Consider the following 69,509-nt stretch of genomic DNA (forward strand, 5'->3'; position numbering starts at 1 on the left):
GGATAATATAACCTACTTATACATGTAGTGAAAAGACAAAATCAATATAATATAACGAATATAAAAGGGAAATAAAAGGAGCATTAGAATAAAATGTGTTTCAATCTGTAAATGCTTAGGCCTAATACACCAGAGATGTAATAAAGCAGTCACGTGCTTGCACCTACTTAGGACAAAGAAATCTGGATTTAAAGGAGGTAAGACGATATTCAGGCAATACTTTATTTTTGGCATTTGAAAGTAAGAGCTTAAAAAGTAGAGTTTTATATACCATGAAACACGGCGACCGCAACATCAACAAATGCAGATGGATCCAGGCGTGTCATATGGGGACTCATCCCATGGTCAAGCAAAATCCTCAAACAATTAGATTTGCCAGCAGGTATCTGGGTGAATTTCTTCTTTCTCTATCATGAGTCATGTTGCCATCACAGGTGTGATTTTCCAAAATGGTGATAAGTCCTTGCTAAAGCTCTGAGCAAAGCGAAACTTGGTCTTCCCTTGATTTACACAGTAGTTGCGTTCCTGGAAAAGTCAGCATATGTTAAAACCATGCCAAAAAAAAAATTGAGTTTATTTGTAAAATTACTAGTTTCCAAGCTCGCTTAATTGCAGGGTGTGTTACCTACAGGAGCGTCTGGTTGGACTTCTTAAAGTCCTGTGGGACAAGAAACATTCTCCACTGGGCAGGACTGTCGCTACGTTGCAGGACAGCCAGCATTCCCAGCCCCCTGTCCACCACATGGAAATAGCACCCTCCTGTCACTGCATCCACTGAAATATCCCATACAGTTCAAAGCATTCCTTGGGAAGCATTATCCCTTCCATGATTCAACATTGGTCCAGAGGGTCAATATTCAAACAGTTGATCCCAACCCAGTGTAACACGTGCGGCAATACAGATTCCAGGGTCTGTGGGTGCTCCAAACCTGGGGTATCTCAGGAACTGGGGGTTCAAAGTGGACAGATTGCTATAAGCAGACAAGACCTAAGGGAGGCCAATTTTGCAGACAGAAAGAAGGGAAGGCAAAGGGGTGCCAGGCAGAAGGGACAGCATAAGCCAAGGCCTGGAGATGAATGACAATCCATGAGGTATGTGGGAAATGCAAGGTTTAGAGCCCAAAGGGCCAGGTGGTGGGAGGCTGGAGGAAGAGGCAGGGTCCAGACCCTCCCACGCCTATCACAGGAAGCAGCATGGACTCTGTCCTGGGAGGTAATGGGGAGCCATCTCACATACGATGCATTTACTCGTAAGTGCATTATTTTTTTTAAGGGACTCTGCTCAAAAGATTTGTCCTCCTGAGGCCTGTTTTGGGAGTAGTATCTTACTTCTCCAGAAGTAAAGCCTGGAAATGCAAACCAGGGATGTTGATCAAATCAAATTGACCTGATCTATTCCTATTTGCTTACACTGTGGGGCCTGGCTTTGCTCGATCTGCCCGAGTCTATAGGTTAAGTTCAGAGAAGCTACATAAACAGTGACGCCTTCCCTGAAAGCAGATCGTGACTCCCAGCACAGCCCTCCCCCTAGAGAAATCCAACCTGTGGGCTGCGTGGTTAATGGCATGGGCTCTTGAAAGCCAATTCCCACAGTCCCCACAGTGGACAGAGGAGCTGAAAGGAACGATCCCCAGGAAAACCTGGTCCCCAGTCTCACCCCACAGAGGGTTCTGAAGATTTTATGATTAATATGACACCTTATAACATCTTAAAAAATGCTTGAGCAAGCAGAAGCTAACATATTGGCAAAACACCTGTTGAATCCCCCATTCTTCTGGATTAATCAAACAGATGCAGGGAAATGAACCAAATCAGAATCCTCCCTACACAGACTTCCAAACAATCCTCCAAACACAGAAATGAATATTCAATAATTCAGGGCCTGCCTTTGAGGAATGCACACGCAGCTGGGGAGCTATACAGATAGTTCTAGGAGACAGTTTGTGTTAGGATGCTGGGGCTTGGCGGGGGGGTGAGGTGTTCCCAGACAGATTCCTTTGTTCTTTTTGTGTAAATCATGATCCCAGGGCCTCTTTACGGTCACAAAAACCCCCAGCTCACCAGGGCTCTCCAAGAGGTCTTCCAGAACCATCTTTCTGTGTGATTTAGCCCTCCTCCCAGTGATGGTGAAAGCCACCTGACTTCAAAAAGTATGGAATCTAAGGCATTTGAGCACAATTTTTACCCCACAGGCAACACCCTCGCTTCCCTCTCTGATGCTGAAAGCTTGGAAGGGACCATAAAGTTTATTTCACAGCTGAAGAAATTGATGCTCAGAGAGGGACAATGACTTGCCCAAGGTCACAGTGAGCAAGCAGGGATTGGAAGCCCAAGCCCAGGCTTACCACTTACATGCAAGACCTCACGTAAATATGTTTATGAAAGTCCTCCTCCCCAGGGCAGTGACTAATCAAACCGTCTCTAAGAGGGAGTTGTTCATACGCTCACAAAATGAATGTTCTAGGCCCACGTTCAGTGCTGAAGCCACTGACCCTGTGTGGCTATTAAGCACTTGAAATGTGGCAAGTTCACACTGAGAAGGCTGTTAAGTGTGAAATGCACACCTGATTCCAAAGGCTTAGACTGAACAAAAGAATGTAAAATATCTCCTTAGTAATTTGTTATATTGATTACTTGTTGAAATGACAATGTTTTAGATATGTCTGGTTAAATAAAAATATTATTAAAATGAACTTCATCTGTTTCCTCCTTCTTTTTTCACTTTTTTTGGCTACTAGAAAGTTTAACATTACATACACACCTGGATCGCACTCTATTTCCATTGGACAGAGCTTCTACAGGCATTGAGGATATAGCAGAGCACAGAACAGACACAAATCATGCCCTCCTGGAGTTTATCCCCTGAGGGAGGAGAGAGACAACAAATAAACAAATAAGTGAAATAAGTGCTATAGAAAAATAAAGCAGGGAAGCGGGGGGGGGGGGGGGGGGGTAGAGAAGGGAGGAGGGGTTGACATCTAAAATAGGATGATCAAGAAAGGCTTTATTTACATTAGCCTTCAGGAAAATGCAAATCAAAACCAGGAGATACCACTTCATCACCCCCCTCTAGGATGTCTGTAATCACAAAGACAGGTAATAACAAGTGTTGGAGAAGATGTGGGAAATTGGAACCCCGATAACACTGCTGGTGGGAATGTAAAATGGTGCAGCCACTTTGGAAAACAGTCTGGCATTTTCTCGAAAGGTTAAACAGAGTTACCATATGACCCAGCAATTCCCTCCTAGGTATCTACCCAAGAGAAATGAAAACATATGTCCACACAAAAACTTGTACATGCATGTTCATAGGAGCATTATTCCTAATAGCCAAAAAGTGAAACAACCCAAATGTCCATTAATTGATGAGTGGATAAATAAATTGTAGTATCGCCGTACAATGGAATATTATTCGACCCTAAAAAGGAATGAGGTACTGAACCATGCTACAACATGGATGAATCTTGAAAACATTAAGCTTAGTGAAAGAATTCAGTCACAATAGAGCATATATTGTCTGATTCCAGTTAATGGAATTCTAATTCCTTGAAATGTCCAGAATAAGCAAATACATGGAGACAGAAAGTAGTTTGGTGGGAGGGTTGAGCAAACTGGGGAGAAATGGGGAGTGCCTGCTAATAGGTCTGGGGTTTCTTCTTGGAGTGATGAAAAATGTTCTGTAACTGATCATGGTGAAGGTTGCACAACTCTGTAAATATGCTAAAACCCACCGAATTGTATACTGAATTGTAATGGGTGAATTGCATGGCATATGAATTATATTAATAAAACTGTTCTTAAAAAAAGAAAACAAAGACTTCACTGAGAAGTGATATTTGAGCAGACATTTGAGTGAATTAATTGGCTATTTGGGGGAAGGACATTCCAGGCAGAGGAAACAGCAAGTGCAAAGGCCCTGAGGAAAGAGCAGGCTTTTTCAAGGAACAGGCTAGAGCAGAATGAGAGGGAGAGCAGAAGGCGTTGAGTCGGAGGGATGGGGCAGCAGATCATGTAGGGTCTTCCAAGCCATGGGAAGGACTTTGGCTTCTCTGCTGAATGAGATAAGTCACTGGTGGCTTTAGAGCAAAGAGGGATCAGTGTAGCTGCTGTGTTGAGAATAGCCTTCGGGGGTCATGTGCAGAAACAGTGAGAAAGCTGTTATATTGTCTGAACATTTCAGTTGAACTAACATGATGTATATGTGTGTGTTATTGGTTTGAACCCCCTAGAACAGGAAGGGATTGGCAAATTGCAACCCGGGGGTCAAATCTGGCCCACCATCTATTTTTGGACAGCCTGTGAACTAAGAATTGCTTTTACATTTTTTAAAAATCAGAAGAATAATACTTTGTGAGATATGAAATTCAAATTTCAGTGTCCATAAGTAAAGTTTTACTGGAACACTTCCAGGCCCATTTGTGTGTACGGATGCTTTCACAGCAGAGGTGAGTAGATGCAACAGGAACAAGAGACCGCGTGGCCCTCAAAGCCTAAAATACTTCCCATTTGGCTCTCAACAGAATAAGTTTGCTGAACCATAGAACAATTCCCAAACATTTTGGTCTCAGGACTATTGTTCATCTTAAAAACTGAGGATCCCATATTTTGTTAATAGAGGTTATTAATATTCACCATTTAGAAATTAAAAGTGCATGTGACCCTGTGAAAAGTATTTTTAAAATATGTATTAAATAATTTAAAAATAATAATAAATCCACTACGTATGTTAGCTTGGTTAACAGTTTTATGAAAAATGATATATATTTAAAAAATAAATTTATTTATTTATTTATTATTTATTTTTGGCTGCATTGGGTCTTTGTTGCTGCACACGGGCTTTCTCTAGTTGCGGTGAGCGGGGGATACTCTTCGTTGCGGTGCATGGGTTTCTCATTGCGGTGGCTTCTTTTGTCGCGGAGCACGGGCTCTAGACACACGGGCTTCAGTAGTTGAAGCATGCGGACTCAGTAGTTGTGGCTCACGGGCTCTAGAGCACAGGCTCAGTAGTTGTGGCACATGGGCTTAGTTGCGCCAGGGCATGTGGGATCTTCCCGGACCAGGGATCGAACCCGTGTCCCCTGCATTGGCAGGTGGATTCTTAACCACTGCGCCACCAGGGAAGTCCTGAAAAATGATATTTTTGAAAACAAAAAATATTTAGTGAGAAGAGTGGCATTGTTTTACAGTCAGCCCTCCTCTGCGGAACCGGTGGATATAGAGGGCCGACTATGGGACTCAGATTTTGGTATGAAGGCAGGTCCTGGAAGCAATCTTCCGCAGATCCTGAGAAACCACTGTACATGTTTGTAAATATCTTTAAAGTCTGGCTTGGACTTCCCTGGTGGTACAGTGGTTAAGAATCCGCCTGCCAATGCAGGGGACATGGGTTTGAGCCCTGCTCCGGGAAGACCCCACGTGCCGCAGAGCAACTAAGCCTATGTGCCACAACGACTGAGCCTGTGCTCTAGAGCCCGTGAGCCACAACTACTGAGCCCATGTGCCACAACTACTGAAGCCCGTGCGCCTACAGCCCGTGCTCCTCAACAAGAGAAGCCGCCTCAATGAGAAGCCTGTGCACTGCAACAAAGAGTAGCCCCCGCTCCCTGCAACTGGAGAGAGCCCGTGCGCAGCAACAAAGACCCAATGCAGCCAAAAAAAAAATTAATTAATTAAAAAAAAAGAAAAGTTACTTATAAGTATAAAAAAAAAAAAGTCTGGCTTAATAGAAGACAGCTGCATTCTCATATCTGATTCTTCCTTCAACCTGTGGCAATACTACACATGTAACTTCTGGAAAACTCCCCTCTATGCTTGGGAGAAAATGAGAGTGAAAAACGCAAATAATGTCCTAGTATTATTATGAAAATAATAATAGTGCTGACCTCACAGACCCTCTGAAAAGGTCCCAGGGACCACACTTTGAGAGCTGCTCCCGTGGAGGCAGCAGGGACTTTACCCAGAAGCCACACTCCAGAGGCACTTCCGCAAGTGCTTCAATTGTCTTAATGCCATTTCAGCAGAGGGTCTGTTCGTTAGCAAACTGATGGCCAAAATAATTGTCCATCAGTCAAACAGGCAGTGTTCCAGATGTGCAATGTGCTGTCCATGTGCCTCTGCTCTTGCACCACACGGCATAAGAATCTAGTGAGCTCCAATGGGCTCTAGGTCTTAGGAATCCGTCTGATCTGGGGTTCAAGCCGCTGAGTGAGGATGCCATCGCCTGACCTTGAATTGAAGCTTGTTCCTCAAATATTGTTGCTTCTGCCTTGGACTTAATCTTTTCAAGAAGGAAGCTTTTTGGAACACCCAGGACATATATCTGGGCCTTCATTGAGCTCACAGAGGAGGTTATATAACTCGAGGACCTGCTTGCTAATCAGTGATGGTCCGTGGCACAGAATTCAGGCTAAAACTGGCTTGCGTTGCCTCAGCGCCCCCTGCTAGTAGCAAGGTATGCTCATCTACCACTCATTACTGGAGATTACTGAGATCTACAGCAACACTGACCCCAGTTGCGATGAACTGGCTCAGTCGTGTCATGATGTAATCTACCACAGTAATCCAGGAGAGAGGTGAGGGGGACTTGGACCACAAGATAGTGATAGAGTGCTACAGAGTGGTTGGATTCTAGACATAACAGACTGTGCTAATGAACCAAGTGTGGAGTGTGAGGAAAAGAGAGGAATCGGGGTTGCCTCCAAGGATTTTAAAGGCACTTGAAAGGATGGATGGGGCAGCCTGCAGGAGAAACAGGTTTGTGGGGGAGACTGACCCCTCCCCCCTCAACAGGACAGTCACCATCAGGTTGGGGTCTCATTCTAGGCCATCCGGGAACTTCCCACATCCAGAGTAGCTTCTGGGGAAGGGTCTAGAACAGGTCAAAAGAGGTGGTTCCTGAAGGGAGAAGGTGGGCTCATTCTGTTTGCTCTGTATGAAAGGGCATGGTCAGAAATTCCCTGGTGGTCCAGTGGTTAGGACTCTGTGCTTCCACTGCAGGGGGGAACAGGTTCGATCCCTGGTCCAGGAGCTAAGATCCCGCATGCCATGCAATGCGGCCACAAAAAAAAAAAAAAAAAAAAAAAGGAAAGGGCTTGGTCACTCAGTCCTCCAGGAGGAAAATCTATTCCAAGTCAGAACATTCGGGGAGCTACTTGAATCAATGTGTAAACAGGTCCAGAAAATGTATTCTTTTAAAGAATGTTGATTCAATATTTACTAAGACCTTGTCCTAGAGCCTGGGGATAGAACCAAATAAAACATGGTGCCAGCCCTCCTGAATCTTAGTATTCGAAAGGAAATAATTTCCCTCCTTCAAAAAAGATAGCCCCAGGCTATGTATTCATTCATCCACCAAATATTCATGAAGAATCTACTATATGTAAAGTGCTGGAGATACAGGAAAGTTACAAGACAAGCTGTTCAGTGCTAGAATATAGGCCAGATTTAAAAAGGGGTTGTGAGGCGTCTTGTGTGTATGAGATGAGGTTGACCAAGGAACAGCTCACAGAATATAAACAGCAGCTATGTCAGGGGAGCGGCCAAGATAAGTGCTCTCTAAGCAAAGATAAGACTTCAGGAGGAATGAGGTTTAAATTGCCCCTAAGATAGAGAAGACTCAGATGAGCCAAGATAGCTAGCAGGTCCTACTAGGAGGTGGTGTGAACCTGATATAAAGTTAGAGGTAGGTTAGCAAAAGATTTGAGTGTAGGACAAGAGAGTGACTCACTGGGCACATGGGGCTGCTAGAGGGAAGATATACTGTAGATGTTCCCACCCAGGCCTTGGGCCCAAAGCACCTTATCTCTGCCATCAAGGTCCACTTAGATTCTAAGTCCTAGACTAACAACTTGCAGATCAATGACATTTCAACACAAAGAATAGCTAGTCAATGAGGAAGCACCTTGAAAAGAAGGAAAGAAATCAATGTTTCATTATATTTACTGACCCTTTAACTCCTATCAAGTTTACTCCTTGGGCATTTTGTAGTATTTATCCCTCCTGTTTTCCTTCCAAATTTTGCAAAGTGCCAGGAATCCCCAAACTACCCCTTGTTGCTACCTTCTGATGTTACATCATGTACAAAGACTGCAACTGCCTAGCAGTTGGCCCCCTTTAAACAGCAGTAACCATATGTCCCCCTGCCCCTAGACAGTATGATCAAGACAGCCAGGACCCAGATTTAAGTCACCAGCTGCATGCCCTTGGGCAAGTCACCTTTTCTGAGATTATTTCTTCATCTGTGAAATGGGATAATAACGCCAAACTCTACAGACTTAAGGGGTGTTCATGGAATAATCATATTCAGTAAATGTACAGCATCCAACACAATCCTGGGCGCAGAGTAGGTAATCAATGCTTCTTTCTTCTCCCTCTGTCCACTCTCCCCTCAACAAACACACACACTGTCTTTTTCACACCCAACAGCTGGAAGCAGCAGAAGCACGATTTGGAATCAGAGAAGGAGGTGAGAGTCACACTTTGCCCCTTCCCAGCTGGGTGGCATTGGGCAGGTCACTTTGCCTCTCTGAGCTGGGGGTTTCTCATCTGTAACTTGTAAATTGTATGCCATGCCCCTCCTCACAGCACTGTTGTAATAGCTCAAGAGAGAGAGGGCCTCACTTAGGGCAATGGCAATAGCGATCACAAAGGATTTGTTAAGGGAACACTCTAGCCAGGTTGGTTGCTTCTATTTATCACCTGTGAGAGGAGGGACTCCCAGAACTGAAAATACAGTCCTCTTTGTAGAAGTTCTGGCTTTTCTACCAGGAGTACCTGGCATGCAAATGAGTAGCATGTTAGCAACTGTAAAGGAATGTAACAGAGCAGGATATGAGCACACAGAATTCTGGCCAATTCATGGGCAATGGGGAATCTAAGATGTTTGTTAATAGTGATTGTGTGGTTTGGAGAAGGTTTCAGTTTCCCCAACTCTAATAGTGGGAGAAAGACGAACTGCAGATGGAAAGAATCTTATAAAGGCCTGTCTCTGCTCTAAAATTCCACATTCTCTGAATCTGCCTTCTTTCCCACAGCTGTCTGCTATAAATGTCCAATATAAATGAAGGATAGTGAGGCGGTCTCTGAAGGCTGGTCAGCAATCCCCTGGGCTTCTGAATTGTTTCCTGCCCGTCTGATAGCAATTGATTATGCCTCTGATGACTCTTGCAATATCATCAGGGAGGCTTGTCTGTTTAGCTGATGGCTGCTATTCTCACCAGAGGGTGGCAGGCAAAATAATGTCGGAAAACCCCAACCAGGAACCTCAGGTATAAAAGGGAGATGTAAAAACGCCAGGCATCATCTGCCAAACTTGGACCCCTGCTCCTCTTGGAACCCCCAACCTTCAGCCGAAGCAACGATTCTCAAAGCGTGGTCCTGGGGCCAGCAGCATCAGCAGCACCTGGGAACCTGTTGGCCCCCCACATTCTTGGCCACCCAGACTTAAACCGGAAACTCTGGGGGTGGAGCCTACCAAGTGATTCTGATGCACCGCTCTCAGTGGTTAAAGAAACAAACCACCTATTTTAAAGCATAAAGTCTTGGTCTCCTCATCCAGGTGTGAGCTGAGCCAGTGCTGGAGTCCAGCTCAGGTTCTGCTACCTCCCAGCTGTGGAACCCTGGGCAAGTTACTAAACCACTCTCAGCCTCAGTTTCTTCACCTGTAAAATGGAGATAATACCTACAGAATCAGCGGTCCTGGGGTGAGAAATAACAAATGTGTGAGCTGGACCCTTAAAAGGTAGTTAGCGATGGCTCCATTTGCTGCAATGGATGGCATCTGTTTAAAAGCCCCGCGAAACGTCCTGGCATTTGTCACAGTAAGTCTCTGGACACAGTAAGTCTTTTAAATCCTCTCAAGTCTCACGTATCCAAGGGCTCGAAGAAAGGCAAGCAAGTCCCGTCCTCCTCCCTGAGGGACCCAGAGGGTCTGAGATACTCTGACCAGGCCGCGGTCAAAGACCAGATCAGCCTCCTCGGGCCTGGCCCGGGAGGGGCCTTAGAGGTCATCTCGATTGACCCCCTGCTGTTCCGCGGAGGAACGGGGCCCAAGGGCGCGCGGTGAGACGCTGGCGGAGCTGGGCCCCAGCCTGGATCCCCGCACTCACAGTTCAGGGCTCTCCCCCTGCTCCTCACTGACGCCCCGCGCCCCAGCTCAAGGGGATCCAAGATCACCCAGTCGCCCCCACTGCACCCCTTGAATGGATCTGCCCAGGCCCCGCACCCTCAGCCCCGCGCCATCTGGGCTCCCGGCGGCCGGAAGTTCCTGGGTCCGCCCAGCCGACGCGGGCGCGGGCGCCAGACGGGCCAGGCAGCGCCTCCCGCGGCCAGGCCGCCCCCTGGCGGGCCCGGGGCGCTCGGCAGCTGGGAGCCGGGTGCCCGCCCTCTCCCCGCCGCGGGGCGGAGTCGCCGCGCTTGGGGTCCGCTCCCCTCCTCCCAGGCTCCCGCCCCGCCCCCGCCGGGTGGGCTGCGGGGCGCGGCGCCTTGAGGCCGGGCGGCGGGTCCGGCGGCCGTCGGAAGCTGCCCGCCGAGGGGCTGACGAGGGCCGCGGGCGCGGGGCCCCGGCGGCCGCTGATGGGAGGCGGTCCCCGGGAGAGCAAGCGACGGCGCCGCAGCCACCATGGGGAACAAGCAGACCATCTTCACCGAAGAGCAGCTGGACAACTACCAGGTGAGCCCGCCGCCCGGCCCCCGAAGCGTCGCCCCTCGGCTCCTCCCTTCTTTTTCCCGTCTCTTGCCGAGGCCTCCCGACAGCCGGTTCACCGGGTTCAAACCTTGCTTCTGCCTTCAGCTCGACGCTTGACCTTGGGCCGGTGACTTCTCCGAGCCTCAGTTTACCTACCCGAGGAATGAGAGCGCTTTCCACTTAAAAGATTCTCGCAGGCGACCCTCGCTCCAGCTTCCCCCCTCCTCTCTCTCTCATTCAGACTTCTTGCTCTTGGCCCCAGGCTGGACCCGAACCCTTCCCCGACTACTCCTCCCATCGCCCACCTTGGCGCAGAGATGGAGTCCTTAAACGTAGGCTGGAGGGAGGACCCTCCCACCCCCCCCCACCCCCCTACCCCCCTAAAACCCGGGAAGCAGCCCAGGAGAGTGAGTCTTTGTAAAGCAGAAATTAGCTGGGTAGGGAGTGAAGTGCATCAGCACCCAAATGCCATTCTAGGTTGGGGTCTCTCCGTATGGCCCCAGTATGGAAATAATTGGAGCAAGAAGGCAAGCCAGGTACCAGTCTTACGTGGTCATCTCTCCAAACTCCCTCAGGCCCCCAGCAGCCACCCCCTTAGACCCTGCTGAGTCCCTCCACCTCCAGAGCCAGGGAGCTGTCCAGATCAGATCCCAATGCCCTCCCACTCATGTACAAACTTTTCTGTGGTTGCAGGATGGAGCCCAGCCTCCTGGCTTGCCCAGAGCCCTGGCCAGCCTGCCCAGGCCCCTGCCCTGCCCTGCGCACTGCAGCTGCCCCGGAACTATCCGCATTCCCTTGACACGCCGGGCTCTTTCCTCCCTCTCTTTGCCCGTGCTCGGGGATGCCGCTCCCCGGTCTCCAAATGATTTCACTTACCCTCCCAGGCCCAACTCTGATGCTTCTTTCCTGACTGTGCCAGGCAGAGGGGGCTGGACTGTGTTGTGGCCTGTGTGGAGTGCCTGGGGGAGATGAACACCAGCAGGGTCTCCACAGCTGCCTGTTGCCTTCGTGAATACTTATTTTGGAATCGAGCTTGAAGTGTGGGTCCTCTGATGTGGGCACAAGTAAAATAAAGGCCCTTTTCCTCCTGGAAGTGCTGGTTGTCAATAACACTGCTTTCTCAGGGCCTCACGTGGAGGCGCCTTCTGTGTACGCAGCGCTCTAATGGAGGCTCTCTATGCATCAACGCATTTGATCATCACAGGGAGGTGGATTATTTAGCCCCATTTTACAGTAGCGTAAACAAAGGCTGAGGAGCCATTCGGTACCCTGCACAGTGAAGGTTCACACAAGAATTTGAATTGTGAATCCAAGGCTCACTCCTTTTGTTGGGGCTGGGGGCTGTGTGTGCTCTATGTCCTTAAGGCCCTCACTGTCTGCAGACACAGCCCCTCGCCTCCAGTGAGAGGCAGGTGGTGAGTGTGCTCTAGGGGAGGGCACTAGGGGGCAGTGGGAGACCTGGAGGAAAGGGGGGGCTTTGCTTCGACTGGTAGGTTCAGAAATAATGCAGCGCTTGCAGACCCTTGAAAGATCAGTAGGATTTTGCCCATCAAGGCCCCGAAGGAGGCATTCCAGGCAGAGGGGACAGCTTGGGTAAAGACTTGGAGCTGGGCCCAGGCAAGCAGGTAGACCACGCTCAAAAGAGTAGCCTCGTGGGCATGGGGACCTGGGTTCCCACTCAGTCTGGCCTGGCATTGAGTTACCGTTCGGAGTCAGGCCCAGTGCTGGGTTCTGATCCTTTGCCAGAGGCTGGGCCTGGTGGGAGAAACGAGAGCTGTGAAACCTGAGAGCCCCACGTCTCCCTCCCTGAGACTGTCCAGCTGGCCAGGCCAGCGAAGGCCAGCTGGGGGTGACCCCGGGTAACAGCCACCCCTCCCCCAACTGATCTCCAGGGTTTCCTGCCCTCTTCCTCAGTCCCCAGGTGCCAGTGATTCCCAAAGTTCAGATTTCTTCCCAGACCACTTCTCTGCCTTATCCAGGTCCAGCCCCTAGACCCCTCAAACAACCAAGAGCTCACCGCCTTCCCCAGGAGCCTCCACTGCTGTTTGCTCTACTATGGCCTATGTTTTCAGTCGAGAACGAGTCTCCTGTAACTCTCATCCTCTTTGGGGGCTCACCTGGGGATCCCATCCTCGATCTCCATAGCCAGGGCCCTGGGTGAGGCCTCTCAGTGTCGTGTAACTGAAAATGTAACTGCTGCCTCCCCACCCCACCCTGTTCTGCACCCTCCAGCCACCCACGTGCTGCTACCGCAATCTCTCAGTTTCTCACTCCATCCGCTTCTCACTCCTTCCCATTTTCTTTCAACAGACACAATGTGCATCACCAATGTAAAACAATTTTTTCTTTAAAAAGAATCTGTGGACCAAGAGTTGCATCATATGTGTATTAACTAATCCCCCACTGTGGTGGGAGACCCTAGGGAGTTGTCCATATATAGGTCATGAATGCCTGGAGCAGAAGTACAGGGTCAGAGATGTGAAGGATCTTTCTAAAACATGGGTGTGACCCTCTCCTCTCCCTGGAATTCCACAGTGTCTTGGGATAATAGCCTGAGCGGAGTGCAGAGCAGACCTCACCCTGGCCTGATCTGGGCTCAGCCAGCCTCCAGCCTCATTTTTAGTCCCTCCCCTGGCACCCTAAGTTTCAGGCACTCTGAAGGGCTTCTAGCCAAGCATGGCCTCACCTCTGGCCTTGTTCTCCTGGCGCCCTCCCCTCACTTCTTCATCAGCGCCATCTGGCCTATCTTTCTGTCCATGCCAGGCCTCACCTCTTTTGGACAGGCTCCCTGATGCCCTCCCCCAATCCTTCTTGTGGCCACAGAATGGTTTATACCCAGTCATCACTGTCTGTTTCCCCTCCATCCCACTTCCTGTGTGTCCCCTGCTCAGGCACAGAAGAGGCAGTGGAGAATGTTGTCTGAATGAATGAATACTTGTTAAAGCATGGCTCTAAGGAGTGGAAAGAACTCCAGGGATTCTGAAGTCCTGGGTTCAAGTCATGGCTGGGCCATAGATGCTGTAGGCCTTAGTAAGCCATTGTCCTCTTCTGGGTCTCAGTGTCCCCACCTCTAAAATGGGAATGATTACTAGCCCTGCTGTGCTCATGTCACAGGGCTCTTGCAGGGGTCAGCTGAGCTGTGTGATGGTCAGCTGGGCGGTGCTGAGGCTTGAGCTGGCAGAGCTGGATGGAGAGTCCACTCCAGCTGGGACTGGCTATGGCTCGGCTCAGGACCACTGGCACAGGCAAACCAGGCATGTGGGAGATGGGAGGCAGGGAGGCTACCTGGATAAAGTACCCTTGAGTTGCGCTTTGGAGCATGGAAAGGATTTGGACAAGCTGGACAAGGTGCGGAAGGCACTCCAGGTGGGAGAACAGGATGAATATAAGCTTAGAGGAGGAACTGTAGCCTTAACTGGCATAACATCTGAGCTTCTACTATAAAAGCCCAGCCTGCCCTGTCTCCTGCTGCCAGAGTCCTGAGGGCCCATCTCTCCTGGGCTAGGCCCCCTCCCTCCCTCCCACCCCTCATGACCCTAACTTGAGCTGGGACTCTTCCCTGAAGACCTATCCCTGTGAACTCTCAGGGGCCAAGCAGTGACCGGACATCTGTTCTCAGTGGAGTGTAGGAAAGAGTTCCTGCAGACCTATGGCTGTAGCTCCCTGGGCAGCTGAGTAGATGGAGGGGGGCAGGGTTTTTGTTTGGTGTCTTCAGGGTGGGAACAGACACAGAGCTGCGGGCTCTGAAGGGATGCCTTTGGGACATGGGGTACTGGGTGGAGCTGTTGCACAAAACGGGGTAAGCTGTGGCCTAAAGGCTTCCTGCATCTTATCTCATTTGCTCCTCTCACTGCCCCTTTCCAAGACGCAGTATCCCCATCTTACGGATGCGGAAACTGAGGTTCCAACAGGAGACTGAACTTGCCTAAGGGTCCAAAGCAAGATGAGAATTTGAATCTGACTACTAAACCTTTTCCTCTGCCACGCTGCCAGGCTACTCATAGCCCTGAGAAGCTTTTAAGGCACCTGCCATGTTCCTCCCCTATGAGCTGCCTCCCTGGGATGAGTTCCAGGGAAGTAAGTCAGCAGAAGAAAAAGCAAAACATCAGTCGACGAGCAGGTTCATGGCAGCTTTATTGGTAATGTTGAAAACCTAGAAATGGCTGTGGCTAAATGTTCAGAAAGATGAGAAAGCTTAGGTTAAGCAGGGCCAATGCCTTCAGTGAGATATTCCCCAGCCAGTGAAATGATAATGTTAACTGCTGTGGAAGGTTTATATGGAAAAGTCTGGCCATTCATTCCACCAGTCTCTATTGAGCATGCACCATGTACCAGATATGGGAATACACAGTGGAAGCAGGACGTGGAGTGGTTGGTGTATGACGGTGCTGGGTGGACCGTGGCTCTGTTTCCACTCAGTGGGCGGTGGTCAAGAAGCACATAGGGGGCTTCCCTGGTGGCGCAGTGGTTAAGAATCCGCCTGCCAATGCAGGGGGCACGGGCTCAAGCCCTGGCCCGGGAAGATCCCACATGCTGTGGAGCAACGAAGCCCGTGCACCACAACTACTGAGCCTGCGCTCTAGAGCTCGTGTGCCACAACTACTGAGTCCGCGTGCCACAACTACTGAAGCCCAAGCACCTAGAGCCCATGCTTCGCAACAAGAGAAGCCACTGCAGTGAGAAGCCCGCACACCGCAACAAAGAGTAGCCCCCGCTTGCCGCAACCAGAGAAAGCCCGTGCGCAGCAATGAAGACCCAATGCAGCCAAAAATAAAAATTAATTAATTAATTAATTTGAAAAGAAAAGAAGTACATAGACCTGAGTTCCAGCCCAGCCCAGGTCTGCGTGTGCAACTTAGGGCAAGCTGTTCAACTTCGTTGAACCTCGGTTTTCCCATCTATAAAATGGGGAGGTAATGCCTGCCCCCCCCGCCCCCCACCCATAGGCTAGTGATGAGGATTAAACAAAATTGCATATTCAGAGCCCCCACGGGCCAGCCCATGGTAATTATGGACTGGTTGTGGTGTGGTTCTCAGGCTGGGCTGCACGTTGCAATCACCTGATGGCTCTGAAAACTGCTGATGCCTGGATCCACCCTCAGGGATTCTGATGTAATTGATCTGGGGTCCATTGGTGGTGATGGGAGGGGACACGGGGAGTTTAAACAGCTCCCCAGGTGATTCTGCTCTAGAGCAGAGGCCCTCACACTTTAGCAAGCATCAGCATCTCTAGAAGGACTTTTAAAAATGCAGATTGCTGGGCCTCATCCCCAGAGTTTCTGATTGTAGTTCTGGAGAGAAGCCTGAGAATCTAAAGTTCCACTAAGTCCCCAGGTGATGGCGATGCTGCTGGTCCAGGAACCACACCTTGAGGACCATTGATGTGGACAGATGTAAGTAGTTGTGATAAGGGACTGGAGTCATGTGAGAAGCTTTCACATTTATTGCCAATAAAACCCTCAGGTCAGGACCCAGATACTTCCTTTCCAACCCAGGGGATAGAGGAGAGGAGAGAAGAGAGGGGAGGGGGAAGAGGATAGGCCAGGGGGAAAGAGAGCAGAAGCCAGGACCTCTCCCCATCCCCAGTTACGCCGACACGACACCCCCACCATGCTGGTTGGAAGCGCTCTGGCCCTTCTCGCTGGCAGCTTCAGGCCGTAGAACCAGCTGTGGGGCCGAGGGAGGACTGTGCCTGGAAAGCCCAGCTGGGCGGCCTTTGCTGCCTGCTCCAGGATTCTGGGGTCTGCTGAGAAATCAGCCCACACGGTCTTCAACCCGTCTGAGTCTTAGGCCTGTGGGGCACGGAGTTCTTTGCCCATTCTGGGTGGGGAGGGGGCACTGCTTCCCCAGCCTGAGCCTCTCCTGGCCCCTACAGGGGAGCTATCACCGAAAGCAAAGCCTAGCCCCCCAGGAGAAGCCCCTGTGTTTCCGAGAAGGGCCAGACTATGGGGGTCCTTAGTCTAACTCCCACCGAGCAGCAGGTGGCTCAGGACAGACTTGTGGGGCTAACTGGGGCCTGGAAATTGCCACCAACTCTCCCCTCTTCGGCTCTCCTTCAGGTGCCCACTGGAAACCCTAGATATGCATCCTGTGGGCCTGCTTTCTTGGGTCCTCCTCAATGTGCAGTGCAATTGCCCTGGGGCCCAGGGCTCCAGGTCTCATCCACGGGCTGTCTGCAAGCCTGTACCGTGGCCATTAGTCCCTCATCGGAGCCAGCTCTGGTCAGCATACCGCCTCAGGAGGCCCCACCAGCTCTGGGCTCTGGGCTCCCTCATGCTTCAACAACAGGCCAAGGTGGAGGAGCCAAACAGCAGGAGAGGAGCACGAAAGCCCTTCATGGTTGGACATTTTACGAAGTGCTGGGTCCTTTTCACCCCCATACTTCCCACAAGGCCTGGCATAGTAGCCTCATCACCAGGCAGGTGGAGCTGTGGACAGAGGCGTGACTGTAGGAGGTGGGTTATCCAGACAAAGGCAGGATACCCAAGATGAGTTTATAATCTGGGTGAACTCAGGATCCGAGTGCTGCCCCAGCCCTGAGTCATGCCTACCTGGGGGTCCCCAGCAGCCTGCACCCTGGCCTCTGTCCAGATGCTGCCAGTTCCCCCCTGCCCGCCTTCCTCCTCCCCCTCTCCTCCTCGGCCCCTTCTTTCCCCACACCCCAGCCTCTTCACTGCCTTCTCTAACCTCATCTCTTCCTGTGGCTTCAGATACCAGTTAGAGGCTGGTGCTTCCCCAGTCTGTATGCCTGGAACTCTCAGCCTCTGACCACGGGGCTGCTGCCTGCGACCACTCAGGACACACACCACCCATGACGAGGCACCATTCTTAGGGGCTGCAGCATGGACCGTGCCCCCTGCCGCTGGGCAACGCGGTGACCCTGTCAGTCCTCACTCCTGTTTTGTCTCCCGAGTTGTCTCCCAGCCACTTCCCCCGGGTGTCCCACAGGGTATCTCCTGGCCCCTCAAATCAATGGCATCCACCTCTGAACTCTCCATATGCCTCCCAAATGCCCTCCCCTACGCCTGCCTCCCAGCCCCCCACGCCACGCACTCGCTTCCCTGGCTCAGGTCAAAAGCTTCGGAGGGCAGCTTCTGGACCCACTAGACTGCTCCCCGCAATGGGCTGGGGCAGGGAGGGCTGGTAGTGACTCTGCTGCCCCCAGTCCAGGGCTGGCTCTTCCTGTGTGGCTCTGAGGGAGGAAGGACAACCAACTAAATGTGCGTTTTCCTTCCACAGGACTGCACCTTCTTCAATAAGAAGGACATCCTCAAGTAAGTGTGGCTCTTGTTCACCCCTCTGGAGCTGGGGTGGGGGCAGGGGTGGGGCCGGGGACCCTGGGGGCAGAGGCAGGGGGCTGGGGGTGGTGCCGCACTGGCTGAGGACTAGCTTTTCCACCCCCATCAGCAGCCGTGCGCAGGCTGCTGTGGGAACTCGAGACGTCCCACCCCTGGCCCACATCCTTCTGCCAAGAATCGACCGTCTGCTTGCTGCATGCCAGGCTCCGTGGTGGGCGGTTTCGGGAACATTCTCATTTAATCCTCACTGTGCCCTTGTAACAGGAGAATCCTTTTATCCTCACTTTACAGGTGGGGCTTAGCAACTTGGCCAAAGTCGCCCAGCCAGGGACTGAAGACCTGGCCTCTGACTCCAGGGTCCTCGTTATTTCATTGCACCCTGGGACCTGTCAGACTAAGGGGGGACCCTGTCTGTTAGACTGGGGATCCCTAAGAGCCCTCTGGCTCTGATGTCCTGCCACTCCTGGGAGGTCCTAAAGGCAGGACCTCATGGCAGGCAATGCCACCACCGCCCCTGAGCTGTCCACCAGGGGTCTCTTCCCTTTCTTTGGGGGTGGGGTGGGCCTAGACAGGAGAAATGAAGGGGGTTGGCAGCCTCAGAGCCCCAGGACCAGATGGTGGGCGGGACTCACAGAATGCCAGGAAACCTGGCCCCACAGGCCTTGCCAGGTCCCCCTCCCTGGGCTATCAGGTGGCACTAAAAGCCAACAAGGTCTCAGGATCACTTTCCCTGGAGGTCGATGGGCAGGCTGGGGCGAGAGCCTGTTACACTTCCCAGGGGAGCTGTGGTCTGTCACTGCCATGACCACTCTGCTCAGACGGTGTCCCTCGGTCCTTCCTTTCTGCCCAGGCTGCTTTTCCAGCCTGTCCCCTGGTGGGCAGGGATGCCCACTCCTACCACCTTGGAGAAGCAGGGTGAGGGGCAAAGCCCCCAGGCCTTGGCATCAGCAGACCTGGGCTCTACTTCCCAGCTCTGACCTTGGACAAGCTTTGAGCCTCGCTGAGCCTCTGTTTCTTCTATAAAACGGGGATAATGCTACCTCCCCCGTTGCTGAGAGGCAGGAAAGCCAGGGTGTGGTGTTCGATAAATGGAATTTGGTCTGTAGCTTGAGTGAGGTGTGGGGTGCGCTTCCCATTTGGACAGATGGTCCTCAGAACTGTAACAACACAGCGGTCACCCTGGCATTCCCGTGGCACCTCTTACCTTTCAGAGTTCTTGGCCCAAATCCTTGTTTAAGCCTCACCACATTTGTCCTCTGTAACAGGGAGCTCCCGCCATCCTGACTTCCCACCTTTGTAGACGCCGGGCCCAGACTGCTTGTCCTGGGAGGCCCACCATCATTTCTGTTCTGGCAGCAAAAGCTTGTCCCCAGGCCTTGGCACTGGCTGCCCCGCTGCCTTTCTCATCTTCCCACTGCATTCCTGCATGTCCTTCAAGACCCACTCCAGAGTCATCTACTCTGTGAGCCCCCAACTCCCTGTCCCCCAGCTCTCACACAGCTGCTTTTGCAGCCTTTTTGGGGGCTCTGTGGGCTCATGGCTCAGGTGCCCAGCTTCCCCCGGACTTGCAGTCAGGCAGGACACAGGCTCCCCATGCCTGGCACTGGGCACGGCACCAGTAAGCGCTTGAAGAGTGTGTGAGTGAAGGATGGGTAGGGTTGGCCAAGGGGAGAACATTCCAGGCTAGGAACAGCGGGGTCAAGGGCACAGACCTGCTTCACCCTGCCCCATCCCCAGTGATCTTACTGAGAGCAGCAAGGTTGCCCTTGGGGGAGGAGAGTTGTTCAAAGGCCACGCCAGGAATTGGATTCAACCTGAGGGGCCTTTGGGGGTGACCCTCGTCTCCTGGCAAATGATCAGCCCCAGGCAGGTGGGTGGTCTGAGCAGGGGTAGGGGGTCTCCTGGCTCCCCACAGCCCTGGCCTGCCCAGCTCTGCATCCTTCAGTGCCAGCCTCTGTAGTTCAGCCCAGGCCTGGAGTCCACAAAGGGGGGAAGGGACCCCTTCTGGCAGCTGGACACGCTTTCTGAGTCCCCCACTGCCTGCTCTGTCACTGGTTCCTTCAGGCCCCACCTCTGTGTTAGCACTCATTGGGGACCAGACCCGTTGCTTTTTCTGCAGAGTGGTCATGTGGGGAGGGGGAGGGGGTAAAGCCCCACTGGGAGCAGGAGCCCTGGGATCTGGTCCCCACTGAGTAGCACCTGCCATGTCTCAGTTGCCACCTCTGCAGCATGGGGATGACAGTGCCCCCTGGGGCTGTTTTTCCACAGACTCCAGTGGCTGGGAGGGCAGGGGTGACAGTGTTGTTCAGCACAACACAGGCTGCTTGGAGTTTTGTTGCCCACCCGTCCACCCTCAGGAGGGGTCGTGAGGCCAGGCAGCGTGTGGGATTACCTGTCCCTGGGGGACCAGGCGTGGCCTCGATGGCTCGATTCCAGTTGCAGCCCCCTCGATTTTCTCCAACCTTCTCTCTGGGCCCCAGCAAGAGCCAGTGTGACTGATCACCCCTGCCAGGCGAGCCCTCTCCACACTGTTCACATCTCAGGTCCAGGCGGGGCGACCGAGGCCCTGAGCCCAGAGAGGGCCAGGAGCGAGGACCCGGCCGGCAACACAGAGCAGGTCAATGGCAGAGCCAGGCCCGAGGCCCAGGGCCCTCCTCCCAGGGGCCTTCCAGCGCTGTTACCCCACCCCCACCCGGATGGTTTTCTGGGTGGGCTGCACCCTGAGTACTGACCAGATGGCGAGGAGGAAACGTGAGCAGCAGATTCTTCTTTGCAGCTTGGGGCCCAGCTCTCTGGTAGCCTTGGGTCAGTGATACTGAGTCACAGATACCCATCTGGGCAGTTTTCCCCTCCCCTCGCCTGCTCCCCTCCTTCCTCTGTACTCACATACACACACACAAACCCGGGTGGATCCAGTTGCTCCCCAGGGCACAGCTCTTCCACCCCGACGCTGAGCCTGAGTGGGCAGCCCCCCATTCAGCCACCTTCTTTGCTATAGGTAACTCCCCTGCCCCCAGTTAGCCTACGCTCCTAAGCACAGAGAGGCCCAGCTAGCACCCGGGGTGTTTGCCTATTTGTTGCTTTATCATCTATTTTATTTTCTCAACCATTTAAAAACTCTGTATAATCTATTTTAATTACTTTTAATTTTTTATTTCACCTGTGATACATGATGACTGTAGAAAAATTAGAAAATAAAGCCAGTCAAAAGAGACCAAAAAAAAAAAAAAAGAGAGACCAAAAATTATCTGTAATCCTGCCACCCAGAAATAACGGCTATTTTTAACCTCTGGGTAAATAATGTTTAAATATTTTCCCTTTGTGTGTGTTTATCGGAAATTTGGATCAGGTTGTTCTGTAATTTGCTTTAAATTGCTTTTCCTTAGGCAACTTGTAAAACTAGATAAGGTAAAAAAATGATCTCACCACCTCTTCATTTGGTTGGACATTTAGATTTTCAGCTTTTCACCATTATAATTAGCACTGCAGTGCACATCCTTGGGACACCATGACATATAGCCCACGCGTCTGGGATTATTTCCTTAGAATACATTTCTAACAGATTTCTGGATCAAAAGGTGTGGACATTTTTAAGGCTTTTGATTTTTATTGCTAAATTGCCCTCCAGCAGCCATGCATGAGTCTCCATTTCCCTACTTCCTCAATCACACTGGCTGTTACATCTCTTTTGTCTTCTGTCCCCAAATCGTTTATTGACTATCCCAAGGGTCTCAGACTCAGCTGTCTGTGGGGGCCAACATGCACTGCAAATAAATGAAGCTGTGTAATCCGACGGGAATGTTTTAGGACCAGGATCTGCAGAAATTGCTGTTCCTGAGCCCCAGGTGGTTGTGGCCTTGGGGAAATCCAGGTTTTTCATGTAAAATTGTTTAATTTGTAAATGTTGGCAGCTAAGTTTTAAAGCATTATTTTACATGAAAGTTAGACATGAATGTGGACCACCAACCAGTCTGTGACTTCCAGAAGAATCCATCTTCTCCCCACTGGTTTCAAATGCTGTTTGTCTTGGACTAATTCTCATTTATATTTGGGTCTGCCTCTTCTGTGCCAATGTCTATTCCACATGGTTTTACTTATAATAGCTTTAAACTATGTTTTAACATCTGACGGGACAAACATCTCCCCAGTTACTCTTTTTTCAGGGTTTTTCCCCCACTCTCCTATGTTTATTCTTCCAAACAAACTTTTGAATCAGGTTGGCAAGATCTCAAATAAATCGTTTGCAGATTTCAATTAAGAGTGTATTCATTTTACAGGAAAATGAAGAGAAGATTGCCATCATTACAGCAGTAAGCCTTTCCAATCAGGAAAGTTATCTAACTCCCTAAATATTTTACATCCTTTGGTAAAGCTTCATGGTTTTCTTTGTACACATTTCATATTTATTTTATACTTAGTTGTTTGGGGGTTTTTGGAGGGGGATTTTGTATTGTGAATTAGATCTTCTGTTATATAATATTTTTGAATAGGTGAATGCTGGTAGAAAAACTATTGTGTAGAAGAGCTACTGAGCTCTTTCTCATTCAAATAGTTTTTTTTTTTTACTAACTTTTTTTTCTTTTGGCTGTGCTGCACAGCACGTGGTATCCTAGTTCCCCAACCAGGGATCGAACCCCGTGCCCCCTGCAGTGGAAGCACGGAGTCCAAACCCCTGGACTGCCAGGGAAGTCCTCATTCAAATAGTTTTTAAACTGATTATTTTTGGTTTTCCAGCAAATAATAATTTTCATCCTCCTTTCCAATATTTAGATATACTATTTTATTTTTCTAATTACATTGACCAGCACTCACGGGGGACATGTTATATAATGATGGTGACGGTAGGAATCCCACTTTTATGGGAATGTCTGTAGTACTTTTATCATTTAAGTATAATGTTAGGTGTTGATCTGAGGTAGAGAGTATCCTTTTGCTTATGTTTGACTAAGGATTTTAAGTTTTTCCTTGAAAAAATTAATATATACCTTAAGAATACTTTTTATTTTTATTAATAAATACTCTAAAAACTCAGTTCAGAAGTAGGTAAAGTAAAAGTGAAAGTTGGCCTTCTCTTATCACTCCTCTCCACTCCTGCCTTACAGGGACCATCAGTGTAAACATGTGGTGTACACTTTTCAGATATTTTTCTGTGTGCATACAACCATCTAGTCATAAGTGCAGCTATCAAGTTGATCAAAATATTTTTTGCTGCCTATTAATGTGATTTATAGTCACAGATTTCCAAACATTGATCCATCCATGCATTCCTGGAATAAATCCTACTTGGTCCCAATGATTTACCCTTTCAAATGCTGTTGGACCTGATTTACTAATATGTTATTTTATAAGATTTTTGCATCTGTATGCGTAAGTGCCATTGGTCCATTTTGGATGCTACCTACTAGGTTCTGGTAGCAGGGTTCTTATTAACTTCCTAAAATAAACTGGGAGGCTTTCACTTTTTTGCCCCATGCTCTGGAACAGTTCAAGTAGCATAGGTATTGTTTCTGCCCCTGGAACTTATGATAGGACTAATATGTACATCTTCTTGAATTCAGTAGTGCCCTTTATTGGGAGGAGGGGTACAGGAATTCAGTTCTGTGACAGTTTTTGGAGTTTTTCCCAAAGCGATTCATCTTTCCAAATTCTCCTAGAGTTTTCCTTAAAAAAAAAATTCCAATATCACTATAGGCATAGAGTCAGAACACATCTCTGTCCCAGGGCAGAAGCTGGCCTTCGTACCCCAGAAGACACCTCCTCAACTCCACTAATACCCACAGGCCTTCTCCCAAATCCTCGCCCCTTGCAGGGAGCCCCTGACATGGCAGGCAAAACGCTAATAGCTACCAGTTGAGGCCGGGTGGTTTTAAATACTAACGCCATCCTTTTTAATCCTCACAAGTGTGAGGAGGGTAGGACAATCCGCATTTAACTGATAGGGAAATCTGTTCTCCAGTGGGTTAACCTACTTGCCCAAGGCCACGCAGCTAGTGAGAGGTGTAGGCAGGGCTCCCCCTCAGTCTGACTCACGTCCCTGCTGCAGCCACCCCACAAAACTTTGAAGGTGTAAGCCAACCCTCAAACACCCCAACATCACATCCCAAATGTCAAGGTCAAGTGGGAAATGTAACCATTGCAAATACTATGGTCCTGTCAAAAGCACATGAAACCAGATGCATAAAGTGTGACATATAGTCCAGGTTCCATGTTTGGGGACAGTATAAAAAAAGGGCAAATTTTTCCTCAATGCCAAAAGTAAGAGCAAAGAAAGTCCTCGAATGCCCCCTCGTGGAGGGTCCCAGCTTGATCCTGTCACTCTGTTATCCGCTGCCCCACTGTGACCCAAAGGACAGCGTTTGGGTTTTCCCCTCCAGGTCTGTGTTTCCAAGCCTTGGAACTTCCTTGTGATTTCAGGCCCTTTTATAGGAGCATGTGACTGGCCAAGTGGGCTCATGGCATTTACTTTGCATTTGCTGTACAGGTGCTCTGAACCAGGTGCTGATGTGCTGGCCTGGGGCAGACGCTTAACCCCTTAGCCTCAGCTTCCTCACCGGAAAAACAGGGGTGGGGGTACTAATAGCTACCTCTCGGGGTGGTTAGGGATTAAACTGAGTAAAGCAGTGCACACGGGGTTAACCCAAAGCCCAGCACAGAGTGAGCATTTGCTAAACAGTGGCTGACATTTTGTGTGTGAGCTGGGCAAGCAGTGACCTGCTCTACGGGAGAGGGCTGGGCGGCAGGGCGACAAGAGTTGGGTGGACCCTGTTGGGGGAATTGGGTAGCTATGCTGAAGGGCCTGCTAAGGATGGGCCTAGGAGCATGTCACTGGGCCAGGCCACTTAGAAGAAGACCAGGGTTGATCCGGCTTTGGGGGTAGCAGGGAAGGTGGGCCCCGGAGATATGGGGTCACCCCTCCATCCAGGCCCCAGCAGCCCTGGGCCTCACCACAGCCCCCCGTCAATACCCCTGACACCTGTCCCCCTGTCTGGCAGCACTTCCTGGACACAATTTCATGTGAACCTCAATTGTACCTGCCTGGGGATGTCAGGGACCTGGACAACAGGACACAGGGTCGCAGAGGAATAATGGAGGAGGGGCTTCCAACTGAGACAGGGTCAGGATGTCTCACACCCTTGAGGGTCCACGCAGCATGTAGGTGGGCTTGTGTCCCAGGGCCCCCCGAGCAAGGTGGGAGGGTGAGAGGGAGCTGGGGACCTGACGCGTCAGCGAGGAGGACCAGGCCCAGGGCAGTGGGCTCCATCCCGACAGCCCACAGCTGGAGAGAGGTTGTGGATGGCTGTTCTCAGGGCGCTTCTGGAAGCTCTTCCAGAGACCCAACGCTCAGGGCCTAGCCTGGGGGCAGGGGTAGCAAACTGGGCCAGGACTTCAGCAAGGTCAGGAGTTGGGAGCGGCAGGGGCGGCATGGGGAGGAGGGGTTAAGAGCCTCTGCTCTGGATTTCCGGTCCCGGGTTCCGGCCGTGGTCCCTGAGACTTCCTAGTTGTGTGGTGTTAGACAAATCACTCTTTTGACCTCGTCAGGCCTCAGTTTGCTGAGCTGTAAGAGGTGACATGCCTGGCACATAGAAGACTCTTAAGAGAGTCCAAAGAGGAAAAAAATAAGATCAGATGGCAAGCCCTTGCGGGTGAGGGGATGGGCAGTGGCAGCGGTGGCCGTGGTGTTGGTGGTGGTGGGAACGGCCAGGACGCAATCTAGTCATCAGCATAGGGGTCTGGGCAGAACTTGCCTCCCTTACAAATCCCCCATCCTGTGGGCAGACAGGTGGTCTCCCCAGGCCCCTGGCCAAAGTGGGTCTCCAGCGTGAGGGGCCAGGGTGCAGGCAGGATGGCGCCGGGCCTCTGAGGGCCCGGGGACTGCATCCCCTCCAGCACTTTTTCTCTGCTTCCCTCGCAGGCTCCACGCGCGCTTCTATGAGCTGGCCCCCAACCTCGTCCCGATGGACTACAGGAAGAGCCCCATCGTCCACGTGCCCATGAGCCTCATCATCCAGATGCCGGAGCTCCGGGTACGTGAGAGGCTGCTGCTCGGCGGAGCCGCGGGATCAGCTAGAGAAGGCCGGGCAGGGGGGCCGGGAGTTTGGGGAATATGCCCCTCTGCATGGGCAGGGCAGCAGGGGCACCCAGACCTGAGTTGAACCCCAGCTGTGCCTCAGTTTCCTCATCTGCACCCTGTGAATAAATGAGCTACGTGTGTGAGTAAATGAGCTTACTCGGTAAGGGTGCCGTGATTGGTGCTGCCCTGTAGTCTGCAGGGCTATCGGCCTGTGCTCACCTGCTTGCCCCTGTGTTAAGTGGCCCGTCTGCTGTCCTTGGCAGATCTTGCTTGTGTCTGCTTTTTAAGGGGATTTTTTTAGCCTCGTCCTCGCATGGCTGTTGTCTCCCACAGCACGGTCACCCATAGCATCTCCTCTCAGACTTTAACGTGCGCAGGAATCACCTAGGGATCTTGTCAAAATGCCGATTCAGGTTCAGTAGGTCTGGGGGTGGGGTCCAAGATTCTGTTTTTCTAACAGGCTCCCAGGTGAGGCTTGACATAAGAGTTTCATTTCCCGAGTTCCTTACACATAAAATGCACTCCAACGGTAAGAAAGCATTTGGGGTTTTAGGGCACATTGCTGTGGGTCTTTGCAAAGAGCCCCTTGCCAGACCTCAGGTGTGTGACTCTGGTGTCAGGGTGTCCACGTGGGGTCCACATGGCATCCACTTGGGGCCTGTATCCTGGTTATGACCTCAGTCCTGGGGGACAGTGAGCCAGAGGCTCAGCCCTGACAAGCGTCCAGCCTGGCCTAGAGAGGGGCTTGATTCCAGGCTCAGAGGTTCACTAGAGGGTATGAAGCACTTCGGCAGGAACCCTGGGATTGTCTCTCAGCCCCCCGTGCTGGCCTGGGCTGGGCACAGAGTGGAGTGGCCCAGTGCTGGCCCAGCTGGGGTGGAGGACTCCAGGAGAGGTGGGCCCTGAGTGAGTTGGGATCAGAGGAAGGAGTCATTGGTATAATTCCCCACCTACCTGTGGGCTGGTCTAGGAAAATTTACAGGAGCTGGGTGACTGCTGGCCTGGGATCTGACTGGCTCTCTGCCTCCTGCTGCTGTTCCCGGCCCAGTTCTCCCACCTCTGGGGCCCCACTTCTGCCCACTGTGATCTTGGTCTGAGCTGAGAGCTGCCCAGGCCCTGGGCTCTTGTTGTAATAGGGAAGAACCTTTTGTATTCTATTCCAAGTTAATCACTAAAGGGATGTTTCCTCTAAGCTTAAATTATACGTAATGGCCCATCTCTGGGAACCCTGCCTCCCAGGTAATGAGCGTTAAGCTAAAATACCTCTGTTTAGCTCACAAGAAACATCCTGACCAGGCCCACCTGTGAATGACTACAGGAAGGAAGAAATTAACACCTCCCCTCCGGAGGCTGATGGGAAACAGGAAGTGTTTGACTTTACTCCCTCCCCTTTTAGTATAAAAGAAGCCTGAATTCTAACTCAGGCAAGATGGTTCTTTGGGGCAGGAGGAGTCCACCATCTTCTTGGTTAGCTGGCTTTCTGAATAACATCACTATAAATTGCCCAAACAACTCGTTTCTCGATGCGTTGGCCTCTTGTGGGGTGAGCAGTACGAACGTGGACTCAGTAACACTGTCTTCCCTTGCATGTCAAGGCAGGAGCCTCCATGTACTCCCTGGGCAATGGGACTAATCCCTGCTCTTGCCTCAGAAGAAGTGATGCCTCCAGTGGGCACACCGTGGTTCTGCTGAGCCCTCCGTGCTCATCTGAACAATATAACAAGACATGATGCTTGCAGAGCTCTCACTGGTGCCAGGCTTCGTACCAACACCTTACATACTTTAACTTATTCAACCATCTCACAACCCAGTTAGGTAGGTGCAGTTATTATCCCCATTTTACAGATGGGGAAACTGAGGCCCAGGGGGATTAGATCACTCGTTCAAGGTCACATAGGCCGTAGCTGTCGGGCCTCTGGGTTCCTCCCAGTGAACCTTCACCTATGGTGACTGCTGTGGTTGTTTTCTTCAGGAGAATCCCTTCAAGGAAAGGATTGTGGAGGCTTTTTCTGAGGATGGCGAGGGGAACCTCACCTTCAACGACTTTGTCGACATGTTTTCTGTGCTCTGTGAGTCGGCTCCCCGCGACCTCAAGGCAAACTACGCCTTCAAGATCTACGGTAACGAGGGCCCGGAGGAGGGGCTGTGATGCTGCGTGCGGGTGGTGGCATTCCATAGGCCACTAGTTACTGCTGGTTCCCACCCTGGGGACGCTGGGGACACCAAGAACACTCTGAAGAGTGCCTGTCCAGCACAGTGGCCAGTGGGGACAGCTAGTGCATAAGAGACATCTGCAGGGTCCTGAGAGCAGAGGAGGGAGGGACCCACTCCACCTAGGGCGGGTGGTTAGCGTGAGGGGAATTCACATGTGGTGACATTTCAGCATGGCCTCGGAGGGCAGGAGGAGATTTGTCAACAGGAGAATGGGAGTGGGCATACCTGGTAGAGGGAGCACCACAAAGCACAGGGCGTGGTGAGAAGATGGGGAGACGAATGTGGTGGGATGAGGGCGGTGCGAATCTGGAGAGGTCACTGGGGCTGGGCTGTGAGGAGCCAGCCAAGGAGTTTGGGGGCCACTGCAGGGTTTCAGGTGAGGCCAGGAAGCCCTGTGTTCTAGAAAGATCACTCGGCATCCTGGAGGAGCTAGACTGGCAGAGGCCAGGGTTCTGGAGAGGAGGTCTCTGCCAGGTGGTGGGGTTGGGCTGAGAGGTAGGCTTCTAGGTCCCCCCTCCCACTTCTGCAATTGCTGCCAGAGGTAGGGTGGCCTCATTTCACCCCAGCCCAGCCCAGGACCCACTGTCCCACTGGCCACCAGAGGGCGCCGAGCAACTGCAAAGCTTTTGGTTTCTCCTGTGGCGATAGGAGAGAATTTCACGCTGCAGAGCTCGTATGCTGTGAGCCTGACAGCGGCTGGGACTGGTGTCAAACCCTCAGACAGTGCTCAGATGGGAACTTTGAGGCCCAGGGAGGGTCCGTCCTGGACCAGAGGAGCCACAGACAAACCTCCTGTGCCCAGCATCTTTCATCAGCCAGGGGATCCCAAGGCAATGGGGCCCATTGGGCTGTTTTTTCATTTTGTAGTTGTCACGTTTATTTCAGGGGACTTTGGTCTACATATATCTCTGCACCCACATTGTGTTTGCACGTCAGAGGCATGGTACCCACCTTGTCTACCCTTAACAAACTACGCCCACAAGGTTCAAGTAAAAAGCTTCTCGGATTCCAACCATCATCCCCCTAATGTTGGACCCCATGGCATTGCTTCTGGGAAGGCTGTAGTCTGCCAGAGAGGGGAAGTGCAGGGCACACAGCCAAGCAGGTGTGGGGACAAGTGAAGGGAGAACCAGGGCTCCCCTACCACCCTGGACTGGCGGGTGGAATGGAGAAAGGCAACTGGGACCTGGGGTTTGGTGCTGGGGGGAACTGGGGCCTGACCTCTAGCAAGGATCACCCACTTCCTTGACCTTAGTTTCCCTGAAGAATGAATGGAGTCTGCTGGACAGATAAATGGGAAGGGCGCTCCAGACAGAAGAAATAGCACATGCAAAGATCTGATAGTTGGGTTGAAAGGCAGTCGGAAGGGTGTGCGAGTTCCCTGTGATGAGGCTGTGTGTGGCTCGGCCCTCTGAACATCTTGCTGAGCTGTGGACAGTGCTAGTGCCTTTTGCCGAGTAGAATCAAACCATGTTCCCTGCTCTTTGTGCACAAAAGCCAACCACGGGGCCTCTCTCTGCGGGGGCTTCTGTATCTTCTGACCTCCATGTCTGGCTTGGGACTAGAGGCAATGTGGTGCAGTTTAGAAAATACGGTTCTTAGCATTGAACAGGCCCCGGTCAGCATCCCAGCTTCCCCTCCAAGCAGCCATCTGACCTTGATTCAGTCACTCGGCCTTGCCAGGTCTTGGTTTCCTTAGCTTTAGAGGGAACACAGGGTCCGCCATGGGGCAAGGCCAGGAGAGCCATTTAGCCTGGGCCCAAAGTTCCCAGGAGGCCTCAGATTTGGACATGCGAAGTGTCTCAGGCCGAGGCTGGGCTTGCCGTCATGGTGGGGGTTTGTGCAGATTGTGAATGCGGATTTGTTGAATGTGGTGTTAAGAGGTGCCTCGTGAGTGAGACCCCCTGGTCCCTTTTGGCTGAGGACAAGGATCCAGTGTCCCCGGAGTGTGCACAGAGGGGCCAGGGAGGTATCTGGTGTGACCAGCTCAGAGGAGAGTGGCCTGAGCGTCCCTGACCCCACCCCACAGACTTCAACACCGACAACTTCATCTGCAAGGAGGACCTGGAGATGACGCTGGCCCGGCTCACCAAGTCGGAGCTGGACGAGGACGAGGTGGTGCTCGTGTGTGACAAGGTCATTGAGGAGGCCGATCTGGACGGCGACGGCAAGCTGGGCTTCGCCGACTTCGAGGACATGATCGCCAAGGCCCCCGACTTCCTCAGGTGCCTTCCCAAGGGGCTGGCATGGGCAGGGCAGGCCTGAATGGGGGCCGCAGCCAGGAGACCCCGCGGGGCTGAGGCACTGTCACTGCTCCCGAGAGCAGTGGTCCCGGCAGGCCCCGTGTGGGCCGGGAGGCAGGTCACGTTCCAGGCCCAGCTGCCCTCAGTGCGTGACTGGGAAGTCCTCTGCCCCCAGCCGGGCCAGTCTCTGGTGAAGGATAGAGACTGGGGGCCCTTTGGTTATGTCGGGGGTTGGATGCCCTGGGCACAGCTGGTCCTCCAGGCCTTCCTTCCCTCATGCAGATTGTTTGCATCCTCTGCACCCTCCTGGAGGAAATGTCCAGGGTTGGGTGCGGGGCCTGGTTAGCTTTCTGCTGAGGACCTTTACCAACCCAGTCCAGAGCCTCTCAGCCCCTCTTGCACTTTCTCTTTCCAGCACTTTCCACATCCGGATCTGAGGACAGTGCCGAGGTTGCAGGGGCCAGAAACTGACCATCCAGCTCTGCTGCCTACACGAGTGTGACCTCCAAGCTCCCCAGGAGAGAAGCTGTGGCCTCTGGGGTTTACACCCACGAACATTTCCTTGGCCCTTTCAGCAAAAAATCCTTAACCAGGGAAGGGGGGATGTGAGGAGCAGGGCCTTTCCCAGTCCCCCTGTGGTCCCTCCATAGGCCTTCCCTCTATCCCCCCAACCTTCCCCACACCCTGGTCCTCTCCCCATCAGAAATGGCCCTACTGTGAGGGGAAGACAGAACCCCTAACAGGGCAGGGGTGCTGACTTGTCCAAGTGCTGGGCAGGCACCCTGGTTGCCCAGGGCAAAGTGAAAAAAAAAAAGGACAAGGTTTAACGAGCTATGCAATCTTTCTCCAGATCCACAGCTGGGCTACACCCAACCCCGCCTGTTCCTTCTCCCCTGACCCTTCCCAATGTGAAGGTGTGTGAACAGTGGGTCCAAGGGCTCTGTCCCTGTCTCTGTCTAGGACCTGAGCACCACCCCATCTGCCCTCCCCAATGACGTGGAATCCTCACTGGTGTGTGCTGTCCACAGATTTGTGAACTCCTGGTACAGTAAAACACTTTCATGTCCTCGTGTTCTCTGGGTCTGCCAAGGTTAGGAAATGTTCACTGGTCCCTTTTCTCCTTGAAATTCCACCATTAGCAATTCATGTCTCTAAGCATTGCCTTCCCACTTTAGGCACCAACTTTTATTTCAGTGCTTATGTCCTTGAGGGGAAGACACATCTGTGCCCCAAATCTTCGAGTGAGCACCACGAAGAGATGTTGGGTGAAAACCGTTTCCATTTGCCTCATAGTGATAGTCATTCTGGTGAAGATTTATGGAGTACGAACCATGTATCAGGTACAGGGTGACCAGATCACATAGGGGTGGCCAGCAAGCGCCCACTGGCTGGCTCCAAAAACTGCCCAGCAGCGCCCAGGCTGACCCAGGCGGCCAGCCAGGCTTGGGCCTGCCTTAGGAGGGGTGACCAACTGTACAGTCTTGAGCAGGCTGCTGATTTACTCTCAGTCCCTACAACCCCCCTGGGAGGTAGGGACTCTTAGAGCCCCATTTCTCAGAGGGAGACACTGCATAGCCAAGAGGCCGCTGTGGGTAGGTTTTCCCCACAAATGTGAACTGAGCCAACTCTGCCCAGGGAGGGGGCCCGAGGGGGGCTATGGTGTTCTCTCTGGGGAGGGTTAGTTGCCTGGGGGCAGTGGGCAGGGGCAGCAGCCCAATTGCTCACCCTTATGGAGGTGGGGACACATGGGTATGAGGGGGAGTGGGATCCCAAGGGAAGGGGAAGGAAGGATCCTGAGGGAAGGGGACTCAGGAGGAGCCAGGCTGACCTGAGGGAATGGCTGTAGTGAGAGGCCTGAGGGCCCCGTGTGTAGAGCTGATGCCTGGGCAAGGCCTGAGGGCCCCCAGGTGGGTCTGGGTCTCATGGGAGGGGTCTGAGAGCCACCCCTAAAGGCCAAGGCTGGCTGGAGGCAGAGGGCAGATGAGGGTGACCTGGTCAGATAGGGATGCCAGCAAGTACCCACTGGCTGGCTCCAGAAACGGACCAGCAGCGCCCAGGCTGACTGGCTGGCAGGTGGCTGCTCCTGTCTGGGTCTCCGTCTCCCCGATCTGCAGCAAAAAGTGTCAGACTGGGGTCTGCCCAGCTTGCATTATGAGGCTGGGCTGAAGGTGGGGGCAGAGAGGGGCTGAGGGGATGGTCCCTGGGAGCCCAGGTGCCCCAGGGTCAGAACCATCACCTCCGAGGCTGGGGCTTTGCTGCTACTTCCCTGGTTTCTTGCCCCAACCCCCCTGGGGCAGGAGCAGGGATGTGGCCCTGGGCCCTCCCTCCTTTCTGCTGATGGCGCCACAAGGAGGGGGACTGGTTTTGGTTTCAAGAGCAACTGAATGACATCACTCAGCCAGTTAGGAAAATGCCAGCGCTGCCACAGGGCCTGCCCCACGCTCAGTAAGTGTTCAGTGGTGGGAGGTCAGCACGGTCAATCCGTCCGGGCCCGGCCTGCTCATCTTGGAAATGCGGGTGGCCTTTGGCCAGTCCCCACTCCTCTCGGGCCTTGATTTCCTCTGGATGGGTGGGAGGCACTGGGGAAGCAGGACACAGCCCTGAGCTGCAGGCAGCTGGAAGGTCCCCTCCCATCCTGTCCCCTAGGCTGTCTCGGAGCCTTGTTCCAGAGCAGGCTGGTTCGATCTGAGGGTCCAAGGGGTGCCTTCAAGCAAGCTGAGAGCTTCCCAGTAAGCCCTGGCATAGCCCAGATACCGGGAAACCCGCTGGTGAGCTTCAGAAAGCCAGGCCTCCTCAGGATCTGTGCTTCTTGTCTGTGAAGAAGAGCCTCCGGAGCTTGTCAGGCTGCAAGGAGAGAGAAGATGCTAGAGCCTGGGTCCCTGGACAGGGAGGGGAGAGCCAGGCTCAGGGCATCCCTCGGCAGCGACTGGGGGCTTGGGCTCAAGGCCAGAGAAAGGCCAGGTTGGAATAGTGATAGTTGCTCCACCGCCCCTCGCAGTGCCAGAAATTCCACTCCAGCCCTCTGGTTTGGATGAAGGATTCGCCCTCTCTGCCTAAGGAGGCTAGGGGAAAGTGGAGAAGAAAGGCCAAGTCCCCCCTTCCCTCACTGGGTCCCCTGGGGTCCCCAACCCCAGCGCTGTCTGCCCCAGCCATGCCCTAGGTAGAATGGGGGTGGGGTTGTACATGGTGCCACCAGGGACCGGAAGGACTTTGCAGCTAGAGGAAGAGCAGTCATGGGATGTGGCTTCTGTGGTTCTTAGAAGGGCTGTCTGCAGGCAGGATCTGTGGTCCCGGGCGTCAGGACCTCAGAGGCAGCCTTGCACCAGGCGAGCTCCCTGTCCTGGGGTGTGTGGGCACAGCCCTGCCCTGGGGGAGGAGATGGCAGAGCTTCTGGTGAAGGCCTTTCAGCTGGGAGCTCGGGGTTTTGCTGTTCAAGCAGAAGAGGAGGTCTGCACGTGCCCAAGGTCTGAGGCTGTGCCCTCGGGGAGTGGGCTCTCCCAGCTCATCGGCTCCAGGCCTAGGCAAATACGCTGGGGCTGAGGGCTCAGGAGGGTTCCTCTGCCTCCCTGGGAATCCTGACCACCTCCCTCTGCCCTCCTGATCCCTGCTTCTCCTTTTCTCCTTTCTTATCAGAAATCCCCAGGAATAACAGCTGCTCACTGACAGCCATCTCTGGGCGGTGTCCTGAGCACATAAGGATGTCTAGCTTCACCACCTGGGCAGCCGCCCCTGGACACAGCCATAGGACCAGCCCATTTTACAGATGAGGAAATGGAGATCCTGGGTAGATGCTAAATAAGAATACAGGATGCCCGGTTAAATTTGAACTTCAGATAAATGAGGAATAATTGCACTACTGGGGACATAGTTATGCTTAAAAAAATTACTCGTTGTTTATCTGAAATTCAAATTAACTGGGCGTCTTGTATTTTATCTTGCTAAATCTGGCAGTCTTAGTTGCGGGGGAAACTATCTTGCCCAAAGCCACGTGGCTAGGGAGTGGCTGAGCCGTGAAAAGGGCCAAGGCAAGTCAGACCTGGAGCCAGGGCCCTTGTCCATGTCTCTGAGGCTCTGAGACGCTTGCAGTGGCCAAGAGGGAGGGACAGGAGTCCTAGTCTGCCACAGAGAAAGACATCAGAAGGGCCTGGAAGCCTCCATCTTACATCCAAACCTAACATCTGCCTTTCCCACCATCTCTAAGCAGAAGTTAGGGCTGGAAAGTTCTGGGCAGTGGCAGTGACCTGACCTGCCCATGCCTGAGGGCCACAGGTCCCTCCTACCACCCCACCCATGGAGCCCACCTTATGTGTCCGTCCAGTCTCCTTGCTCCTGGCTGCCGGGATTTGTTCATAGGTGTTCCTGGGCTCTGGGAGCTCCGGGGCCCCCAATATCCTCTCATAGCGACAGTCTGTGGACCCTGAAAGCTTGCTATATGTGGGACTTGCTCCAGGATAGGGGGGCCTGGCTGGGCCACCCCAGCAGACTGTGATCTGCTCGTAGGTACTGCTGCCTTCTTGGTCTGGCGTATCCCTGGCCTCTGGGAGGCCTTCTGCCCGGATGAGCTCATAGATGTCTGCAGAACGGCTCAGTTTTGGAGACCCCTGACTCCAGGTAACAGCTGAGGATCCTAGGGCCTCAGAACTGGGGGGCAGGAGAAGGCCCCAAGAAGTGGGAGACACTCTAGGGCCCTGGTCTGGGCTCACCCCAGAGAGGGCAGTTCCCGGGCCATCAGGCTTGTTCTGGCTTCCATCTGAGAGTCTCCTCAGGGCCTCCTTGCCTGCGGAGCAGGCCTGGCTGCTGGCTGGAACTGGCCCCTGCCTGCCAGACACATCTGTGCCCCGGCCTAGCTGTGCCTGGTTCATCTTTCTCCGGTCTGCATAGATGATGTTGTTGGGGCCTCCAAAAGACTCGTCCAGAAGGGAAGCGCTCCTCTCCGGGAGGGGAGGCACCTTGATGGGGGCCTGGGAAGAGAGCAACAGAACCTCTTAGAGGTTACCCTGTCACTAAGTTGCCTTCTGGTAAACTGCAGGTCTCTCAGACAAGCTGAGGCCCCTTGTCTTGGGCTTAGTTTACCTGACTGTTACGTGCAGGGGTTGGTTGACATTCGGGGTCCCTGCCAGCTTCACGCTCTAGGACTCTGAGTATGGTCCTTATGTTGGCATTCAAGGCCAGGGGTCACAAAATCTACCTCCCACCCAAGATCATCCTGCCCTGCTCCTCTCCCCTCCAGAGTGGTGGTCCCTCAGAGCCCCCTGAGCCCACCCACTCACTGCTCCCTTCCCCTTCAGGATGGTCCACCCCCAAGTCCATCAACTGTGTATTTATTCAACAGATATTTAGTAAGCACTGTGTAGACGCCGTCCTAGGTGCCAAGGGCTCAATGATGAGCAATCCCACCTCTTGGGAGTTTACATTCTAACCTGGAGATGGGCAACATACTGCTCTGTTTTTTTAATGTGGTGGATGTAATATATGATACAATAATATATCACAAGATAATATACTGTTGGCTCATGATCAGTACTATGAAGAAGAGCAAAGCAGAGTAATGGGATAGGGAGAATGGCTGGTAGGAGAGGGGATATTGTCTATAGTTTAGGTGGGCCTCCCTGAGGAAATGACATTTAAGCAGAGAATGGAATGCAGTGAGAGTAGAAGCCATGCAGATGTCTGGTGGGAAGAGCATTCCAGGCAGTGGGTACAGCAAGAGCAAGGGCCCTGAGGTGGGAACGAGGTTGATGTGTTCAAGGGAGATCCAAAGGCCAATGAGGTTAGAGAAGAGTGAAGAAAGGGGACAGGTAGCAGGGCACCTGGTGAGGCTCTTGTGGACCCTGGTGAAGATTTCAGATTTTATTTTAAACATGAGGAGAAGCCCTCGCTGTGATCTGATATATGTTAAGAAAAATCTCCGTGAGTCCCTCCTGTGAGTTGCTGTGGAGGAAAATAAAGTACTGACTCACAGGCATCCCACTCTACAGTTTACAAAGGGATTTTTCTGACATTTCATATCCATTCCCTCATTCAAGCCTCACAGGAACCTCAAGATTGGTAAACTGAGGCTCAGAGAGGTTATGTGACTTGTCCAAAGTCACTCAGCTAGAAAGGCCAAGCCAAGGCTTGAACCAAATCCACCAGCCAGAGGCAGGCCACAGCATGGGTGAACCACTGGGTAATTCCAAGCTGGGCCGCTCCTCTCTGGGCCTGGCACTCACCCTCCGCAGCCTGAGGGGCTGGCCAGTGTGGCCTCTTCGGGCCTGACGGTGGACGTGGCACCCACATTCCTGGTCTAGCAACCCTGACTCTGGGTAGCCCAGGATCCTCCTCACCTCCATGCTTTCTTCCTTGGAGAGGTTCCAGGGACTTGCATCCAGGCTCTTCTTTTTGTAGAGGAAGGAGACCTGGGGCTTTGGAGAGGGGCGGGGGCTGGCAGCCTTGTCTGGGACCACCGTGGGGGATACTGCAGCAGGCGGGTTTTCCAGGCCCAGATTGGTCTGATGGAGGCCCAGGGTGATGGCGTCATATAGATCACTGTCCTCTAGCTGGAGGCGGTGGGGACACAGCAGGTGTGTGGTCATACACCCCTGGCCAGCCTCTGGCCTCCTGCCAGAGACTGCTGGCCAGAGACTGAAACATTCCCACCAGGTCCCTGACCTCAGGTAGAACGCATCCTCCATCTCCCCTTCTCAAATAGGGACCATGACCCTGCACTGAGTGCCCCTGGGTGGCAGGAAATAGGGAAGGCAAGGAAAGGCATGTGGTCGAGCGGGGGACACCCCTGGCCTGGGCACCCTGCCCCCTCCCCCCGGGAAGAGAGGTACCTACCCGGGGGCAGGCAGCAGCCAGGGTCTCCCCGAAGGGCTCAAACTGCACCTCCTGGTAATGGCGCACGAGCTCGGCCAGGGTGCCGTGGCTCTGGGTGTCCCCTGAGACGAGGTAGCGCCGGTTTCGGAGGTGGTTGATGACAAAATGCCGGCAGCGGTCACTGCCCCTGCAACACAAGCACTTGTGGCCTGGGGCTGCTGACAACCGGCAGCCCTGCCTTGGCCCAGGGCCGGAGCTGACCCAGGGCCATGCTGCCCACTTGGGCCTTGACGTGTTCCTCTGTAAAGTGGAACTTGACATCCAGCAAACCCAGCCTTGCAGGTGATAGGGAGCGGTTTTTCAACGCCCCCCGCCCCCGCACGTCAGTCAGGGAGGAAAGGGCCAGGGCCGGAGTAAGGGGGAGTGAGGCACTCAGCTTGGAGTGTGAATGCAAATTTAAAGGGATGCCACAAAACTCAGTAATCAAGATAACTAATGATGCAATATTTTAGAAGGTCAAAGTTAATACCAAAATATCCATTATGAGCAAAATATCTAAGGCTTAAAGATGAGGACCGAGCCCACACTTGCACAACTCAGCCTTACTCATCTCACCCAAATCCCGGCCAGGCCAAAAAGATGGAGTTCCAGGTCCCATCTCCACTCCAGCCTGTAAAGTCCCACCCTCTTCATTTTCCTTTTTTATGGAAGAGTAACGTAAACACAGTGAAGTGCACACGTCCTAAGTGTGCAGCTCGATGAATTTCCGCATATGAACATTCCCATGTAACCACCGCCTAGAGCAGAACAAAACATTTTCCGGCTCCCCAGAAGACTCCCTCGTGGCCCCTTCCAGTCAAACGTAGCCACCACTCTGACCCCCATCACCATAGATCAGTTTTGCTTGTTATGGAATTTCACCTAAATGGAATCATACAGTATTTCTTTTTTGTGTCTGGCTTCTTTCACGCAACGTTATATCTTTGAGATTGATTGATGTCCATGTAGAATTAGCTTCTTTTTTCCCCCCATTGATAGGTAGTATTCCCTTTAATTAAAAAAATCCACAATTTATCCATTCTGCTGATGGACATTTAGATTATTTCCACATCTGGGCAATTATAAATAAAGCTGCTCTGAACATTCTTGTACATGGCTTTTGCTGAATATATGTATTCATTGCTATTGAGAATATCCCAGGAAGGAGAATTGGGTGAGGGATGCACGTATGTTTAGCTTTAGTAGATTATGCCGAATTGTTTTCTAAAATCATTGCCAAGTATGAGAGTTGCAGTTGCTCTGCATCTTCACCAACTATTAGGTAGCCTCTGTCTTTCCACTGTAGCCAGTCATTGTGGTTTTAGTTTCTATTTCCCTGATTGCTAAAGCTGCTGAACACCAGTACGCTCACTGCCCTTTTGGACCCTCTTTTAGGAAGTGCCTTTATTTTGCCTGTGTCATCTTTGTCTCATTGATTTGCAGGAGTTCTTCATATAGTCTGGATATGAGTCTTTTATTAGGTGTATGTATTACAATACAAAACCTCTCCAGCACTGTGGCTTGTCCTTTTATTCACTGAATGGTATCTTCTGATTAACAAAAGTTCTTAATTTTAAAGAAATCCAATTTGTTAACCTTCTCTTTTATGGTCAGTACTCTTGTGTCTCGTTTAAGAAATCTTTGCCTGTCTCAAAGTCATGAAAAATATTTCCTATGTTTTCTTTTCCTATGTTTTCTTTTGCTTTTCTCACTTGGGTCTGTGAACCATCTAGAATTAATTTCTCTGTATGGTGTGAGGTGGGGGTCATTTTTTTCCATTTGGATATCCAATTGCTCCTGTACCACATATTGAAAAAACCAGCCTCCCCATACTCCTCCCCCCTGGCCCCCCCCCCGCCCTCCCCCCCGCTGAATTGCAGTGGCACCTCTGTTGCAAATCAGGTAACCAAATGTGGGGGACTGTTTCTGGATTCCACTGGGCTATTTGTATATCTTTGTGCAGCCCCACTTTGATCTCTTTAATAAGCTGGCACTCCACCTAAGATCATGTTTGAAAAAAAAAAAGCCCTGATGCTGAAAAGACATTTGAAAACTGCTGAGTTTGTATATTTCAAAGTGCTGAGGACCATACCTGGCACATAGAATAACAATAACTATTTTAATAATGACTAAATTTAATAATGTCATTTAATAATGACATTTATTTATTTACTATGTTCCAGACACTGTACCAAGCACGTTTAAAGGTATAAACTCATCAAACCCATTCAACAATCCTATGCAATATTCCCATTTTACAGATGAGGACATGTAGGTGCGGAGAGGCAAAGTGACTTGCTCAAGATCAGCATTTGAACTGGGGCAATCTGAACAGATGATAATTTTGAATCTGAATCTGAGGCCTTTGAGATTTGCCCTAGAGCCCCAGCCTCCCTCCCTCCCTAACTAGGGGTGGGGGAGGGAACTTCTTCCTTTTTCTGCCTTTCCACACCCAACCTACCCTTGGGACGGACTCTGACATCACCACCTCTGACTTCATCCTGGCCATCTTATCTCCTCTTCTCCATACCCACTGCCTTACCCTAGCCCAAGCTTCCTCATCTAGCCCAGACCTCACCCCTCAGTGGTCCCCACTGCCCCCATACCTCCAGCACCTGTCTTGAGTCCTCCTTCCATAGGCTGCCTGAAGTATCCTTGCAAAACCTAAGTCTGACCAGGTGACCCTTCATTGTCTACAGACATAGCCAGGCATCCAAGGCCGTCCTGAGCTGCCCTCAGCCTTCCTCTCCGGGCATTGTTCCACTGGAACCATGTGTCCTTCTGCCTGCGGCAACTTGTGGCTTCCAACACCTCAGTCTGCCCTGTCTCTGTTCTTTTGCATATGCAGTTCAATCTATTGGAAATGCCTTCCTAAACCCCAATCACACCTCCTTTTCTGCCCATCAAGTTGCTGTTCTTCCTTCTATCCTGTGCTCAAAACCCACCTCTGTGAAGCCTTCCCCAGCCTCCCATCAGGAGGAGGTTCTCCCCTGCCCCCCACCAACTCACCCCCTTGAAGGTGGGTGCTTCATCCTAGTATATGGCCGGTGCTGCTCAGAAAATGTCTGATGGACATGGACGGATGACTGAGGGAGTGAAGGAGTCAGGGCCCAGGGAAAGCCCAGCAGTGTGGGCTGGTGGAGATTCCAAGCTTATCTGCAAGACTGGCTTGTGGAGCCAGAGCCTGCCTGCCTTTGCAGAGGGCTTCCTTTCTTACCTGTAGGACAAGATGTAGCCGGTGGCCTGGTCGCTGAGGCGGATGAGGAAGGAGCCAAGAGCTTTGTCCCTGAGCAGCTGCTCTGTCTGCCTGGGCAGAGGACATGCCGTTAGCTGGGGCTGGGTCCCCACAGCAGCAGGAGCAGCCTGACTTAGACCAGCCTCAGAGTCCCTGCCAGCCATGCCCCAGACCCAGTGCACAGATCTCCAACCCTTTATAGAGAACTCCCTCAGACTTTCGGCTGGTTCTGTGGTCGGTCTGGGTTCAGTCAAGCAAACTCAAGACTCAGTCTGGGGCTGGCTGGGTTGGAATCCTGAGGTCACATACACACACACAACCCGCCCCCACTACTGCCTCACCAGCAGGCACAATAGCCGCTGCCCCTCTCCACCTGAATGTCCCTGCAGGAAGAAGGAATCCATATAGCTGGAGATTTTTAGGTTTGTGGGATCCTTGCCTCAGGACTGCTGTGTACAGTTGTGCAGGATGTGTACCACACAGTAGTTTCTGCAGGGAGAAGGCGTTGGTATGTCTGGAGCCTGACCACGACGGCAACTCATAGGTTCTCATCCCCCTCACTTGCATGTCCCCTTCAGCCTCAGGCAGCTACGAATAGCTCTAAATGATGCCAAGGATTTTGGAGGCATGGTGGAAATTCCAGCTGTCTTCTGGTTTGGCAGTACATAGACCAGATATTTCCTCACCCACTTATTCACCATACACTAGCTGAATGCCTGCTCTATGCGGGACCAGCTACAAACTTTGCAGGGCTCAGTACTAAATGAAAACCTGGAGCCCCTTACTCAAAAAGTAAGAATTTCAACATGGTGACGGCCGCATGTTCAGCCAAGACTGGGGCCCTTCTGAGCAGAGGGCCCTGTGTTACAGCACACGTCAATGCCCGTGAAGCTGTGCCTGCTTCAATGCCAGGTGCTGGGCCAGGAGGACCTAACGAGTGGTTGCATTTGTCATTCCTTCAGCTAGTGCTTTGGCAGCTTGGAGATCCAGCCCAATCAGAAAGCCAGCCTCCACATCTTGGCCCTTATTCCTAGAGTAACTGTATATCCAGGTTCGCCTGGGAGAGTCCCCACTTAAAACAGTTCTCCTAGTAAGTCCTCTTACTAACAGTGCTCTGGTTTGGATGATGAACGAAACAGTCCCCCCAGTAATTCATCAGGTTATCCGGAGCTGTTCTGAATGCATCCTGCTCCAGCCTGCCCCTCTCTCTTTCTCTGGCAGCCTGACAGCCCCAGCCATCCCAGCCCTACACTCAGAGCCGGGGCCAGTGCCTTCGCCCACCTTGCCCACAGAAGTGGCTGTCAGAGAACTCGGCATTCCTCAGTCTGTTCCCCCACCCACTGCTTCCTGGGGTCCCTGCCTAGCCCAGGGAAAGGGGCTAGCCCCTCGGCCCTGGGGGTCTAGGGGCCACGCTGGGCACGTGGACAGGGGCAGCCTTACTTGCGGGTGATGAATCCGTGAAACCAGGGGGGCAGGGCTCCATTCTGCAGAATGAGGGGGGCCTGCGTCTCCGTGAACCACCTCAGGGCCAGCTCCTGCAGCTCAGCCAGGGCCTGGCTGTCCCCGGCCCCCTCGGGCCCCCTGACCAGGCTGAGCTGCCTCAGGTGGCCCTCCATTCTGGCGAGCACTGATGTGGAAGCAGAGCCCAGACCACCCGTACGCCTCTATATCTGTGTGCACCCCGGCTCATTTGCCTGAGTCCATGCCCTCCCCAACCACCCGCGGCACACAGGAGCCCTATTGTCACCTCTGACGATATGCGGCTGGTTCTCCTCTCTGATGCTCTGAGGCGGGGCACCTTGGCTGTCTGGGGACATTGGGGGAGGGTCACATCAGCAGTCAGAGAGGGGCAAGAGAGGGATCCCTGACTTCCTGGCTAGCAGATGAGCTGCCCCACTGCGTTTGGCCCCTTCGCCCAACCTCCGGTCTTTGTCTCAGCTGAAGACCAGACTCTGGCTAAAGTCCAGGCACTGCCACTGTTAGCAAAGTGGTGAATTTAAATTCTACTTGTCCTTCCTTCATGGCGGCCACTTGTATCTTGGTGAAGTTCTGGGCTGATTAATTCCTCTTTCCACTCAAGATTTGTTGTCTACTGTGTGCCACGTACATCTGGGCCCTGGGAATAAAGCAGCAACGAAAACAGCATTTTGCCTCATGGCACATACGTTCTAGTGGAAGGAGACAGATAATAAACAAATACATACATAGAATATGGGGTCAAGTGTAATAAGCACTCCAAGAAAAAGGGAGAGGAAGAAGAGGGCATGGATTTTGTTATTTAGACAGGGGGTCAGGTAGGGAGTCAGGGTTGGGGGAAGCCTTGCCCAGGAGGTGCCACTGGAACAGTGAAAGAGAGTGCCAGGCAGGTACCTGGGGGCAGAGATGTTGCTCCCAGCAGAGGGAAGAGCAAGTACAAAGACTATGAGGTGGGACTCTGCTGGAGGTCCTGAAAAACAACCCAGAAGCTCATGTGGCTGGAGGAAGAGCCCTTTGGAGTAGCTGGGACCCCTAGAAGGGCTGCCATAAGGCTTTTGAGAGGAAGCACTGCACCAGTTAAGGCCCAGGATATTTGTTCACGCAAACATCCCTGAATCTCTAGTGTGTTTCCGAGTTTCACAGCAGAAATCCAGGCTCGGTTGACAGTGAGGCAGGGGGTGTTGCAAACAGTCAACCCCAAGGATCTGGGTTAGAATCCCGCTTCCATCACACTGGCACAGGCCTCAAGGCAGTTTCTAAGTGGTTGCAGATAGCTCAATTTCTTCATCTGTAGTATGGGAATAATTTTTAAAAAGCTACTTTCTAGACTCTAGGGTCAAAGTAAACGAGATAGCATAATAGTTAAGAATGAGGGAACATATATATAAATTCCAAAACAGGCAGAACTGACCGATGCCAATAGGAGTTAGGATAGTGTTTACCTTGGGGAGTGCATGACCAGGAAGGGCTGAGGAGCTGCTAGGGGCTGATCACGTTCTATTTCCTGATCTGGGTGGCGTGTTAGGTGAGTGTATTCACTTTGTGAAAATTCATTGAGCTCTGCGCTCATGAGCTACGCAGTTTTCTATGTATTTGTTCTACTTCAACAAAACAGCTCATTTGTAAAAAATAAGGATGCTACAGCCATATTTCTTTGGTTCCAGTTCCAGCTGACCAGCTATGGGACCTTGAGCAAATGCCTTAATTTTTCTGGTCTTCAGTGTCATCATCTTTGAAACAGGGAGGAAGAACATGACCTGTTGTTTGGAAGGTAAAATGCGTTAAGTCTTCAGAACAGAGTTTGGAACGTAAGCTATCAGCATTAGCTATTACTCTGATGATGATGATGATGATGATGATGATGTAATGACTCTGAAATACAGTGGGTCCTCCCCTATTGGTAACTATTTTCGTTATTACTATTATTATTATTATTATTATAATTTCATCATGGTCATTCTCAAATCAAAATAAAAATACCAATGGCAAGTGTGTGATACCTATGATTTAGAGCAAAGGTCAGGGCATGAGGCATACCTGCAACCTCAACCTGGACAGCTCATTCCCTGTCTTTGAGACTCATTTTCCACCTCTGTAAAAAGGGTTGCAGGGCATCCACTTGCCTCACCTGTCGATGGAGTGAAATACTGCAGGTCATGCTCTTCACACAGGGACAGGCCCACGGGCACATAGCAAGGGTTCCCGAGGGTCAGCTGCCGGGAACATCACTTTTATAAACAACTTCCAGCCTTGACAGAGAGGAATCAACTCCAGCCAGGGGACACCGAGAGGGATTCACATACTTGCGAAATGGTCTTCCTGTCACAGATATAAGCCAGGGATATACTGGGGTCATAATGGAAATCCCAGGGCCAAACTAGCAAGGACTGGAATTTCCTAATGTGGGGTGGGGGAGGAGTAGGAGTGGATTACATCTTTATCTTCCCCAATCTCTAACTGAAATTCAGCATTTCCTTCCATGGTGAGTGCAGAGAACAAATCTTATTAGTGTTCGTAGCACCTGTGACTTTGTCACCAAAGGAAATCACGGATATTATCATATCACATTACAGCTGCTGCAGACATCTTGAGATATTGATTTTGCTCATTACCCCAAGATTATAATAACTAGACCCAAAGCTGGATCTTGATATTTAACATGCTAATAAAGAAGCACATCGTATTACTGCAGCACAGATATTTAGATAACCTTATTTCAAGATGATTGATTTCCACTGTAATTCTATGTATTTTATTTCGTGCATTTAAAAATATTATTCTGAGAAAAAGTTCATGAGCTTTACCAGATACCAAAGAGGTCCATGGCCCAAAAAAGGCCAAGGAAGCTGGGGTCTGACCCAGAGTTGGTTTGCTGCCAACATGAGGTGCTGGAGGTATTCAAATACAAAGAAATGTGTTTCTATAATTTTCCATGAGGTGTTCTCTCTCCACCTTCGTTTTAGGTGGGGCACTTTTATGAGCAGAACCTGGCCATTTGCATAAGAAGACAAAGGCTTTGTGTACTGGAAGGGGGAGCCCAGGATGGCTGCAGGACAGATGTGAAGAGTCCAAGGTCAGGCAAATAAAGGAGAGTCTATTTTTATACTCAGAGGAAATGGGGGTGAGGAGGGGTTGAAGCCAGGTTTGCAGGCGTCAAGAGAGCTCTGTGAAAGGTTGGGGATGGGTTTTCTCTGACAGCGCTCCACATCCCACTGTTCAGTTCATCACCTGTGCTCACCTGCTAAGGGCTGGGTCCTGGGACAGAGAGAGGACCCTGGAGCAGCCCCTCCCTCCTTCTCCAACCCTGGGTGCCCAGAGGTGTCCAGAGAGGAACTAAGAGGATTCAGGCTCTGCAGTCAGACTAAGCGACTTAAGAATCCTGGTTCCCCCTTTGCCGGCTTTGTGAGTTTGGAGGAGGTACTTCACTTTGCTGTGTCTCAGTTTCTCATCTGTAAAAATGAAAGGGAGAAAAAGTATGCACCTGGTAGGGTTTGGGGATCCAGTGAGCTGATCCGATGCAAGGGAGTGGTGGGGAGGCATGGTGCACGTGCAATAAGCATCAGCCCCAGCTCCAAGTCATCCCCCTGCTGGGAAGTCCCCAGAATTCTAAGTCTCTGTCTGTCTCATCGAAACTTCCTTGTCCTAGGTTCTCCATCAAGGTCATGCTTCTCCTGTAGGACCAATAGATGGTAATGGATTATCCATTATATTACTGTCTCTCGAGGATGCTCAGTCTGGCATGCCTTCTCAGGAGGAAAGCGCTCAGATTTCTCCAGAAAGATGCTCAGGGTCAGTGTCTTTCCAGCTGTTTTGATGGAAGCCCACTGAGTATGGCCAGAACCCCAGCACTAACGCTGCCACTCCTTCTTTCCTGAGCCTGTGCAGTGGGAACATAGTACATGGCCAAGTGCTGCTGGCAGCCAGCCTCCTGGGTGGAATGCCAAAGTGGGCTTTTCAGTAAATTCTAGTCATATGTTCATTTTAGTTTATGAACACTGCATTTTTGTGCCCCTTAGTTAGTTAGTCCATTAGAATTTGTTCCACAATAGTAGTGAGTGGAGAATGAATGATCCTATTTCTTTTTTCTCAGATCGTCTGCCTTATTCTCCACTGTATGCTGTGCCTAGAATAGTGCTTGGCACTGTTAGATGCTCAATAGGTATATTTTATTTTATTTTATTTTTTGGATGTGGACCATTTTTTGTTAGTCTTTATTGAATTTGTTACAATATTGCTTCTGTTTTATGTTTTGGTTTTTTGGTCGTGAGGCACGTGGGATCTCAGCTCCCCGACCAGGGATCCAACCGGTACCCCCTGCACTGGAAGGTGAAGTCCTAACCACTGGACCACCAGGGAAGTCCTGGTATATTTTAAATTATCATCCAAATTTGTGATACAGCCACACGGTTTTTAAAAATAAAAACTGTAAAAAAGGTATCAGTAAAAATGTTCTCCTTCTAGACATTAACCCCCATCTACCCAGTTCCATCTCATTCCCACAAGGAACCACTGTTATTCATTTCTTGAATGTTCTTCCTGGGTTTCTTTATGCATATTCAAGTAAATATGTATAATTCTGATTTTCCTCCCTTTGTTATATAAGGGGAGAATCCTATGCAGTGTTCTGCACCTTGCTTTGTAAAACTATTTAGTAATATATCTTAGAGTTCCTTTCATAAGAGTACATAGAGGGATGTCATTCTTTTTGTTACAGCTGCATGGCTGCACCATCATTTTTGTAACCGGTCCCCTACTAACGATCATTTGGGTTGTTTCCAGTTTTTTTATATTTCCAACAATGCAGCAGTGGATGACCTTATACAGATTTGATTAAACATAAGAGTGAGTACATCCACGGAACACATTCCCAGGAGAGAGATTGCTCAGTCAAAAGGGTATTTGCATTTGTCATTTTGATAGATGTTGCCAAATTGCCTCCTTTAGGGGTTGTAGTCATTTACGCTCAGGAAATATTGAATGAACGAACAGACGAATAAATAACATATCCAAGCTCAGACATTTGGGGGCCCCCAGCTTGCAAGAAAAACTGGGAGGGGGCTGATGCTGACTCAGAGAGGTCACCAATTTTACCGTGACTCTTTCGGCACCTTGATGTCACTGAGCAAGCTCATCTTTTCACCTGTAGATCATGGCTGTTGGGGTCGGAGGGCAGTACCCAGAGATGCTCCCTACAGACATCTTCCCACCGAACAGGAGTCCTGTTTCATTCACAGGACAACGGCCAGGTACTGAGAACTTTACAAGGGCTGATTAAAATGTCTGAGACCTGAAAAACAACAACAACAACAAAACAACTCTACCACTATTGGCTCCAAAATCCAAAAGGAGAAAACTGCAAAATCACAACAAATGCATAATAAATATCTATACAATATATTGTTGCATCAGCTTCATTTAGTATTCATAAAAGTTTCATCATATTTGAAAATGGTTTGGAGGTCAGATTGTCTTACCTCACAAGAATCCCCAAGTGTTCAGGAAAACTGCCAACAGACTGTTACCAATTGTCAATTAAATGAATTCTCAAAGCCAAATCATTCCAAAGGAAAATTATAAAAGTAATCATTTCTAAAAAGTTCAAAGTAAAGAAAAATTATATACAGTATTATACATAAGATATATAGAATATTATGTCATATATAATATACATATGTAATGTTAATACTATAGTTATACATAATATAAAATATTAATTAATATTATATTGTATATAATTTTAAAATTTCAAATGTGGCTGTGTCATTAAATTTATTCATTTATTTATTTGCTACATAGTGAGAGGCAGACTCCAAAAGCAAGAGTGCCTCGGGCCTACCAAGGTGTGAAGAACACTGCCGGCCCCACCTACTCCACAGAGTACCCCTGCTCTGGGACTGTGGGCTCCTGACAACCCCGGAGGAAAGGGAACCCACCCCTCAGATCAGAGGCGCTCCCCCGTCGGGTGTACCTCTCAGTTTTAGCAGCAAGAACAAGACGTAAATTTATTTCTCTATAGATTATCTGGCCTCACCAGTGAGTAGTTCTGAGTCCCACGCAAAAATGAAAATCTACAGAATTGCATGCTGTCTGCTCATGAAAACTAAAGAAGGGCCGGGTATGTAGGGATCAGTTTAGGGCCCGTTGGGAAGATCAGGGGCCAAGGACCATATGTTGGAACTCTTGTTCTATAGTTTCTTGGAGGCCAGATGGCCGCCACGGGTCCTGGCACACCTGACAGCTTGGACAGCTGCAGCTGCCCCTCCCTTAGTCCTGTCCCCGTCTCCCCTCCCCTCACTTCACAGCCGGGAAATGGAGGCCCACAGTAGATCTATAACGATGTTGAGCCTCTATCATGTGCTAAACACTTCAAATGCATACATATGATTGCCTTTCCTCTTTATAACAGGTAGACGAGGTAGCATTACTGTCTCCATTTGTCCTCATTGTAAAGATGGGAAACTGAGACTCAGGACTGCAAATGGCCTGCTTGAGACAAAGAGTAAGTCAGTGGCAGGGCTTGGACCAGAACCTGGGTGTCCCAGCCCGGTTCCTAATAAATATGCTGCATCTGCCTTCCATGCCTTTGCTCTTGACATCTCCCCTACCTGGGGCTCCTTTCCTTGCTACTCAAATTCTATAAGTACCTAAAAAATGCCCTGAATCAAAATTAATAAATATTTTGTCAATATATTCAAACTTCAGAATACAAAACAAATCTTAAAACATTCTCCTCTTCACTCCAAGATCGGCTCTTTCTGGGTCTCCTCACTGCCCATTATCACATCCTGACTGCCTTCTGGGACCTTCCCTCCAAGGTCTTGTCTGCTTATTGCTTTGCTTGCACAAGCACCTTTTAAACTCCTTTGGAAACCCCTTTACCCAACCAGGATGATGTCTAAATGTCTATCATTAGAACAGCATCTCTTCAAGACTTCAATGAAAATGCCCCCACCTCCCAGGCTGGGCCTCACAGTGGAGGCTGCAGTCCTAGTGCTTGTGTGAGCAGGGAGGAAGAATCTGAGCTCAAGTTTGGCTGAGGGAAGGGGATCCTGGGAAGGGGACGGCAAGAGGGCCCCTGGGAAAGGTGAGTGGGGAAGGCAGTGTCCTGGGCACAGTGCCAGGCCCAGAAACAGGACAGTGACCTGAAAGGACAGGGCCTCTGCAGCTACAGCCCCATTGCCTCCCCTGGGGTCCAGTTCTCACCTGCTCCCTGGGCAATGTGGCTTTCCCTAACTCCTATGCGGGCCTCGCACGCAGCCCCTGCAAGCCTTCCACCCCCCATCAGCTCCCAGGGGCACCCAAGCCTCTACCTATCTGAGCCCTGGCTACCTGGTCCTCGGGGCTGGGAGCTTGCCCAGCACCCCAGATGCCTTCCCTTCAGGAAAGAGAACCACAGGTGTGTAGATTTGCCTGCCAATTTGGTAGGGAAATGAGGCATCCTGGAAGCTGGAGACGGCAAATCTAGGCCGAGAGGGTCCCATTTGGGAGCTCCCCTGTCTGAAGCTCCCCCACCTGCCTAGACCAAGAGCTTCCTGCAGCAGGGGCCAGGCCCACTCCTTTTCGGAGTTTCAGCATCACTCAACACCAGGTGGAGGCAAAGAGCAGGGGCTGGCGATGTTTACTGAATGAATCAGCTACCATTCTGAGGCCTTAACACCCATCAGGGGCTGTGTCAAATGCTTTGCATTTGTTATCTCCTTTAAGCCTCACAACAGCTCTAGAAGGTAAATGCTATTATTATGCCCCATTCTATAGATGAGGAAACTGAGGCAGTGGGAGGCTGGGTGATCCACCTAATGTCACACAGCCCCTCCTTTATTTGGGAAACCGTCCCCCCCAACTGCCAGAGGGCAGGCAGCGTGGTGCAGGGCTGTGTGGAAGCACGTGGACAGCCCTCTCCCTGGTGGTGGTGGGGTCTCCCTGTGGGAGCTGTTCACCCTGGTCAGTGCAGCCTCTGCTCTGAAGACGGTCTGGCTCTCCCTGTTCCCTCTGCCACCCTCCAGTGCTCCGCCCATTCACAGCTCCGGTACACCAGCCTTGCCCCATGAACTCTAGTCCCCTCCCCATCCAGGCCAACTTCCTCCAGATGTGCTCTGGGTTGAGCAAGGCCCCACCAAGGTTGCACTGTGTCCCGCCGCACCCCCCCGCCCCCCCCCCCCCCCCCCCCACCGAAAACAGAGCCAGCTCTGCCAGTACTCTCTGCATCAGGCACAGAAGGCCTCCATTGGTGCCATCTGTGTGTGGCAGGGTGGTTAGGGCAGCTTCTCCAGCAGGGCCGGGGAAGATGCAAAGTGGTCATGCTTGCACTGACCAGAGTGGGCTGCCAGGCCTGCAGGATGAGATAGCACCCCGAAGGGAAGGGTTAGGTCGGTTGTAATGGCTGGAAGGATCAAGAGACCTTTGAGCATGGAGGCTCAAAAAAACAGAGCCTCTGCTGGCCTGGGGAGCTATAGGGAGAATGACCACAGGCCCTCACAGCTGTGCCTCATGCCACTGACACATTTCAGGGCAGGTGGGGCAGGGCTCTTGGAGATCACCTTGCCATCCATTCCCTCGTGGAATAGGTGGGAAACTGCAGCCCAGAGAGGGCACAGACACACCGAAGGACACACAGCATATCAGGTGGTAAGGTCTACATTCCTCTCTGGGCTCCCCATGGGATTGTGGGCTCCTCCTGTGGCAGGTGGGTGTCTTAGTCAGCTCTGTCCCCTGGGGTCTGAGAGATGCAAAGGCAATGTGGCTGGGTGCTTCCTCAGAGGCCTCTCACCCTGTCCTTCTCTGGGGAAACTGGACTAGGATGAGTCACTGGCTCTGTGTTCCCCGGGGTTCGCCCAGAGGCTGGCCATGTGGGATCAAGTTCACTGCTCAAATTTCCTCTTTTTAGTAAACAGCAGCCACTTCCTCCTGGGTTGGCCATTTCCTCCTGGTCGTTGGTTCCTGAGAGGCTCGAGGGGGCAGGGGCTCACATGGGCAGGCAGGGCAGACCCTCTGGCACCAAACTCACCCTTACTGGACATGGGGGAAGCATGCAGGCTGTGTAAAGCTGGTGTCTGACCACAGGACATTGACCTTTAATCTAAGAGACTTTGGAAACTGCAAAATGTCAATAAGCCATCAAAGAAGGGTGCCAAGGAATTAGGAACCACCAGGGGCAGGCCCAGAAGGTCCATGTAGGAGGGCCTGGAGGGGGGTGATTTGGTTAGAAAAGGGTGGAAACTGAAGCTGCATTTGTTTAGCATTTTACACAAAATATAAAAATTTGTCCAAAATAAAGTTGGAGAGAGGTGTTAAGAGAGATGAGATGAAGGTTCACTGTCCAGCCCCCTTCAGCTTGTAGCTTTAGGAATGGGGGGTGAGACAATGCAGGATTTGCTCACGAAATAACCAGCATCCCAGGGTGGCCCGGAGAGAACTGGCAGGGCAGGGGGGCCTGGGAGAAGTGTGGAGGATCCAGAGGGTGTTGGGGTCTGTCCTGGAGCCTTGGGCCTCTTCTGCTTGCCTCTGCAGAGACGTGGGGCCCTCCAGAGGCCTCTGCTGAGATGTTGCCACTGGCTTTGAGGCCTCCACACTGTGCCTTTCTCATTGGGGTCTCTGGGCTTGTGGCTGAGCAGCCTCCTCAGAGGGCCACATTCTGGGCCTGGCCAGAGCCTGGCAAAGGGCCAGGAGAGTTTAGATATAGAGTCTTTATCAATAGATAGTGTAGGTGCAGCACCTGGGTCTGCCAGCTTTCAAGGGGCCTAGGAAATGTTTGTAGCCTAAGAAAAAGATAATGGCTGCAAAACCCAAGAAAAAGGGGAAAATCAAAATTAATAAATATTTCATTAAATGTCTACAAAGTGTAACATTATGTCAACTTCATAGTTATCATAAAAATGTCACTCCCTTTGAAAACAATTAATAGGTTGGGTTTTTTCTCACTCAGCCAGAATTCCCAATAGACATGATGACTGCCAAGATATGGTAGCCAAATGTAAATTAAAATGAATTCCTCGTAGTCAGATACTATCCGGAGCATAATTCTAGAAATTCCTTCAAACATTTTTAGAGCAAAAATTATGTTTATTATGGGATGTGGAGCATTTTAATATGTTTGATATGATATGGGGTGTGGCCTCCATAAGGAAGCGGGGAGGGCCTGCGAGCATGTTAAAATGACAGGGAGAGAGTGGAAGTTCAAGTGCAGGAGGGTCAGGCTTGAGGCCAGCTTGCCCACTGAGAAGCACAGACACCAGCTCTGGGAGGGACGGCAAAGGTCTCTTGTCTAGTACCATTTGCCCAGCCCCGGCCAGCCGGGCCAAACTCTTGCCCAGGGTGGGGGGCTCACTCCTGCCACCCGTGAAGGATGCCTTCCTCCTGCCTAGCAGGTATCTGCCTCCACCAGATACCCAACAGGGCTTAGTTCTATCCTCTCAGTTGACAGTCTCCGGTCACCCCTACTTTTGCACAACTCACTGACAGAGCTGAGGGTGGAGGTGGGCTGTACCCCACTCCCACCCTGCAGCCTCCCGTATACCTCCTGTGTGTAGCTGTGTACTGCAGTCTCAGTTCTCCCAGATCTTCCCCTTTCCATAGCATTTCCCGGTCACATCCCACCCTGGCTGCCTTCCCCACAAGCCAATTAATCACAGCCCCTCTTGCCCATGGCAAGGCCCAAATTAAACATGGTTCCCTCACTCCTGAGGGTGGCCCATCCCACCCCGGCAGTGCATTCTCTAGCCTCCCATGTGTTGGGGCTGCTAGAGCCCCCTCTCTGAACCTGTTGATTTCAAAGGACATCAATGCTAACTGTATAATAATAATAATTAATAATAATAAGAATAATAATTGATATACTGAGTGCTTACTATGTAAGCACTTTTACATGATCTTGTAATCCTTACAAGAACAATGGTATGAAGTAGCTACCTATACTGTCCCCATTTTATAGATGAAGAGACTGAGGCTCAGAGAGGTAAAATAACTGGCCCAAAGTCACACCTCTGATTAGTGGCAGAGCTAGGAGACAAATTCCATCAGTCTGCACTCAAAGAGAACCATAGGGCACTAAGGTAGAGGCGTCCTTGCTGTGGCCAGCCAGCCAGATTCTTGATGGGCCCTGGGGAAAGGGGTGGTCATGTGGCAGCTAACAGAGAGCCCGTTGCTGGTTGGCTGGCGGGGTAAGCTCACTCTTGCTACCTGTCTCCAAGTAAGCAGTCTAATTTGGTATCCCTGTCCATTTCAGAAAGCTCGATTTTCCACCTGCGTCTGCTAGTGTGTCTGTGTAAAAACATGCAAAACGAAGATGAGATATTGTTTTGATTTGGCCCTTTCACAAACATAGCTATGACCTTCCTTTTTTCTTCAAGTAAAGTGAAATTTGTATTCGTTTCTCCCCCACACCTTTCCACGGCTCATTCCCTCACATCATCCAGGTCTCTGCTCCATGTCACCTCCTCAGAGGGGTCTCCCTGACCCTCTGGAACGTAGCCTGCCACTCCTGCCCTACATCCCCCCATCCTCTTACTTTGCTTTTTTGTGAAACAATGGCACTTGCCTCTTGAAGTTATTGTGAGAATTCAAATGAGTTAATATATTAAGCACTGGTAAGTAATACATGCTATTTAAGTGGTAGTCCTTTTTAAAATTTCATCACAGCGTGTATACAACACAGTATATATTTATCTGTCTTCTTTATGTAGTTTGTATTATCTCTCTCCCTTAACTAGACTATTATCCCCATGAGGGCAGGTAAATGATTGGCTTGTTCACTGCTGTGTCCTTCAGTGTCTGGAACTGTATCTGGCACATAGAAGGCGTTCAGTAAATGTTTGTTGAAATCGGTGAACGAACTGAGGTCTGGAGAGGTGGGAAGTGCTTTGGCTTTCATTCACGCATTCTATAAACATTTACTGAGCACCCACTCAGCGCCAAGCAATAGGCTCTCTCATTTTTGTAATACTAGCCTGTGAATCTGGCAGGGCAAAGATTTAAAAGTAAAGTTTTGTACTGAGGTATAATTTACCTAGAGTGAAATGTACAGTTTTAAGGGGACCCCTGATGAATTTTGAGAAATGCGTGTTCCAAGTAACCCACACTCCCGTAAAGAAATAGAACAATGTTTCAGCCCGGCAGCGCGAGGTTTTGAGCCCCAGGTTACACAAAGGAACAGAGGGCAGGGGTGACTCTTCCGGACCAGGCTCTGGGGCGCCCGCGGGGCCGCTCCGGGTGCGGGCCGGCGCTCCCGGGGGCGGGCGGGGGCGGGACTACAAGTCCCAGGCTGCTTTGCGCGCCCGCCAGCCGTGCGGAGCGGCGGGGTTGAAGGGAGGGGGCTCAGCGGCGGCGCCGAGGCGCTGGGGGCCGCGGCGCTGGCGGTTGGAGCGCGGGCTGGCGATGCTGGGGCCCGGGGCCCGGGCGGAGGAGGGTAGCATTGGCGAGGGCGCGGCCCCGGGGGCCGCGGCGGAGCCTGGGGCAGGGCCGGGGCGGGAGCCAGCGCGGCTGTGCGGCTACCTGCAGAAGCTGTCGGGCAAGGGCCCGCTGCGCGGCTACCGCAGCCGCTGGTTCGTGTTCGACGCGCGCCGTTGCTACCTCTACTATTTCAAGAACCCGCAGGACGCGCTGCCCCTCGGCCACCTGGACATCGCGGACGCCTGCTTCAGCTACGCGGGCCCCGACGAGGCGGCCGAGCCCGGCGCGGAGCCGCCCGCTCACTTCCAGGTGCACAGCGCGGGAGCCGTCACGGTGCTCAAGGTGGGACAGCGCGCCCAGCAGCCCCGCACCTGCCTCCCGGGAACCCGCCCACACGCCCTTACCCTGCTCCCCCTGCCTAGCCTCTGGGGCTGCCCCCAATGCCCAGCTCAGCCTAGCTCCTCTGACCATCGAACTTTTTGCATACCCTCCTTTCTCTAAAGCCCTTCTGCCTTTCTTTCCCCACTTCTTTCTCAGACTCTGTCCCCGTCCCCATCTCAAGCCCTTTACCTGGGTTTAGGCCAGAGTGGCTGGGGGCTACTCAATCCCTTGACCCGTTATCTCCCTCTGTGCCTTGCTTGCCTCGGGCCCTTCTCTGTCCACCTCCCTTCCCCTCCCCACCCCTCTCCTGTGGATGTTCTGTGTAACCCTCCCAGGCATTCATTACTGTAGGCTTCCTGCCCTTGGGTAAGTTATTACCCTCTTCAGCTGCCTCTTCTGTAAAATGGGGATAGCAGTAGTATCTACTTCGTGGGGGTGTTGGAATTACATGAAATATACTCTAACCTCTCCTAAGTGTTACTGCATTCACGGCTATAGACCGAGAGAGTCAGAGTTGGCAGGGTCCTTAAAGATAATCCACTGCAGTCTCCTCCAGAGTGGGCAGAGACACTCCAGCTAAGGTCACACAGACAGTAAGTAGCAGAGCCTGTTTGCTTGCTCTGTATTTTGGCTGGGAGAGGAGGGAAAGGTTTGCTTCAACCAGTTCTGCCTTGCCCATTTGAGGCTTCCTTAATCTTTTTTCTACACAGTGTGTAGAAGCATGGGACTAGAGTCAGAAGTCCTGATCCTGGTGCTGAGAAGCCTTCCCTGCCCCTGGGGGGTCCCATCATCTCCTAGGGGCCCTCCTGCTTCCGGCACCTGGGTGTCTGGGCCCTGGCCTGGAGTCGGGTCTCTCTCCCAGCCTCCTTCCCTGCCTGGTTCCTGTGAGCCTCCACCCTCACTCCGCTCTCTCGCTTCTCTTCCGTATTACAAGCTGGGCTTTCTCCAGAGCAGCAGGGCTGGGCTGGGATGTATGAAAACTCTGCAAAGCTGGCCAAGTGGAGAGCAGAGTGGGCTGAGCCTGACGCCCTTGGCCTTGTGAGCACAGGGCTGTTCCCAGGATCTCCGAAGCCAGCAACAGTTGGAGTTGCTCCCCAGGTCGTTTTTAGAGCTTTGTCAGCTCAGTTCTTGCTGTTTCAGGCAGAGTCTGATTACTGTGTTCTTTTAGGCTCTTCCATCCCTTCTTTAAGTGGGTGCAGACAACCTTTTTCTCCAAAGGAAGCCAAGCAGAGTTGCAGTTCAACTCGGGCTTACTTAGAAAGCATTTGTATAAACTTGGGCCTGATCTGAGCGAGTACACAGGGACTTTTGCCAAAGAAAGGCTTGTCCTCACTGTATATATGGACTGTCCCTGTGTACAGCTGAATTTCCTGTGGAATTGTTTGTTAAAACAGAAAATAGAGCATCCTGTTTCAGATTTTCTCAAATGACTTTGGAGCCCTCCATCAGGTTTTTTCATTAAAATTTTTTCAATGATGGAGGTATCTACATAAGTGGGGCTACAAGATGCAGTGTCAGGAGTGTGGCTTTAGAGTTGAATTGACTTGAACTTGTGGCCTGAATCTGCCACTCACATGTGTTGAGCAAATTATACCACCTCTCTGTCCCAGTTTCCTCTTCAGTCTAATGGGAATCTTACCTTCCTCATTGGTTAGCTTTGAGAATTCTGGAAAATAGCTGGCACAGAGTAGGCACTACATGGCAGCCATATGAAACAGCAAGTAGTGTCTTTGGCCAATTATGTAGTACATTCATATAATGGAATATTATGCAGCAGTGAACATAAAGGAATGAGAGCTATAGGTGTCAACATGGATGACTCTCATAAACGTAAAATTGAGAAAGAAAAACAAAGTTACACGTTGATTGCATACAGAGGTACCATTTATGTAAAGACTAAGAAGATCATGCAAACGCATATGCTGCATGGGGAGTGGGAGAGCTGTGTGGGCATGATGAGCCCTGGATTCAGGATGGTGGTTCCCACTTGGGGAGAGAGGGGAGCGTGAGTGGGAATGGGTGCCCAGGGGGGTTCTAGTGTCTCTGCAGTGTTTTATTTCTAGCACTGGGTGGTGTTTGTTATATTATTCTATCTTTTTGTATGTTCAGAATATTTCTTTAAAAAAAAAAGGAAATTGATTTTCATGTAGGTTACTGACTATGGAATATTTTGGTATGTAAAGTTGAATTAGTCACAGAATAAGACAGCATGCCCGAGACAAAGGGTTTGCTTTATAAAAACAATGGAAATGGAAACACAGGCAAGGCTTTTCAAAGGAAGGGAGCAGTCAAAATGTAAGGTTTCAGAGTAGGGGTGTGTTTTAGGAAGGATTTTTAAAATTTTAATTTAAATTTAAATTTTTTAATTTCTAAAAAATTTATTTTATTTATTTTATTTTTGGCTGCGTTGTGTCTTCGTTGTTGCGTGGGGGCTTTCTCTAGTTGCGGCGAGTGGGGGATACTCTTCGTTGCGGTGCACGGGCTTCTCATTGTGGTGGCTTCTCTTGTCGCGGAGTACGGGCTCTAGGTGCGCGGGCTTCAGTAGTTGTGGTGTGTGGGCTCAGTAGTCGTGACTTGCGGGCTCTAGAGCGCAGGCTCAGTGGTTGTGGCGCACAGGCTTAGTTGCTCTGAGGCATGTGGGATCTTCCCGGACCAGGGCTCGAACCCGTGTCCCCTGCATTGGTAGGCGGATTCTTAACCACTGCGCCACCAGGGAAGCCCCAAGAAGGATGAATTTTATTGTACAGTAATTCCTTCTGAATTGTGGGAGTAAAAATTTTATGGTGGTAAAAGTGGAAATTAGCAATTTATCTTCCTTTTCACCTTTCAGATCTAAGAACTGACTCCCATAAGCTTGAATGCTTCCCTTTAGGGCTGCTTAGCGGTAGGGCAGACCCTGATTTCTAAGGGGGATTGTAGGTTAGTGAGGATTAAACCCTGCTCAAGCTTCAGCTAGTTGTATATAATTTTATAGATACCATTTCTTTTGACGGGTTAAAAAGAAAAAAAAAATCAGCAATTTGCTTATTGTATCATCGTACGGTTCTTATTTTAAAGTGACTTTCTGCCTTCTCTGGAGGAGCTGTGGTTTTGTTGAAGTTTTCCAAAATGTTTTACTGCTTGAGTCTTAATGAAAGCTGGTATTGGAATTTCTTGGTAAAATTTTCTATTCATAAACTCAGGGATGTGGGCCTTATTTTACAGATGAGGGAATGGAGGCCGGAGAGGGGATGTGATTTGTCTGAGATGTTGAAGATAGATAGACTCAGATGCTCTTGGCTAGTAGAGACTCTGGGAACAGTGAGTGTCCAAAATGCCAGGTATCTAATTCTATTATCAGTTTTGACAAGTCTCCCTTTTTTTTTTTACTTTGGATTTCAGTGGTTTGGGATTAGATAAGATGTAGTGGCTTTTCCCTTACTGCATTTGATTTCTGTCCTTTTCATGCAGAATGAAAGCACCAGGAACATTTTACCTACCGATTCTTTACCAGGATGTATGGTAACTGTTACTAGACATTTGGAAGCTGCTACAACAGGCAGAAACTGATGCTTCCTGTGTGTGTGTGTGTGTGTGTAGAGGTGCTGGAGGCTTCTCACTGAGCTTTCCTGGGATCTGAGGCACAGGAGACCGTTCTGGAGTGAGCTGGCACTTAGGGAAGAGAGAGCATGTGACTGACTGGGGGTAAAGCTTGAATGACCCTGCTCTGCCAGATCTCCACAGTCCCCGGAGCAAGGAGCGTCATCAGACTGTCAGCAGATGCACTCCGCTCCCTCTCCTCCCTTTCTTGAAGGCATATGGTGCACAAATGGACACGTGTGTTGGTTTCTGAGTCGCACGTAACGGAACAATCATGCATCCCTATTCTTAACCCACTTTTGTGGGAAGGATGCACATTCTCTGGTGTTGAAACTGCTCTCAGCTTAATGACAAACATTTGCTAGCTTGGGTAATCATAGTGTGTGCAGTACAAAATAGATGTGGTGAACCAGCCTTCTTGGCTAAATGGTTCTGCTAAGCTGTTCTTCCCTGGGGCGTCCGCTCAGGGGTCTTGAAATGTTATTTAAATCTTTTATCGAGACATGACTTTCCACGGACTTTTCATGGTTTCCCAATGAGTAAGTTCCTTAAAGGCAGGTATAGTCTCACAGGTGTGATGTCGCAGTGGCTTTCTGTCTCCCACTGTCTGTCACACAGGCCTCATGGTAGTGTGGCCTCCACACTGTTTCCTGCTCAGGAGGCCCCAAGCACTGCTGTTTGCATCCCTGCCCTCCCAGAACAGCACCTGCACAGAGTAGGTGCCCAGGCAGACGTTTGTTGAACGAATGAGTAGAAGGTCCTTACCCAGTAGGCACTGGTTTTGGTGTGAGCTCCAACCCTTTAGAAGTGATCAGCCAGAATTCTCAAATGTATTAAATGACATTCTCACCACATGTCATGGAGGTGCCTGCCATTCAAGGAATGCCCAGTAAATATGACAGGCATCAGGGGTTCAAAAGAGGGATTACCGTCGGTCCTTAATTTTCAGGTCTCTTGTATTTCATGCCCACAGTCTTGACTCTGAGGACACTGTTGTAGCAGTGGGTGAATGTTTCATGTAAAAGACCATGTAGTAAATATCTTAGGTCTTGCACCAGTGCCATCTCTGTGACTACTCTGCTCTGCTGTTATAGTACAGAGACAACTGTAGACTGAGTGTAGCTGTGTTCCCATAATTTTTGTTTATGGATTCTGGAATTTGAATTTCATGTAAGTTTCACACGTCACAAAATACTGTTCTTTTGGGTTTTTTTTCCCAGCCATCTGAAAACATAGAGACCATTCTTGGCTTGTAGCTGTGTAAAAATAGGCAGTAGGCTGGATATGGCCCTCAGGCTGTAGTTCCCTGGCTCTGGTGTTTTAGGAAGGCCTGGACACTTCTCATTCATTCTGTCACTTACCCATTCTGTGTGCTTAGGCACTGGGGGTATAGACTGAACAAGGTGAACACCCTTCCTGTCCTTGGGGAGCTTTCTGTGTAGCCCAGAGACAGACGTTAATAAAAACAAAACCAACACCAACCAGTGCTGTGAAGTTTAAAAGGAAAGAGATGGGATGCATGTATGATAGGGGGTCCTAATTTAGTTTGGAAGGAGGAGGGCTAGGGAAGACTTCCTGAGGAAGTGACATTTGAGCTGAGGCATAAAGGGCACATTGGTGTTGACTGGAGAAATGGAGAGGGGAATAGAGTGTTCTAGGGAGAGGAAATGGCAGGCGCAGAGCCCCTTAGGTGTGTAGGGGACTCAAGGAATGCCCGATGGCAGCTGGGGTGGAGGGGAGGGCCTTGGGGCCCGAGGTGTAGGAATCAGCAAAGAATTCTCAGCAGGGCTTAACAAATAGTTGGGTTTTTTTTTTTCCTCCCAAACTGATGGTTGGGTTATATCCAGTATTTTCATCTAATTATGTTGGAGGATTGTCTTGTCTTGTGTTTTAAGAGTTGAAATATTAATATGTTACCCACTGGAAAACAGGTTTTAAAGTTGATAAATGCAGAGTTGAAGATCTTGTGGTCCATTGCCTCTTAAGCACCATTGTTTCTGAGCAGGGGTTGCTGGCTCGGGGGCTGTGTGGCTACAGCCTGCCCCACCCCTCTCGATGGACTGCCTTTCCCAAAGCATTCCTCATGGCCACCTTCCCTGACTTCTCTCATGTCCCACTTGCTTTGCTCATATGCGTGTTACCGGTTTTCTTCCCCTTTGGAGGAAACCGTTGCTTGAGAAATGGAGGGAGGGGTCTCATGCATTCAGGGTTGAGACGTGAACACCAGCTCTCCCATCTCACTGAGGCTTCTGAGGGGTGGACGGCTCTCCTTGTTCAGGTGCCTGCATCCATCATCAGCCTTCCCATCTCTGGGCAGAACAAAATATAGATAATAACCCTCTTTCCAAAGAAAGAAAAGAACCCCATTGTTGTAGAAATGACTGTCCGGTTGGTGGAGTGGAAGGGGTTTTGATTAGGAATTTTCAGTTCTTTTAGAGATTTATGTAGTAGGGTCTTAATGACATTTGAGTGGGTGTTTAGCTACATCCCGGCAGGCCCAGTCCTCAGTGGATTTTGTTCACTTTCACAGAGTGAATGCAGTATGGAATGGTGAATTAGGAAGTAGTGATGCTTCTAACTAGTGTTCTGCTAGATACTCTTCTCGGGAACTCGGTGAAGTGAACGTGCCGGGCACGTGTATGTGCGAGGCCTTCAGGGGCAGGAGGCTGAGGTGGTCCCTGGAGAGGCTGCAGGTTTCGTGATCACCCAATAAACAGTAGCTCACCAAGCTGCACCGGAAACCCCGAATGGACAGATTCAGGGTGGTGTTGCTCCCTAAAATGGGTCTAGTCCTGTTCCGGTTTTTGAGCATCTGATGCCGTGTCCTACTAGAGCCCCAACTCCCTGAGGGCAGAGTTTTGTCCCTGGTTCACCACTTCAGCCTTAATGCTTAGCGGAGTGTCAGGCACGGATTATATGCTCTGTATATACTGGGTAGCCGAATGAATACTTCATACCCTCATGTCCTCTTGGGGTGGGTGTGTGGTATGCTCTTCTTGCACGGTCAGAAGGAGATTTGCAGTGTCCATTCCTTTCTTTAGCAAATATATTTGAGCACCCACCATGTTGTAAGCATTATGCGTTTTCTGTATATACAGCAGTGAAAATTTTCCATTCATTTCAGAAACTACAGTGTTAAGACTTTAAAAATAGATAAGCACCTGATAGCTTTGAAAAACACTTTGGAGAGAAACGATTTTTGTCTGTAGTATTCAGAGTTGGGAGTAAATATCAAATGTCTGCAAGTTTTTTGATCCTGAGGGAGGTCTGGCATCTTTCCATAGTAAATAAAGAGGGGGGCAGGGAATCCTGAATGTAAAGTACTGATTTGGATATCACCCAGAGCCAGAAATCTGTGGTTTGCACAATAATTTCTGTGGGCATTGTGGAATTGGGAAGATCTGTATGACTGATCACCAAGAAGAGCTCCCTGGAGAAATGGGCTGGGGAGTTGGTTAGGTTTTGGTATAATTGTATAGCTGTTCAAAGGTTTAGTTCCTTTAGGATCAACAAGAAGTGTTCCCAGTCTGATGGGAATCAGCATCTTTTTCATGAGTTTGCATGCTTGGCCATTGCTTAACTTCTTCTGACTGATTGTGTGGGAAAACTGGAATCTGGGGGAGAAGGGGACATTCAGGAGCTGAGATCCTTTGGCCTCCTCTCTGGCCCTTTCCAGGGCCAGCCGTCCTGGAAAGAGCAGACTTCCTTTGAGCAGTCTGCCCTCAGGCGAGAACTTGTCTGGGCGTCGGATGGCAGGCCTGGCGGTGGACTGGAGGCGGACAGGCCAGTGTTATCAGAGATGTTGATCTTGGATTACAGGAATTATTTCTAGGCAGCGAGCCCAGTTTTCATTTCCCTTTCCAGCTCTGTGATGTCCAGGGGAGACTGTGCTTGCAGAGGAGCCTGTGTTTGGAAATCTGATGCAGCCAGCCAGCCGTTCACCTAACAGTCTTGGTTGGGCAAGGCCGTGATGGACATCTAGCGGGAGTCAGGTGTTGCCTCTGGCCTCTCAGAGCTGTCCTGTTCTGGGGTGTCATTAGGGCATTGTCATCAAGTGGCTCTGTGAGGTGGAGGAAGTCATTTGGTGTTTTTGTTCCAAGGGTCATTGTCCCTGAGTCAGAACTGATGAGACCCTCAGATGAGCCCGCCCTGCCCCTTGTGTGATAGAGTGAGAAACAGAGTCCCACAGCTAGTTAGCGGCAGCTCTGGCACTAAAACCTCCCCCAGACACCTGAGTGATATTTAGCCATTTTAAACCTAGCAGTTTGATGCTATTTGCCATCTTACTCCCTTAGTAGGAAATTAGGCTTATTCTTGTTTTTAGTTGTTGTACACAGATTCTGAAATTGTACATTTACCTCTTTGGTGCTGCAGCATAGATGTAAGATGTTCAAGTCACATGAAGATTGGAAATTAACAGTATAGATGATAAACTTCCAGTGGGGGTTGATTGATTATAGATATTAGTGGTGTTTCCCTGGCAGGACTAGACCTGCACATCCCTGTTCAGGAGCCTTCTCTTTGGAGGTGTGCAGAGGAAAACTGACCCTTGGTGTGATTTCTCTTGCTGCTCTGTAAGCCATGCCCTCTAGCTTCAGAAGTGAACCAGTTTTGGGGCTTCCCAGGTGGCGCAGTGGTTAAGAATCCGCCTGCCAATGCAGGGGACACGGGTTCGAGCCCTGGTCCTGGAAGATCCCGTGTGCCGCGGAGCAGCTAAACCCATGTGCCACAACTACCGAGCCTGTGCTCTAGAGCTCGCGAGCCACAACTGCTGAAGCCCACGTGCCTAGAGCCTGTGCTCTGCAACAAGAGAAGCCACCACAATGAGAAGCCCGCGTACCACAACGAAGAGTAGCCCCCGCTCGCCACAACTAGAGAAAAGCCCGCGCGCAGCAACGAAGACCCAACGCAGCCAAAAATAAATAAATTAAAAAAAAAAAAAAAAAAAAAAAAGTGAACCAGTTTTTTAAGCTTCACTGTTTACACAGCTCTCTCACATATACTCTCCCAGAGGTAACATGATGATAAGGCTATCTTTCATTTCTGTCCTTTAAAGGGAAGCATCTCCTTGAGAATTGTGGTTCTCAGATTGGTGTGGGGAAGGAGCCTCCTGGGATCCTGTTAACATGCAGGTAGTGGGGTTCCCCCCTAGAGATTCTGGTTCGGTTGGTAGGCCAGGGTGGACCTCAGGAATCTGCATCCTTATCCATTGTGCCGACCCTTCTGCTGCAGACCTTTGTGGTCCTCTCTTTGAGAAACACCACTCTCCACCAGATCATGAATAACTGCTCTCTTTGACTGTGAAGTAAAGACTGGCCCTGTTTGAGGATGGTTTTCTAAGCAGACTAGAAATAACTAAACTGCGTGGGTGAAGACCAGTGAAGTGTGAGCCATTTATCCTTAGGTTGACACTCTGTGGTTTATATCTGCTACCTTCTTTGCATTCTGAGTTTCTGTGCTCCAGAGCAATGGTTTGGGGCCTGTGACTCCCTCCTCGCAATGGCCCTGAAGTTTCTGTCTCCCGAGCTGATCACTCAGTCACTGGCACAGCACCACATGCTAGTGTTCCTCCAGGGCCGTTCAGAGGGAAGCTCCTGGAGGGCGATAGTGTTCGCTTGCCATCCTTAGGGTGATTCTGGGAGAGTGAGTTTTAATGATTACCACCACCAAACAGCTGATAAGGACTTTTAGAGCCCCCAGCTTTTCACCCAGAGAGGGGTGAATAACCGATTGATATAGGAGAACCATCTGGCACTTTCTGGAGGTACCAGCTCTATCTTAAAAGACTGTTAGAAATCAACATGCTTCCCAAACACTCCTGTAAATTCACTGAAAGGTTAGGCAGATTTCTGGTACCAGGCTCCCATGTTCCCCCTAATCTCTGATGGGCGGTGCCTGGGAATCTGCCCCTCCCAAACCCCAGTTCATAAAACTTCATGTTAAGTCAGTCATTCCTGTGTCCTGCTTTTAAGTTAAAAACCATCAAGCCAGAACATTGCAGTGTTGCATGGTGTGTGGAAGCCATCGCAGACAGAGGTGGCGTGGGGCTCTCCACCAGTCTGCTGGCTGTTGCTGCAGGAGTTTTTATTTATCCTGAGCTCATAAAACCCTGGCGCTCTCTTTATTGTGCAATGGCAGAGCTGATAGGGAGCCATAGGAATGTAGCCCTGTGGTCACTCGGAGGCCGCGTGCTCCCCTTCCCTCTGAAACAGAAAGCGTTTTGACAGGCTTCCACACTTCCTGCAGGGAAGAGCAGGCCCAGAGAGTGGCCTTGGCCTTGCCCTTGCCTTGGTGAGATCTGTCATCTAGGCCAGGCCCCTCACAAGCCCAGTTCTCTTTATTGCCCTCTTTTCTAGAACACGCATTTGCTTGTCTTTGTTCTGTTTGTAGTCTTCTCCTCGTCCCTTGCCCTTAGTTTGTAATCTCCATTAAATTGTTAGAGATGGGTTTAAGGAGTGGCTGATCTCTCAAGGTGTTTGCTTTTTAAAAGAAGATGCTTGAGTATCAGAGATGGCAAAACTCCTCAGACTGCTGCCTCCCAGAATGGGTGAGAAGTGGGGCACCTTTCCGAGGAGAGGCTGCCCCCCACTGCCAACCGTCCAGGGAAAGTGATGGCGGGGGAGGTCTAGGTTCTTGCTCAGCCTTTGAAAAGGATTTAGATGAGAATTCATGTAATTATTTTGCAAAATAAGTTATATGAAAATGCTGACTTCAGGATAGCCATTCAAAAAGACAAATAAGAACGTATCGTGTTCGTTAGAGGAATGGAGGTCTGTACAATTGCACTCCATTTTCCGAGGAGCCAGGAGATCCAGTATTATTTCCCTTCTCAGCATCTGTCACTGGGCTGAAACAGAAGATTTCAAAACTTTCCCAAGGAAAAATTACTTTTTTTTTCATTGGTACTGGGCCAGATCCCTTGAGATTGTTTCCAGGCCCATGGTTTTGAAATGTTCAGAAGAATATTTGGAACCTAAAGTTATTTATCAGATATGGGGTTGTAGTCTGTTTTTCATCTGAGTTTTGTTTTGTATTATCAGGCTGTTTACAATGTTCTTGTGCTTTTTATTGCTTATGGAAGAATTACCTTGGAAATCCAGATATCCTTCTTTCTTTCTTTGTTTGACCACGCCTTGGGGCTTGTGGTGTCTTAGTTCCCTGACCAGGAATTGAACCCAGGCTGCAGCAGTGAAAGCACCGGATCTTAACCACTGAACTGCCAGGGAATCCCCCAGATATCCTTCTTTAGATTTAAGAAACGAAAATTCCTTCATTATGAACAGGCATTGCATCCTTTTAAGATATGACTGAGTCAAACTATGCATGCAGCTTAAATTGCTTTCTATGACGTGTGCAAACTTAGCCCATCTGTATTCTCTTCTTGTGGCTCTCTCGTGACCGTTGGTTGTTCTGTTCTTCTGGCTTATAAACATGGTAGGCACTGACACTTTGGGGAGGAGCCCAGAGTTCACACCCTAAGTGGGTGACTGAAGTGCTCTGTCATCACCATAGAGCATGATTGGTTCTGTAAGGGATGTCGGATGGCCTCATAGATGGGATGTTTGAACTGGGTCTTGAGGGGTGAGTAGGCGTTTGCAAATGGGTTTAATTAGTGCTGTAGGAGGAGGGGTCGTTGAAGCTGAACTGGCTTCTGTGTGCCTGTTGTGTGGGCAAAAGGCTATAGTCCTGTGGAGTGTGGGTCAGTGTAGGCCAGGTGACCGTGCCAAATTGCCCAGCACTTAGAAGCCACCAGAGAGTTTTAAGCATGGGATAAATGTGACTTAGGTGACTATGTGTAAGAAGGGGGTTTGGGGAGGGGCGACTGAGGACAGCAAGACCAGTTAGGACACTCTTGCAGAGGCCTGAGGTTGATGAACCAGGACAGTGTCAGGGAGCGGGGATCTGAGAGACTGACAAAGGGATTCTTCGGGCTTGGAGACCTGGCGATCCTATTATGCTGGAGAACGGTTCCTCTCTTCTCTACATTTGTTTATGTGTGGTCTTATTATTGCTCACTGCAGTCTATTTTTAAAGAAATGTCTTTAGAGAAGAATTGTGGCTCAGAGCATCCGGTGGGAGCACCTTATAGCCAATTGATGGTCATACTCTCTCCAACCCAGTGAAGCTGTGCTGAGCCCCCCTTCGATGTCCTGAGGACCTTCTGTACTGTCAAAAAGACCAGCCTCTGATGTGGGAGTTGTCCTTGCCCATGAAGCCAACACACTTTAAGTTGAACTTGGCTGTTGGTTGGGGTCATCAACATTTCAGTATCTGAGAAAGACCATAGAGGAACTTCTGATTCCTGCTGACATGCTGAGAGGATGGATTTTGTCTTGGACGTGCGCTTCTCCGTCTTCCCATTAATAGCAAGGAACACAGACCCAGGTTTGAATTTTGATGTGCCAACTGGCTGTGAGATCTTGGGTGATCATGGTAATATGGATGGTTGACGCCTAATGAGTGTGCCAGGCACTGTTTTGAGCTTAACACGCATTAACTCATTAAATCCTCATAACAACATCACATGAAGTAGGTTCCTGTTATTCACATTTTGCCAATGAGAAGTCCGAGACACATTAAGTAACTTGCCTAATACAGCTAGCAGATGGCAGAGCTGTGATTTGAACTCAGTTAGGCTCCAGAGTCCAAGTAGGTAATACTTTGGGAAAGTAGATGATACTATCTTGTGAGATTGTTATGAGCTTTAAATGATAGCATGTATAAAGTGTTTAGCACAATGTCTGGCACATAGTAATTGTTTACTTAATGGTATCTAATATTATTACTAATATGCACGTATACATTATGAAATAGTCTATATAATTTTATTCCATTTTTGTAAAGAAAATTGCTACAAGTATTTATGGATAGAAAAGTATCTGAAAGGATGTACTCCAAAGTGCTGATTGAAGTTATTACTGGGGATGTGGTTATGTTCATTTTATTTTCTTTGTTTTTCTGCATTTTTCAGATTTTCCACAGCAAACATGGGTTATTATTATTATTGAAATAAAAGTCTAAAATATGTTGTTGGGTTTTGTTTTTGTTTGTTGTTTGTTTTTTTAAAGCTGAATAGGAGCTCCCAGGCAAACAGGAGTTCCCTAAGTGCTGGCAGAGTGAGGTGCCTCTGCAAAGCTATGGAACTCCACACTATGTATAGTGACTTCGAATTTGTTTGGTCTTTTTCTCAGTTTGTCTTTTAACTTTGTTTATGGTGGTTTTGGACACACATCCAGATATTTTTCTCTGCTGTCTTTCTTTTTGGGTTGAGACAGGCTTTTTTTTTTTTTTTTTTAAAGTTTTTTTTGTTTTTTTTTAAAATTAATTAATTAATTTATTTTTGGCTGTGTTGGGTCTTCGTTTCTGTGCGAGGGCTTTCTCTAGTTGTGGCAAGCGGGGGCCACTCTTCATCGCGGTGCGCGGGCCTCTCACCATCGCGGCCTCTCTTGTTGCGGAGCACGGGCTCCAGACGCGCAGGCTCAGCAGTTGTGGCTCACGGGCCCAGTTGCTCCGCGGCATGTGGGATCTTCCCAGACCAGGGCTCAAACCCGTGTCCCCTGCATTGGCAGGCAGACTCTCAACCACTGTGCCACCAGGGAAGCCCGAGACAGGCTTTTACATTCCAAGAGAATAGAAATGTTACAGCAGAGACTTTCTTCCTTTGTGTTGCTGGGGTAAATAATCAACGCCGTGAAAATCAATGCCTCCCTGCCCCTCGTCAGCTTGGAGTCAGCTCCCTAGAGTTGCCCGTGCGAGAAGCAGCTCTGTGGCTTACAGTCTGAAGATCTGCCCTTCGAGCCTTCAATTTGGGGCTCAGTCCTGAAAGAGCGTTGGTTTTCCTTGTCCACAGCATCAGGACGCACAGGGCATTTGCTGTCACAGGGCATTCGTCGTGGCCTTTGATTGCACTTCAGTGTGAACTGTTCAGGAGATCTCTGCACAGACCTTCCGTGTGAAGTGCTGCTATGCCGATGGTTGGATGTAAAGTCAGATCATGATCCCTTGTGTACCTTTAAAATTTGGCAGAAATCTACGCAACTGTTGTTACAAGATGCAGAAAGAGACAGAAACTTAATTTTAATTTACATAGGCATCTTCTACTAATTTAAATGGTTTTTATTTTACATTCAAATCTTGAATCAATTTTGAATTTATTTTCTTTTATATTGTGACCTAGGTTTCACACCTAGGTCGTAATTCATAATACTTTTATTTCTTTACAGATTTTTAGCCAGTTGTCCTAATGTCATTGTTTAATAATTAATAATTTTCCCACTGATTTGATTTGAAATGCTACGTAAGTATTTTATATCTATTTAGCCCTGTATTTTGATCCTCTGGTAGTAGAGTGCTGGTTTAATTATTGTGGCTTTATAATATGCTTACTTATTTGGTAGGGCAAAGCCTCATGCCTCATTTACTTTTTTCAGAATTCTCAAAGGTTAAACTTCAGATGAATTTTATAATTTCTTTCCCATGCTTTGAAGAACTTTTTAGAATTTTGGCTGGATTTTTTTTTAAGTTTCTATAATGCATACAGATTTCTTAAATGTATACCTATGCATTTTGTGTTTTGTTTGTAATTGTGAACATGTTTCTAACTGTCTGTTGCTGGTATGAAGGAAACGTTTGCTCATTGGGAGGGTCTGAGAGCCGAAAATTGACCAGGTCTCACCCAGTTCTGTACCCCTAGTGTTGACTGCTGCATTGGCCTAACTCAGGCTCTTAATAAATATTTGCCAAGTGAATGAACAAACATTTCTATGTATATGGTGTTCCTCCTTTTTCTTCTTTTGGATTACTTTAGATAGATTCCCAGGAATGGAGTTTTTGGTTAAAGGAAATGAGCATTATTATAGCTTCTAAAATGTGCTGAGTCTTTTTAGATGGAGATTCTTTACCAAAGGGCTGGAGACCCAGGGGATAAGAGTGCTTGGGTCAGTTGGTGGTATAGTGAGAATGTAGTTAGGAGATGAGGCCTGACTCCCTGTGTGTGCTGCAAGATTGTGGCTCCAGCCCCCATCCCCAGTAATGCACTTGCCTGCAAGAGTGGGCCCTTAATAAATGTGTGTTGAGATGAATTAACTTTACTGCGGAACTTTTC

At 50.3% G+C, this 69,509-nt stretch overlaps 3 protein-coding genes and 1 long non-coding RNA gene across 8 annotated transcripts in view; 2 read left to right on the top strand and 2 right to left on the bottom strand.

The window, feature by feature from the left end:
- Positions 1 to 254: 254 nt before the first annotated feature.
- On the bottom strand, positions 255 to 11,626 carry LOC137772535 (uncharacterized). The gene is made up of 3 exons (XR_011075495.1): positions 11,561 to 11,626; positions 2,762 to 2,862; positions 255 to 525 (listed from the first exon to the last, which is right to left on the bottom strand). It is a non-coding gene; the product is annotated as an uncharacterized lncRNA (long non-coding RNA).
- Positions 10,392 to 31,576, top strand: CIB2 (calcium and integrin binding family member 2). Of its 2 annotated transcripts, XM_068556492.1 has the most exons (6): positions 10,414 to 10,669; positions 17,924 to 17,958; positions 25,895 to 26,006; positions 28,026 to 28,173; positions 30,297 to 30,492; positions 30,926 to 31,576. In XM_068556492.1, exons 1-6 carry the CDS (start codon positions 10,619 to 10,621, stop codon positions 30,945 to 30,947), a joined length of 564 nt encoding a protein of 187 aa, XP_068412593.1. In that variant the 5' UTR covers positions 10,414 to 10,618; the 3' UTR covers positions 30,948 to 31,576. The 2 variants fall into 2 exon arrangements, with proteins under 2 accessions (XP_068412587.1, XP_068412593.1); XM_068556486.1 differs by lacking the exon at positions 30,926 to 31,576 and having other exon boundaries at positions 10,392 to 10,669; positions 30,297 to 30,919.
- A 1,401-nt stretch (positions 31,577 to 32,977) lies between these two features.
- On the bottom strand, positions 32,978 to 42,201 carry SH2D7 (SH2 domain containing 7). Its single transcript, XM_068556474.1, has 6 exons — positions 42,026 to 42,201; positions 40,568 to 40,657; positions 37,329 to 37,498; positions 36,837 to 37,045; positions 34,812 to 35,471; positions 32,978 to 33,354 (listed from the first exon to the last, which is right to left on the bottom strand). The coding sequence occupies exons 1-6, from the start codon at positions 42,199 to 42,201 to the stop codon at positions 33,304 to 33,306; spliced, it is 1,356 nt and encodes a 451-aa protein (XP_068412575.1). The 3' UTR covers positions 32,978 to 33,303.
- Positions 42,202 to 54,372: 12,171 nt separating this feature from the next.
- TBC1D2B (TBC1 domain family member 2B) overlaps positions 54,373 to 69,509 on the top strand; it is an 87,363-nt gene continuing 72,226 nt past the window's right edge. For 3 of the 4 annotated variants that reach the window (XM_068556529.1, XM_068556556.1, XM_068556539.1), the window contains exon 1: positions 54,373 to 54,787. In XM_068556529.1, coding sequence (XP_068412630.1) covers positions 54,431 to 54,787 — 357 coding nt within the window. In that variant the 5' untranslated portion in view covers positions 54,373 to 54,430. Of the gene's footprint in view, positions 54,788 to 55,398; positions 55,420 to 69,509 lie in introns of those variants that run through there. The other variant, XM_068556548.1, reaches the window with a different exon arrangement.

The sequence above is a fragment of the Eschrichtius robustus genome, chromosome 1 (genome assembly GCF_028021215.1).
Source record: "Eschrichtius robustus isolate mEscRob2 chromosome 1, mEscRob2.pri, whole genome shotgun sequence".
NCBI classification, from domain to species: domain Eukaryota; kingdom Metazoa; phylum Chordata; class Mammalia; order Artiodactyla; family Eschrichtiidae; genus Eschrichtius; species Eschrichtius robustus.

Coding starts and splice junctions, on each gene's coding strand:
- CIB2 (XM_068556486.1), top strand. CDS start 10,619: ATGGGGAACAAGCAGACCATCTTCACCGAAGAGCAGCTGGACAACTAC. Junction 10,670..17,923: donor AGCAGCTGGACAACTACCAG/GTGAGCCCGCCG, acceptor TTCCTTCCACAG/GACTGCACCTTCTTCAATAA. Junction 17,959..25,894: donor AATAAGAAGGACATCCTCAA/GTAAGTGTGGCT, acceptor CTTCCCTCGCAG/GCTCCACGCGCGCTTCTATG.
- SH2D7 (XM_068556474.1), bottom strand. CDS start 42,201: ATGGAGGGCCACCTGAGGCAGCTCAGCCTGGTCAGGGGGCCCGAGGGG. Junction 40,658..42,025: donor CACGGATTCATCACCCGCAA/GTAAGGCTGCCC, acceptor TCCTCTGCCCAG/GCAGACAGAGCAGCTGCTCA. Junction 37,046..37,328: donor TGCTGCCTGCCCCCGGGTAG/GTACCTCTCTTC, acceptor GCCTCCAGCTAG/AGGACAGTGATCTATATGAC.